This window comes from Xyrauchen texanus, chromosome 39, assembly GCF_025860055.1.
Source record: "Xyrauchen texanus isolate HMW12.3.18 chromosome 39, RBS_HiC_50CHRs, whole genome shotgun sequence".
Lineage (NCBI taxonomy): Eukaryota > Metazoa > Chordata > Actinopteri > Cypriniformes > Catostomidae > Xyrauchen > Xyrauchen texanus.
In genome coordinates, this window is record NC_068314.1 from 11,072,296 (window position 1) to 11,133,856 (window position 61,561).

The 61,561-nt window shown below is 40.3% G+C and overlaps 1 protein-coding gene across 1 annotated transcript; it reads right to left on the reverse strand.

Annotated features, from left to right (window-relative positions):
* Positions 1-13,227: 13,227 nt before the first annotated feature.
* On the reverse strand, positions 13,228-50,462 carry LOC127632883 (ubiquitin-conjugating enzyme E2 variant 1). Its single transcript, XM_052111707.1, has 4 exons — positions 50,379-50,462; positions 34,806-34,954; positions 24,258-24,383; positions 13,228-15,407 (listed from the first exon to the last, which is right to left on the reverse strand). The coding sequence occupies exons 1-4, from the start codon at positions 50,398-50,400 to the stop codon at positions 15,261-15,263; spliced, it is 444 nt and encodes a 147-aa protein (XP_051967667.1). The 5' UTR covers positions 50,401-50,462; the 3' UTR covers positions 13,228-15,260.
* Between the last annotated feature and the right edge of the window lie 11,099 nt (positions 50,463-61,561).

Here is a 61,561-nt window from a genome sequence, read left to right on the forward strand (position 1 = left end):
ATCAACGTGAAGGACAGCACAGCGGACAACTGTACAGCCGTCATCAACGACAAAGAAGTCAACCTCACATGCCCATTCAGCAAGCCACAGGAAACTTCACCTGCAGCAGTGTGGGTGTGTGGCAACAGGGCATTTCATCGGATGCCAAAGAAATGGTCAGGGTGTTGTTATCCAGCTTTGATGAATGTGGGTACATCTGTGCATTTGCCAAACAAGGCACCTGGGGTGGAAAGGGAAAAAAGAGATGTTGAAATTTTGCCTGGTGTTTTACCAAAGCACTATGCAGGGTACACATTATCTGATCCGTGGACGACGCCTGGAGTAAATGTGGGGTGGTCATTGTTCTTAGGTGTGGGTACAACAGTAACAATTAATAAGATAAATGGGCTAGCATGGACAGTATTAGCAATAGCTAATAGCACAGAAAATGCTTTGACAATGATAAATGATGAAATGAAACAGTTAAGATATGCGGTCATTCAAAACAGTTTGGTTCTTGATATGTTAACTGCAGAGAAAGGGGGAGTTTGCAAAATGTTGGGAATGTCTTGTTGTTTCAATATTCCAGATTACAGCGACAACATCACGAATGTAATTGAACACATAAGAAAAGCCGTACAGGAGCCAGAACATGTTGAGAGTACATGGTTTACTTGGTTTATGAATCTCTTGGGAGGATGGGGGTATTGGCTGATTCAAACTGTGTTACCAATTGCGGTGATAGGACTGTTGATATTGTTATTTTTACCATGCATTATAACGTGTGTTTCCAGCTCAGTACAGAGACTGGTTAAAGCAGGGATGTCTGTTCAATTGGTAAAGATGACAGTCTATCCAGAGGATGATGAACACAAATATGATGATACAAGTAGCGAGAGCTACTGTAAAATGTGTTAAAATGAGGTATGTCTTTTCTTTCTGAGAATGTTTTGATATGTAAAGAGGGTTATAAGCAGCGGTCATCCATGTTACGAGATGATGTACAAGGAGAGGGTTTGAAATGAGGGATTTTATTCTACTTTTATTCTTTGTATTTTTATAGCCTGCTGACATAACCAAAATGTTAAATTGATATGTTTTTCCTACTTAATCTGTACACTATTTTTTGTTACTGAGGTGACTGAGGGGCTGATTTTATGTCAGAAGTGCAGTAACAGTGTTTACTCATTAAGCCCGGCTTCAGATAAAGTCTTTACTTACTTGCCAATACTTCCCACAAAAAAAAAAAAAAAAACAGCCTAAGCTTTTTTATTTTTTACAAATGTTATTTCACAAATGTTTAAGAGAGTGATCATTTATGCAAAAATCAGAGATGAAGAGTGTAAGTGTGATGATATGACTTGCAAGAATAAATTATTTTAAAAGACTGTTTGATTCGGAGTGTCTCTTACGCAGTGATAATGGTTGGATAATAATTTTTTGCCACAACACAGTGTATTATTCTTTTAGGCTGCTTGTAGCACTCACTAGCATTGCAAACAGAGCACACATATTTACAATCATGATTCTATCTGCTCATATAACCTGTGTAACAGAAATCACATACATATGCAGACCCTATAAATGCTTTCAGGTTCTTTATCATGTAATAATGAGAATCATGAATGTAAAGATATGCTGTTTTGGTGTGTGGTTCATCTTAAGTTTTATATTTTTCCAACTTTCCATCGGTTGACCTGTGAAAGAAAACAATTTTTATGTCTAATGCACGTTCAAATTTTGCAATGTCTGCTAGACTTATTTTATCCTGAGGTGTGAAATCGCCAGCACTCTGAATGGACTCACCCCATCTTTCTAAGTTGTCATGTGAAATCTGAGGGTCGAGAAAATATGCGAGGCATATTGAAAAGCACAGGTTGTTTGACGTATTGACAGGACAGAATAAATGCATTCTTTTTCTTCTAATCAGATCATCATCTATATCAACCATCTTCCTCCGAGCACCACCGTTCCTACTTCTGGCTATGGATGTGTGTAACTGCAAACTGTCGTCGGCCATCACTTTCGCATTGCTCTGCATAATTTTTTCAAATTGTTCAACAAAAATGTTTTTGTTATAGCCATTGCTAGGTGATAATACACAGTTTACATCAGATTTCAGACTGGGGCCTCTCAGTGAAATATTAATAAAACTGGATTCACCGCCCATCTGTCTGGAAAATGACACCATCTCTGACAATGCATTGTGCACAGATGTACTGTATTCAGCAAGGTCTGTAGATATTAATTCCCTTCAATTTAGAGCTCTGTGTATCTCTATGCCATTCAAATGCGGTCTTGGTACAATTGCGAACTCGTTTACAACACCTCCGTTTCTAACCAATGCTTCAATATCATTCTGACTTAAACCCACATGGGGTTCATTCGTGTCTGATTAAATATTACTTACACCACCAGTCTGTACTGCATCAACAATCAACTCATCCTCATTATTAGCATTCTCATGTATTTTTATCATTGCTTCTAATCTTTCACAAAGGTTAGGTTGTGAGACCCCCAGTTCGTCACTATATTTTTGGATCACGACTTTTAATCTTTTGCATACATTAGAGAGCGAGGGGTCTGATATTAATGTGGATGAACTGTGTGATGATGGTTCTAGCGAATGATTTAACATTTCACAGTCTTATCGCCATTAGAATAATTTACACATCTTCTCTGCGTTTGAATAATAGCCTCTAATCTAGCATTTAAATCCAAATAAGTAGGGCCTAAAACATCTATCTGTTGATCAATTATGCTTTGTAGCTGTTCAATATTTGACAAATGAAAATACAGTTTTCAATACAGTTTTATTCTCCACTGATTATACACCAACTACACAAATCTACTTTATGAAAAAAACAATCACAGATCAACTAAATAAAAGAAAACAACAGCCCCTTTTAACACAAATCAATCATAAACACAAATCTATCATAAACACAATTAGTTATTTTCTATTACCTATGACAGCGTTATTGATGTTAGCCAATATATTTACCATTAGCTGGCTTTCTCGGAATCCGTCCTGGAGGACACGGTCATATTTATTCAACATTTCATGATTGGCACCAACCCTATCGAGAATAAGACGTATAAGACTTCCTTGTTCTTCTGAATTTGTCATCAACGTGTGGAAACAGTCAAATGGGTTACCATTTCTTAACGATGTTAGTGCTAATCATACTCACCAACTGATTCGTTTAACACAGAACGTATTTGACGTGACGGTGTTTGATCAGTTCTCCGTTCTCCTGATATAGTGTCTTGTACTGTTTCCAGCTGGGGGTACAACATTTAATCGAGGGCTTCATGAAATCCTCGGAATAGGTCTAACGGACTTGTTGCGTCTCTGTGAACGTGACACTGATGTCTTCGGTTTGGGTGTAGCAAACCCCGGTTGTGAGACAAGCGATGACAAGTCAACGTTGGAAATCTACAAACACAGAAAATACATTTTTGTTTTGTTTATCAATATTGCATAATCAAAATAGAACAAAAATAATGTATACATACCTTGCAGTACACCTCTGTTGACAGATTTGCTCTGACCCGTTATTTTATTAATTAACGGTTCAGTCACTGAAATAAAAAGAATATAGTCACATGAGCGCTAAACACTTCTAATATATAAATACATGAAAAATTATCTTTACGTAAACTTACACAGTTGATCAATGCGGTCCAGGTTTTCATATTCGTTGACATGTCCTGAATTACGTACAAATAAAATGATTTAAAAGCCTATTAAAAATCAAGTTACCAAAATGTAAGTTTACCTGTAAAGCACCAATATTTAAAAAATCCCATACTTTTGAAAATAAAAGCCATTTTAAAGAGCAATCTCCGTGTTCTACAGATGCGTCCGTCTGGTTCTGGTTAAATAGCCGGAGTTCTCTCCCATAAATTATCTGTCGTGACCTTCACTCACTCACGACGTCACAACCGCATCATACTAACAGCTGGGGATGCAGATACCAATCAGGTCACCGGACTATCATATCATGCTTCGTGACATGAGTTCACAATCATACCACAGCTATCTGGTGCCATCTTCTGTTTAAACCTAGGAATACAGACTTCATCCTGTGCCTCATGATGCATCGCGACAAACTCAGAATGGCTTATAAATTTAAAACACATTTTATTAATGTCTCTTTTATATAATACTCAACAGAAAAATACACTTCACTTAGACTAGACTACAATTGATCTCCTTTTGCTTTCCATATATTTAACGAATGCAAGGCTTTCTGTCATGTTCACTGTTGTCTTTTGTTTTTGTGCTTTTATGTTGAAGTTTAGTTTAGTTCCTGTTTCATGTTTGGTTTTTGTAGTCCTTTGTAGTTTCATTTTATGATTGGTTTTCCCCTGATTAGTTCTCATTCCCTGATTGTTTCCCCAGGTGTTCCTCATTCTCTTGCTTGTTCCTTTTGTATTTAAGCCCTTAGTTTTCTTGTTTGCTATGTTGGTTCTTGCATGTGTTACTATGCTCTGTGCTAGGTTTCCTTTGTTTTCCCTTTTGTCCTGAGTTTTCCCTGTTTTTATTAATAAAAGCTGCATTTAGATCCACATTCTCTGCCTGCCTTCGTCACCCTTTCTGTCTTGTGATTTAACTCACTAGTTGTTTTTAATTAGACTATTATTGATTATTTTTATTTATTTTAGTAGACGAACGGATATTTATTACCCCGATATGCAGTACAAAACATTAATTGAGTTAACGATTTCTTGGATGTATATTTAGTTAAAACAGTATTTTAGAACTGAATAAACCAAACATTGGTTTGATGGTTTAATCTAAATAATGAAATAGTTAATATAATTTGAAAGGACTGTCACCCGTTTTATTTGTTGTGAAATATTCAGAGATCAAAGATTTAAATTAACACTTCGAGATCTTTAAATAATCCCCATATGATTTCCCCATGAGAGTGAGTACACGATCCCCTAGAGTTCTCCACCATAAATTATCTGTCATGCTGTTCACTCACTCACAACGTCACATCCGCATCTAACTAACAGCTGGGATAAATAGATATCCTTCTGTTCACACCGGACGATAAAATTATGCGTCGAGACAAATCCAAAATGCTTTATCAGCTTAAACATATGTGTAACACTTCCCAAAAGGAAGGAGGACAGGAAACAGGTGTTCAGCACAAGGTAAGCTTTAAATTCTCTTTATTTACAACGCACAATGTAACACAAGCGCACTGAGTTGGCTTGTCGTCTCCCCCCGACTGGAGGCTCTGTCTCTGCTTTTATGCCGCTCTCCTCGTGCTCACTGGAATTAGAGACAGGTGTTAGGCATAATTTAGCTCAGGTGTAAGCGCCCTTACCGCTTTCCTCTCCCGGACGGGCGCTTGACCACCCCCGCTGCCACATACCCCCACCGCCCGACTCAGGCCGGGCATCATCCGCCCGCCTACCACTCCCCCATTTCTGGAGAGAAAGTCGGCGACAGCCATCTGCACCCCAGTCTGTGGACCACCTTGAATTTAAAGGGCTGGAGAGCCAGGTACCAACGGGTGATCCGGGCGTTAGTATCTTTCATGCGGTGGAGCCACTGGAGTGGGGCGTGATCCGAGCAGAGGGTGAAGGCCCGCCCCAGCAGGTAATACCGAGGGTGAGGACCGCCCACTTGATGGCCAAACACTCCTTCTCCACGGTGCTGTACTTAGTCTCCCTCAAAGAGAGCTTCCGGCTAATGTACAGCACTGGGCGCCTCCCCTCCACCACCTGCGAGAGTACGCCCCCAGCCCTCTGTCTGAAGCGTCCGTCTGCAAAATAAAAGGGAGAGAGAAATCAGGTGCATGAAGAAGCGGCCCCCACAAAGTCGCGGCTTTAATCTGCATAAACGCCTGTTGGCACTGCTCTGACCATTGGACCGGATCTGGAGCCCCCTTTTTAGTGAGGTCAGTCAGCGGGCTGGTGACGTCCGAATAATTAGGCACAAACCTTCTATAATAGCCAGCCAGCCCCAGGAACTGCCTCACCCCTTTTTGGTCTTAGGTCTAGGGCAAGTCGCAATCGCCGTGGTCTTATCAATTTGGGGACGCACCTGGCCATGACCCAAGTGGAACCCCAGATACCGTACCTCCACCCGCCCAATCGCAAGCACTTCTTAGGGTTTGCTGTGAGCCCCGCCACGCAGCGATCTCAGGACGGCCCTCAGATGTTGCATGTGCTGCTGCCAATCATTGCTATAAATGATAATATCATCTAAATAGGCAGCGGCGTACGCGGTGTGCGGTCTGAGGATCTGATCCATGAGTCGCTGAAATGTGGCCGGAGCCCCAAACAAACCGAAAGGAAGCATCACAAATTGGTGTAATCCAAACAACGTAGTGAAGGCTGTTTTCTCACGGGACATTGGTGTCAAGGGGATCTGCCAATAACCCTTTGTTAAATCCAAGGTCGAATAAAATCGAGCAGTACCTAACCGATCGAGCAGTTCATCAACACGGGGCATTGGGTACGTGTCAAATTTAGACACCGCATTGACTTTTCTATAATCCACACAGAATCGAACAGACCCATCACTCTTGGGAACAAGAACAACCGGGCTGGACCAATCACTGTGGGATTCCTCTATTACGCCCATATCAAGCATCGCATCTAATTCCTCCCGTACTATTTTCTTTTTATGTTCGGGTAAGCGATAGGGGCGGCAACGCACCACCGCGCCCGGCTCGGTCTCGATGTGGTGCTGTATGATGTTTGTACGGCCCGGTCGAGGGGAAAACACATCCGCAAATTCCTTTTGTAATTCGGAAACCTCTGTGAGTTGCCGCGGTGAGAGTTGGTCTCCACAAGTAACCGGAGTGTTAAGATTGTAGTTTTTGTTTACCTCCGGTCCGAGCTCCGCCCTCTCCAGAACTACCGTGGCTAACGTCACAGAGGCCGCCTCCTCCCTCCATAATTTCAGGAGGTTGAGGTGATAAATTTGACGTGCGCCCCCTCTATCGGTACGTTTAACTTCATAATCGAGATCCCCTACTCGTCGTGTGACCTCAAAGGGTCCTTGCCACTTGGCGAGTAATTTAGAGCTCGATGTTGGGAGTAATACGAGTACCTTATCTCCCGGTGCAAACTCCCGTAGCCGAGCACCCCTGTCATACAGCCGGCATTGGCATTCTTGAGCTTGGAGCAAATTCTCCTGTGTTAATCGCCCCAGTGTGTGGAGTTTTGCTCTAAGATCGAGAACGAACTGAATTTCATTTTTGCTATTAGAAGGTCCCTCCTCCCACGCCACGGATGACGTCAAGGACACTGCGGGGTGTCGCCCGTACAGCAGCTCAAACGGGAGAACCCTGTGGAGGCTTGTGGGACCTCTCGTACTGCAAACAACAGGGGTCTAGCCACTTATCCCAATTTCTGGCGTCATCGTGTATGCAATTCATGAATCATATTCTTGAGCGCTTTTTTAATCGTTCCACTAGGCCATCAGTCTGAGGATGGTAAACGCTAGTGCGAATCGATTTAATGCCCAAGAGCTCGTAAAGTTCGCGAAGTGTTCGTGACATAAAAGTCGTGCCTTGATCGGTGAGGATTTCTTTCGGAATCCCCACCGGAGATTATCTTGAAGAGTGCCCCTGCAACACTACGCGCGGAGATGTTGCTCAGAGGCACTGCTTCCAGATATCGCGTCGCGTAATCCACTAGGACTAACACGAGCGATGTCCGCGTGCTGACCGTTCTAATGGCCCGACGAGGTCCATCCCAATTCTTTCGAAGGGGACCTCGATTAATGGTAGAGGGCGCAATGGCGCTTTTGGGGTGGCCAGTGGGTTTACCAGCTGACATTCACGGCACGCCGCACACCACCTGCGGACGTCACCGCCAATGCCCGCCAATAGAAACGGGCTATTAGACGGAGAAGTGTTTTCCGTTCCCCTAGGTGACCGGCCATAGGATTATAGTGAGCCACCTGGAAAACCATTTCCCGGCGGCTCCGTGGAATCAATAATTGCGTTACTTCCTCCTTTGTTTGAGCGTCCTGCGTCACTCTATATAACCGATCTTTAATCATGGCAAAATATGGGTATGAAATGGCGATGCCCGGCCGGAGCTGTTGACCATCAATTACTCTCACTTGGTCAAGAGCATGTTTAAGGGTTTCGTTCCGCGACTGCTCTAGAGAGAAGTCTCCTCAGGGAATTCCCTGAGAGGAGGGGCGGCCACCTCGCCCCTTCCCTCGTCATTCCGAGCAGCCGAGGACGGCCCGGCTCCGCCTCCCCTGCCAAAGCATCGCACACCGCACACCTCTTTATGCAGGACCCATCCGCACACATACCCTCTAAAATATCTTTAAAATTCGGCCAATCGGTACCCAAGATTAGCGGATGAGTGAGGCGGGAACTAACCGCTGCCTCCACACTATGGTTTTTCCCCCTGAATTTAATTGCCAAAGTCACCATGGGATACTCATGAACATCCCCATGCACACACCTCACCCTCACCAGTTTAGCTAAACCCAAAGCCCCGGGTTGAAACAAGCGTTGGTGGATGGTGGTCTGATTGCAGCCGGTATCCAGCAAAGCTTGGTAAATACCCCCTGATCCTTGTCCTGGGTCTCCGCACCTCCAACAGGCCGGCCCAGGCGTTGCGGCCGCACTTGTGCTGGCGGGCGCCCCCACCTGAGGAGAGCGGCTGAAAGACGGGGAATGGGAGGGTACATTCTCCCAAGGCCGGGAAGCTGGTCTCTGGAACCCTCCACGCCTGCGCGGGGTAGGAACGGGCCCTGGGGAGAGAACAGAAGAAGAGAACAAAGGGGAGGGGGCGAGGGCAGGGGCAGACACAAGGGAAGGGGGAGAGAGAGAGAGAGACGAAGAAGAGGGCTCATCCGCCCTCAGGATCGCCGCCAGATGGTCCTCTGCGAGACGAACGGCTTCCTCCAGCGACGCCGGGCGGTGGCACTGGACCCACTCCGCCATTTTCCGGGGCAGCCGTTGACTAAATTTCTCCAGTACCACCTGATCGATAACACCCTCGACGTCGCGGTCCCCCGCGAGCAGCCACCTCCGACAGGCGTCCCGGAGCCGTTGGGCAAATGCGAACGGGCGATCTGACTTTCCCAACTTCATGCCCCGGAAGAGCTGACGATTCTCCTCCGGGCTCCGACTGACCCGTTGCAAAATGGCTCTTCTTAGGTCTGTATAGGCCAGGAGGTTAGTTGCCGGCAGTTGTTGAGCCGCGAGTTGAGCTTCCCCGGACAGGAGAGGAACTAGGCGGGCTGCCCATTGTTCATGCGGCCAGCCCCAGATTTCTGCCGTTCGCTCAAACAAATCCAGAAAGTCCTCAGGATCGTCTGCTACCCCCATCTTCTGTAACGTGAGGGGGGGCAGCGTGGAGCGGGTGTCCGGGGTCGCGGCTGTGGCCGGCGCGGCCTCCTGGCTGAGGAGGCTCCGGATGGCATGCCGGTCCTCTGCCTGAGCCTGCATGATCTCAAAAAACCGCCGATCCTGGTCCTGCCGGAGCTCAAGCAGGGATTGTTGGTGGCTCTGGTGTAGTGTCGCGAGGGACTGGAGGACCTCCGCCAGCTGGGAGGACTCTACGGGGCGACCCATCTCCATACTTGGATGAACAAATCCCGGGTTTCGGCACCAGTGTAACACTTCCCACAAGGAAGGAGGACAGGAAACAGGTGTTCAGCACAAGGTAAGCTTTAAATTCTCTTTATTTACAACGCACAATGTAACACAAGCGCACTGAGTTGGCTTATCATCTCCCCCCGACTGGAGGCTCTGTCTCTGCTTTTATGCTGCTCTCCTCGTGCTCACTGGAATTAGAGACAGGTGTTAGGCATAATTTAGCTCAGGTGTAAGCGCCCTTACCGCTTTCCTCTCCCGGACGGGCGCTTGACCACGCCCCCGCTGCCACAATATGTTACTGTTTTAAATGATTATTTAAAACACACACATACTTCCTAAGCGAAGATGCTGATTTGTGAAATGAACAGAGTGTTTACATAACACCCCCGGAGGGGTTCCTTGTCAATCCAGACCCAATATAATTTTGACGATCTCGTTTTTCATTATTTTAAAGTGAACATCTGAATGAGTTTGCTTCAGTCACTTTTTAGAAACACATTTTAACCTCTGGTAAAAAAATGTAAAAAAGAAAGTCACCAAACATTGCACCCCATTAAAGACACATTTTAAACACATTTTAAACCTAATAACCACTTTTTATGTTTTACAATAATGATAAAAATAAAATGACCCCACATCCATTACTTTATCATTGTTTTTGAAAAAAACATAAATGAATACACTTCCCTTAGACTAGACAACAATTGATCTCATTTTGCTTTCCATATATTTAACGAATGCAAGTCTTTCTGTCTTGTGATTTAACTCACTAGTCGTGAAAGGACTGAACAGATACTATGTACGTTTCTTTGTGTTAAAGGTATATTTTATAATGCATACTATTTCGTTTAAAATTTAAGACATTTTGTTAGCGGTACAACTAAAATGAAATATTGTGTTTAGTAAAAATAATCCTGTTTGCCAAAGATTAATTTTGATAAACCATTTTTTATCATTTTAAAGTGACTTTGTTGTGCTTACCACATTGATACACTTTGTTTAAAACACGTATTAGCCTCTGGTAAAAAGTAAATAATCCTTTTGTCTTTGTTAACCAATTTGCATTATTTAAAGTGAACGTCTGTCTTTTGAGTTTGCTTCAGTCACTGTTTAGAAACACATTTTAGCCTCTGGTATAAATAAAGCCTTACGTTTTTCACCAAGCATTGCAACCCATTAAAGACACATAATTTAAACACATTTTAAACCTAATAACCACTTTTTATGTCTTACAATTATAATAAAAAATAAAATGACCCACACCCATTACTTTATCATTGTTTTTGAAAAAACATTATCAATGAATACATCAATGAATTTTTTAATCAATCACTATTTTTTAGTCTGAGTTGAGAGAAAACAATTCTTATACCATTTTTTTTTTGTCATCTCAGTTTTCCATTAAACATTGAACATCATTAAAGATTAATATTTTGTCTACTCTTTTTAAATACACAGATGGGCTCGGCTACAGCATGGGGGGGTATCAGAACAGCCACTTCATACTACTTCCTGTACAGAACCGCTGACCAAACATTTCATATTACATGCTGTACATCTGCCCGAGGTAGGGTGGGGAGGGGACCGGAAGCAAAGGTCAAAGGTGCACCAATTATGTCATCAATCATAACCCATCAATCATTTTGACACAATGTATATAATACTTACTACTAACTTTGATGTAACACATATAAACATTTTGGATATTTTTCAATAACAGATTAATCGAACATTTCTGTCCTCAACGTTGACTGTTCCAAGTAATGACTGTACTTGTTAAAGACACGTATAGTCCACTAAAATTGCGACCATATGAATTACTTATTCAAGATACTGTATCTGCACACAATCGTATTCAGTCCTTAGGCATATAACTCTTTTCCATCAACGAAGGCTCGGACACCGACGAAGTAAGCCTTCTTTCCTACCTGCCGAGCAGCCTCCACTTTTGGCCACAGTTGTTTACCTATGGCTTTGTCCATATCCTCTCCAAATCGTATCTCCTTTGTCTTAAGATAGGTACTCGTTTTCGCAGCTTTTCAAACATGTCACGTGAGGACCTGGATACAAACTGGATGATGACAGTTCTCGCTTTCACAGCATTTCCTTCAAGTTTCCTTCCAAGGCAGTGTACGATATCTACATCTTGTTGAAATTTGCTGGTAAATCCCAGATGCATTGCGCAACAAATATCCACCACTCGTGCCTTTAAGTCTTCGCCTTCCTGTTCCACCAGTCCATACATTCTCAGATTCCATCTTCTTTTATATCGTTGAGCCTGGCTTCAATATCACAAAAAAAAAAATTCCATGTGCACCGCTGACCTCATGACTTATCTTCATCTCCTTCTTCACATTTTTCATGTCTTCTTTGACGTTTTTACTTCATTGAAGAGGAATTCTGTCGTTTTCTTCAAAGCTTCAATGCTCACTGTATTTGCCCTTAAGAGTTCCTCTAATCCGTTGACTCTCTCAATTATGCATCGTACGATGTTTCCTTGAATTTCAGACAAGGAAGGTTCATGTTTACCTTTCTTCGGCTCAGGAGTGCTGGGGGTCGAATCAGGTAACGGAGAAAGTGTATTGTTATGCACCAAATATGAGTGCAGTGCTTGAATGTCAGTGCTGCAAATATGTACTTCATCATCTTTGCTTTTCATCTTTGTTATCGACTTTGTTAGGCTTTTATCTTTGGCTTTACTTTCCCTCTCTTTCCTTTTTTCCACCATGGAAGCTCACTAGGCTACACGTCGGCAAGTTGCAAAGTTGAAGAAAAAAGTTACACCCAATTAACTTGATAAGAACTTACATTCATATGTCTGTGATTGGCCAATATATTAAACAAAAAGAACGATTTAAGGTGAAGGAACAAACTTTTATCCTCAGCTTCTCAAAACAACCTCCTCACCGGACGCCATCTTGTGCCATTATTCTGACACGTGTTTTGCTGTATCAAAATAAAAAATAACCTTGTTGTTGGGTCATTTGTAATAATGACACGAGTTACCAGCAGTGTTTTTATTTACTTCTTAATTCTTTAAATAAATCTGGAGAAGAGCATGTTATGGATGAAACAGTTTCAGCCCTCATTCCCAAATTAACTGCAATGACACCTACAATTTGCTCCAAGGTAAATTAAAGCTAATAAATGAACGTTACTTAATTTATGTATTGATTGAAGTCATAATAAAAGTGATAGTAAATATACAGTTCACAGCATCAAACTGAGTGTGTTATAAACAGCTCTGTTCACTTACACTTATGTTATTAGATGTGTAATCGCTGTTAAATGTTTTTCTCTTTACAAGTGATTGTAATAATCGTTTGCCTTGATTTTGATTCAGTCTCCACAACTTTTAATCAAATCGCTGTGTAATTTACTATTTCTTTAAAAAATATATATATATAATATAATAAATATGCATTACAATGTCACTCTTCATACCAGCCCAAGTAATCCATTCCGTTTATAAGAATATTTTTAACGTAGTCATTAAATCTGCCCCCTTTTACTCCTGGCAATAAAAAAAAAATTATAATTCTATTATCAATTACTTACTCTCATGCAATCTCAAACTATTATAGCTTTATTTTGTGGAACACAAAGATATTTTAACAGTTGTATGCTTTTTTTGTCCATACAATGAAGTCAATGGACCCTTTCCACAGACTGCAATGACGTTTAACCCTTATTTAGCAGTGTAAATCTATAAATAAATGCTATATTTGCCATTTTTATAATTTAGTGTAAATATATAACATTACATTGGAATGAGTTTTAAAAAACGAGTTACCACAAATGCGATGACATACAGCAGCTGAGAAAGTGACAGTACATTTTCCATCTTCTTTCTTCTGTCGTTTTAAATTTGTTTCTTAATTTGAAGTTGTGGAAACGTAAAAGTGGCATTTTTCTTTTGATGTTGGAGCACATTGGTAAGCAATAATGATTATATTGGCATGGACTCCCATTCACCGCTGTCAAAGTTTAACATGCAATCATTTACTTCGGCATTCCAAAACAAGGAAGTGTGAAAAGGGTCTATGGGTTCCAAAACTTTCATGCTCCAAAAGGACATAAAGGCTGCATAAAAGTAATCTATACGACTTGAGTGGTTTAATACATGTTTTTGAAGCGATATGATGGCTGAGAAACAAAGCAAAAGTCCTTAGTCACTAAAACACTACTCAGCTCTCCTACGCACATTCATACAAGAGAATCTCATTCACCCATTCTCATGCTTGAAGCAAGTGGGCTTGCATGTTCATGCGATAAATGGTTTGTAAGAGATACAACCAGAAGTTCTCACGTGAACAAGGTTTTCCATGAATGTGTATAGGTGGGCAGCTGTGAAGCGTTCTGGTGAATAAGAATATCTTGAATAACTTCTAACATAAGAATAACTTGGCCACATTAAATGCCAGGCATAAATGCAACCAAGATGCATTGTAATTGGATCACTGAAACCACAATTGGAGGTGGTCAGAGACCGATTCTGAACACATTCAAAGGTGTAAATACAAATGTGTTTTCATTATACTGATACAACTACAAAATTACCTAATGAGGTTGCATTACGGTCATCCGTTCGTAAAGCTCTGTAATGCAGGTTCTTGGCTTTTTCAGTTTATTCAGCCATTATCATGTGAAGAACACAAGCACTACAGTCTTGCCACCTGATTTAATTAACAATTTCATATTAATTATTCCATTGGAATACACGTATTTTGAGTACACATATTTTCTAATCACATAGCATCCTTTGTTGTGGAAATATCTAGAGAGATACCTTATTATTTAGCTGTCAAAGCAATGGATAGCATTTGAATTACCTAATGTTTTTAAAATTCTCTAAACGACACAGATTTATTTACTGCAACCTCTTATATAATATGCAAGTAGGCTTTTTCATTTTGCACTGGTGTAATCTTTTCTCTCCTTGTCATTTAAAAAAAAAGTACAGTAAATGTCCATGTGACCAGCATGGCCCAAACATCCCCAAATTATTTTAAATTCCATTGTAGCAAAGGAAGTAGTTCACCTTTAACCATACCAGATACCTTCACCCAAAAAAGGACAGTTCACCCAAAATGTTCACCATCATGTTGTTTTAGATTCATATACTATATACTACATACTACTCTTTGAAAGAGCACAAAAGGAAATGTGAGGCAGCACGTTACTGACTTAACTAACAACCTCAAGCACTATTCACTTGCTTGTGTGGAAACAACATTAGGGTGAGTATATGACTTTTTTTTATTTTTTTTTTTTTATGTGAACTAACCCTTTAATATTCCTACCACACAGTCAAATGAAAGCACAAATAAATTTTCACTAGCAGATTAATCTCAAATGAGGGTGGCTTTTACTTTTGAAAAACAAGGCACACAAAGTACACTCAATAAGATTATTTATGTTATTTTTACAATTTGCATGTATAACAAAAAAAAAAACTGATTAGTAAGATGTACAGTATTCTGCTGTGCGCACCACTACATCCATAATTTCTGTTGTCCAATGGGAGTTCCTAAGGCAGGACTGCTCATTGGTTGCTGCAGCACAGGGGGAGTGGTCAGGAACTGGGAGGAACTGTCCTGAGTCCAGGGTAAGAAGAGGAATGCTCAGCCTTGCATGTGTGAATGTGTTGTGAGTGAAGGTAAAGAAGGACAAAAGAGAAGCTCAGTTGCTGTAGATCTGTCCCTCAGGTGGCTGAGGCAGCTTCATGTTCTCTTTGCACATCATGAGTCGTCGCAGCTCCTGCAGGACCACACGGATGCTGTAGGAATTCTGCCACTTGGCCAGAGAGGATACAGCTCGTATGTCAACCTGAGTCAACAAAAGACAATTACAAAATTCATTAGTCTATATTAGGGATGTGTGAGATTATTCGATTTAACGGTTCTGATGCTGCTAGTCGACACTGGAATTACTAATCGGTTAATACTTTTCCCCATTAAATGGTAAATTGCCTGCATTAAACTGTTCAAAATTTTTACACATTACGTTTGACTTCATATTTTTACATTAAACTGCGCTTAAATTACTGTCATATTAATGTTACACATTTTAAATATTAAAAATATAATATAAACAGTCCTCTTGCAAGACAAGCAAACTCAGCAAGTATAGCTATGAAATTCACTTTGTTGGTGGTGAGGGAAATGGATTTTTGAAACGTTGGCTTGAAAATCAGATGTTTTCACATTTGAGTCTTCTCTATATCTGTGCGTGCTTTTAAGTGATTTTCCCACTGAATGGGCTTTTTCAAGTGCAGGATAGCTACCTCAATACCATGTTGAAGTGTTAATTTTTGTTCATCAAAATAAAAAAGTATGCTTTTAAGTAGTCAAGAAAATAACCGTTTTAGGCAAGGAATGGCATTTTTTAATCTGCTGATTAAGTCTATTTTCAACAAGGTGCCGACTTAATGTGTTAAATGATATTTTATTCTGTGTGCACATCATGTTTAGAATTCATTAGGTTTATTGTAGGCTACAGCACAGGCCTATTTTTTCTATTCTATAGTTTGTTTGTTTTTTACATTGTAACCGTTATTGGTTAACGTTCTTTACAGAACTGCTGTCATTTTAAATCAATGGCTAATGCACTACTACACTTCGTGAAATAAGTGCAACTTTTCAGCAAATTCTTTTCTCTCTCTCGTAGATTTGGCTTGGCCTATCCATTAATTATTTTCAACAATGACTGTTTAATATGATAATTACCTTTTACTAGGTGAATTCCGTACAGAACAGGCTATTAGGGTTGCGCTATTCATTCAATTGTTTGCAGTTAATAAACCTGTATTCGCTAAAGGTGAATCCATGTCATGTTCTATATTTATTGTACAATGATCATAATGCAAGAAGAGTACGTCGCAGATAATTGCCCATTTTTAGCAGAATTAAATGTCGGATTTGGAATATTTGACAGTTTTTTTCTCTCCCCATTTCCCAATGCACTCCAAGTCCTCGTGGTGGCGTCCAATCTGGCACCAACAATCATCCTTGCTATGATCTAATTAGCCAATCAAATCATAATCAGGCAGACACGGGTCAGGAGCTTCAGTTAATGTTCATATCAACCATCAGAATGGGGAAAATAATTTGATCTCAGTAATTTGGACCATGGCATGATTGTGGTGCCAGATGGGCTGGTTTGAGTATTTCTGTAACTGCTGATCTCCTGGGATTTTCATGCACAACAGTCTCTAGAATTTACTCTGAATGTTAGGCAGGTGGTTTAAATGTTGTGGCTGATTGGTGTATATATAAATTCAGAAGTTTACATTCACTTAATCTAAATACATTTAAACTCAGTTTTTCACAATTCCTGGCATTCAATCTTAGAAAACATTCCCTGTTTTAGGTCAGTTAGGATCACTACTTTATTTTAAGAATGTGAAATGTCAGAATAATATCTGAGATAATTATTTATTTCAGCTTTTACGTTCAACATAAAGACATCCCTCCCTAAAACTGCAGTTCCGGCTCCACCTTATCCCTCTCCTGGCTGATTGCAATCATTCTCCCCCAGCCGTCCCTCATTGCTCGGCCATGCCCCCCCCCATTCGTCACATACCGCCATCGCCAGACTCAGGCCAGGGTGCCAACCGGCCCTACTTACTCCATCCCATTTAACATTAGCCTTTCGGTACTCCTGCTGCCGGATGGTTTCCCCACCTCCTCGGAACAGGACAAGGGGGAGGTGATGGGAGAGAGAGAGAGAGAACAAGAATCTTCACCGCCTCACTCTGCCCCACCCTGCTCGCCACAGTAATATTCATATTCAAAAGTTGTAAAAATGTATTTCATTATACATCATTATGATGATGATGAAATTAAACTAAACATTAAAAACATGGATTTCAGAAAAAAGAAAAGAAAACTGCTGGTGCTGTGGGGAACCTGGACAGTTTTAGGAACAATGCCAGGCAATGGAGGTGGGGGGATTGGTTTAGGTACCTGATGTGCCACAGTCTGCCCCTGATCAAGCAGGGACGTACATGACACCAGTGAGTATTAAAGGGGGTACATACCAAGCCTTGGTGGACTCAAGGTGTAATCAAACCTCAATACACCAATGCTTGGTTCAAGATGAGGCACTGGATGCATTACAGAGGGTGAGGTGTGTCCATGGGCATTTAATAATCTTTAGTGGCAGTCAAAATTTCAGGGACAAAAGCGTAGTGTTGAGGCTGCGGGTTAGTCCCCGCGTCACCCATCCACTAATATTAGGTACCAATTGGCCTGCATTCCAAACGTTGTGTGTGTGTGGATGGGCCCTAGGGTGTGCTCGCTGACTATTGAGGCGGTGCCGGGGCTGTCCTTGTCTGGATGACACAAGAGGGGAGGGTTCCTCTCAAGCCCTTAAGAGGGATACCTAGGGTATTTCCCTCTGGAGCAGACGCAGGACAAAACCCTGAAGCACGCTTTCGACCAAGTGAGAGTAATCGAGGCAGTTGCTATCTCAATCGCATTTGTCAATTATAAAAGACCAGTTGTATCAGGTGACACAGGACACTCAAGACAAAAGTACCAAAGAACTGTCTGGAAATGTTATTCCAGGCGGCTCATCATAATCCAATGACCAGGCATTTGCAGGGATGTGCGTAGGTGGTGTGCAAGATGCCACGAATGTCAACTGATGATTCCACTAGCCAATCCATAAGCACCATTGCGCCCTCTACCGCTGATTGGGGTTCCCTTTGAAAGAATGGGCATGGTCCTCATCAGGCCATTAGAACGGTCAGCACCTGGGCATCACTTTGCATTAGTCCAGGTAGATTAAGCAACATTCCAAAGCAGTGCCTCTCCGCAACATCCCAGCACTCTTCAGAATGATCTCCCGAGTAGGGATCCCAAAAGAGACCCCCACTGACCAAGGACTTTCATGACTGGGGATTAAACCGATTTGGACCAGTGTGATCCCCTTTCTCTATGTCCAATTCCCACTACTTTGTAGGTCCTCATGGTGGCGCAGTTACCTCAAGCCAGGTGGTGGAGGACAAGTTTCAGTTGCCTCGGATTCAGAGTCCGCCAATCCACACATTTTATCACGGGGCTCGTTGTGCATGACACCGTGGAGACTCCGCATGTGGAGGATCATGCTAACCCTCCGCAATCCATGCACAACTTGCCACGTGCCCCATTGAGTGCGAGAACTACTAATTGAGACCATGAGATTACCCCATGTTTACCCTCCCTAGCAACCGGGCCAATTTAGTTGCTTAGGAGACTTGGCTGAAGTCTCCTAAGTCTCCGAATCCAACACACCCTGGATTCGAACTTGCGACTCCAGAGGTGGTAGTCAGTGTCAATCCTTACTGATTTTCACCATTTGAATTACAGTATTCACATGTTGAACGTCCTAAAGGAAAATTGGGAGGTGGGACCTTCACAGACTAAAAACGAAATTCAGTACGTTCTTTACCTGAGAGCAAAACTCACCACACTAGGATGATTATCACAGGAGCATTTGCTACAGGCTCAAGAACACCAGTCCCGACTGTATGATAGGGGTACTCGGCTATGGGTGTTCGCACCGGGAGATAAAGTACTTGTATTGCTACCCACATCAAGCTTCAAATTACTCACCATGTGGCAAGGCGCCTTTCTGGTCACACGGTGAGTTGGGGACGTCGACAATGAGAATGAATGGATAAGAGGCAGAGCAGGACAGGTGCACGACATCAATCTACTAATATATTGGAGAAAGGAGATACCCGTGACTTTGGCAATGGTGATTGTGGAGAGGGAAGAGCTCGGACCAGAGGTGAATTTAAAACCCCAAAATCAAGTCAACCTGGTTCCTTGTAGAGGCCACCTCTCACCATCCCAAATCACGGAGGTGGCAAAATTGCAAAGTGAATTTTCTGACGTGTTTTCGCCTCTGTCTGGTCACACGAATCTCATAGAAAACCATATTGAGACAACCCCAGGGGTAGTGGTACACCCACGCCCCTACCGGTTACCCGAGCACAAGAAACAAGTGGTATGGGATGAACTTAAGGCCATGCTCGATATGGGTTTAATAGAGGAATCCAACAGTGACTGGTCCAGCCCGGTGGTTCTATTACCCAAGGCTGATGGGTCAGTTCGGTTCGGAGTGGATTTTCAAAAATTCAATGAGGTGTCTAAATTTGACACGTACCGACGAACTGTTAGACCGGTTAGGTGCAGCTTTCTTTTATTCATCACTAGAATGACAAAGGGTATCTGGGCTTCCACATGAGACATGGGCAGGTGCGTCCTCAAATTGATAAGACCGTAGCAATTGCGACTTGCATAAGGAGTTACACCTGTGGGCAATTTTACTAAAAGCTGTTCTGTGTTGCAGTGAGAGGCGACAAGAGAGTGACACACACCGTTCTGCGTGTGTGTTTTTGTGAGCACTGAAAAGTGTAAGAATACTGAATAAATCACCTGTACATGAAAAGTTAATCTGCCTCACCAATTCTTCATTAAGTGATAAACCAGGAATGTGTTAAAGTAACTAAATATTCGATTTCAAGATCCATCGTAACTGTTAGGTAAAGAATCATAAAATCGAAGGCAAATATTAACACCCCTAACAGACAGTATAGTCATAATTAAATCAGGTTAAAACTTGACATGGAAAAGAATAGGCCTAAAAAATAAAGCAATTAGGAATGAGGCCTAGCTATACTGTAAATATAGTCATGCCAAAAAAGCCTTGTTATACATGACATGCAGCAAAGTATTATAATCATAACATAGTCACAATTATTTTGCTCAATTTTAAGTCACTATTATTCTGTTTGAGATTTTTTATCATCAATTTTAAAAGAAAAGAAAAAATTAAGTCATGTTTTGCCCATGCTTTACTGCCATTAGAAATAGAAACTCTGTAGGGTGCTCACACTTGTCTTTAAAATATGTTTTTAACATTATTATTAGTTTTATTGAAATAAAAAATGTGATTCTACACACCCGGTCCCTTATCAGGCTAATCAAGCTTCCTAGAGGGATAACTGCGGACGGTGGTGAGAGAGAGAGAGAGAGACAGAGAGAGAGAGAATGTTTACGGGCAGCTGACAGTCATGTGTGCGTTTGTGTCTTTTGTTTAAGTTTTTCATTAAAATATTATTTATATTGGTCAAGCCGGTTCTCACCGCATCCTTCCCATTGAACTGCTTTACACTGGTGCCGAAACCCGGGAAGGTGGAGGGATAAGCCATAGTGGAGTTCTCACCGCTACCATCAACCCCAACGGAGCAGCCACGGCCATCTTCCAGGGGACGGAGGTGCTCGGTTGCCTGGAAGCGGAGGAATTGGTTGCCGACCACGAGGAGAGAAGGGGCTCCTAGCTGACCGCCTGGAACGGTCAGGGTCGCTGCCAGGGGTGGAGGAGACCCCTACTAGCCACTGAAATTCGCCGGGGTCTGAGACTGCCGCCGCGAGCAGGGAAGGGCTCACTGCCGACCGCCAGGAGCGGGGGAAACCCCTTCTGTTCACCGAGAACAGGGGCCGGGTTGTGATTCTACACTACTTATCAGGAAACTCAAGCCTAGAGAGGGATAAAGGAGACTGGTGCGAAGATTTTCATTAAAATTTTATTTATATTGTCTAGCTGGTTCTCGCCTCCTGCTTCCCATTGAACTGTTTACAAATAGTAAAATATTTCTGTAATAATTTAGCATGCCACATTGCTACACAGTCTCAAGCCTTTATTTTGGCAGAAAACTGAATGAAGACTGTGTCAAATCAAAATCACTTTATTGTCACACTACCATGTACACAAGTGCAACAGTAGGTGAAATTCTTGTGTGCAGGTCCGAGCAACATAGCAGTCATGACAGTGACGAGACATATACCAATTACAGTAAACAACATACTTACACAACACAATTTACATATCAGATGTACAAATACTCACAACACAATAATTATATACAATGTACAGTAAACAATACACACAATATACAATACAATAAGTAAAGAGTATACATTATATATATAAAGTAGTTGTATTGAGGAGAATATGTTGACAGTCCAGTGTGAGATTATAGATTAATAAAGTGCAGTGCAAATTATTGATCGTGAGAGATCAATTGTTCAACAGTTTGACTGCTTGGGGGAAGAAGCTGTCATGTAGTCGGCTGGTGCGGGTCCTGATGCTGCGATACCACCTGCCTGATGGTAGCAGTGAGAACAGACCATGACTCGGGTGGCTGGAGTCTCTGATGATCCTCCGAGCTTTTTTCACACACCGCCTGGTATATATGTCCTGGAGGGAGGGAAGCTCACCTCCGATGATGTTTCTGGCAGTTCGCACCACCCTTTGCAGGGCTTTGCAGTTGTGGGCGGTGCTATTGCCATACCAGGTGGTGATGCAGCCAGTCAGGATGCTCTCTACAGTACTGGTGTAGAACCGTGTGAGGATGTGGTGGTTCATTCCAAACTTCCTCAGCCGTCTCAGGAAGAAGAGGCGCTGGTGAGCCTTCTTCACAACGGCCTCAGTGTGGACGGACCATGTGAGTTCCTCAGTAATGTGGACACCGAGGAACTTGAAACTGCTGACTCTCTCTACCGGTGCGCCATTGATGGTGATGGGGCTGTGTTCTCAGTCTTTCTTCCTGAAGTCCACTACAAGCTCATTGGTTTTACTGACGTTGAGGGAGAGGTTGTGCTCCTGACACCAGCGTGTCAGAGTGTGCATCTCCTCTCTGTAGGCAGTTTCATCATTGTCAGTGATCAGACCTACCACCGTCATATCGTCAGCAAACTTAATGATGGCATTGGAGCTATGTGTTGCCACACAGTCATGTGTGTATAGTGAATACAGGAGTGGGCTGAGAACACAGCCCTGCGGGCTCCAGTGTTGAGGGTCAGTGATGAGATGTTGCTGCCCATTCTAACCACCTGACCGTCTGCGTGACAGGAAATCCAGGATCCAGCTGCACAGCGAGCTGTTTAAGCCCAGAGCCCGGAGTTTCTCATCAAGCTTGGAGTGCACTATGGTGTTGAATGCGGAGCTGTAGTCTACAAACAGCATTCTCACATGTGTTCCTTTTTTCCAGGTGGGAGAGAGCAGTGTGTAGTGTAAATGCAATGGCATCATTAGTGGAGCTGTTGTTGCGGTAGGCAAACTGCAATGGGTCCAAAGAGGTGGGCAGAACAGAGCAGATGTAATCTCTGATTAACCTCTCAAAGCATTTGCTGATGATGGGAGTCAGCGCAACAGGACGCCAGTCATTTAAGCAAGTGATTGTGGCTTGCTTCGGTACAGGCACAATGGTTGATGTTTTGAAGCATGTGGGGACTACAGACAGGGAGAGGGACAGATTGAAAATGTCCGTAAAAACACCTGCCAGCTGATTCGCGCACGCTCTGATGACGCAGCCCGGAATGCCTTTACGGATGTTCACCCGTCGGAAGGATCGGGTTACATCCACAACAGAGACGGAGAGTGAACCAACCTCTGAAGCGTCAGCCGCGAGTGCTCTCTCCGCGAGGGTGGTGTTATTGCCCTCGAAACGACCATAAAATGTATTAAGTTCGTCCGGGAGAGATGCAGCGGTGTTCACGGCAGTCTTTATTCCGTTTGTAGTCCGTGATGATGTTAATTCCCTGCCACATACTTCTAGAGTCAGTGGTGTTGAACTGACCTACAAGTTTGTGCCTGTACTGGCGTTTGCTTCACTGATAGTGTTACGGAGGACATAACTGGCTTGTTTACGCTCCTCCGTGTTAGAAGAATTAAAAGCGGAGGTCCACGCATTGAGTGCCGCGCGAACATCGCCGTTAACCCATGGTTTCTGGTTGGGGTATATCCATATTGTTTTGGTCGGAACAACATCCTCTACGCACATCCTGATGAAATAGGTGTGTTACTGAGTTGACAACAGTTTTGTGCTCCTCATTCCTTCTTCCAAACATTGGTGAAATGCTCTCATATCCTCTGTCCACAAAACCCTGGTACCTTTAGTTACTTTAGACAGACTATTTAGCAGAGACAGGCCAAATCTATTTCAATGAATGGCACAAATTGGAACGCACAACAGTCAACAGATGCAGAAAAAGAAGTCCTGCCTTAAAGGTAAATGGAAATCACCTTTTAGGTACAGACATAGCCTGTTAATCAACTCGAGAACATGCATGCGCATTAGCTATACAAGTCGTGAAAATTTTGTTTTGTAACGTAATCTGAGGTAAAGTAGAACAATTTATGATCCAGCTGTTGTCAGACTTTATTGCTAATTAGAAATGTGTTCTTTGATCATAATCGTGACCAACCATTTTGGAGATATCTTTCCCCATTCCAGTTGATAGGAGCTGCACTTGTATGCTGCTTGTTTACTAGCAGCCCAACCTGCCAGACAGTGTTCCAAAGATGGCCGCTGAGTGGACTGACTTGTTAAAAAGACTTTGCTTTAGATATTTTGGGTTACCATTCACTTGCATCAAAACAGTATATCTCAATTATCAATGTTGCATAGCATTTCCTGTACCTGTTGAGCAGTCTTGTACATACATTTTAAAGGTTTTTTATTAAGTTTAATGTTAAGGCCAAAATTACTGATAATTTGTGTTGTCATGCATAAACTACAAGTTTCAGGTCATGTCAGAATATTTTAGTAGAGTTCAAGTGAGGATTTTTACTTGACCATTCAGTGGAAGATTTAATACTTGGTATCACCCCGGGTGTACTTACCACACCATTTGAGTTATGAACTCCATTCAAGTTGATCTTCGTCACAAATCGAACAAAAGGAGGTGTTTCTGGGTATCTTGGTCCACATTCCACTCTAAGACTGTACATCCTGTTCTCATAGATGGTCTGCATGAATAAAACAAGGATAACATTAATCCTTAACTGATGACTAATCACACCATCGATTAAAAAATTAAGATTCACATGGAGAAAGTCATCATCATTGAAATTGCAAAGTAATAAACCCAGAGCATTACGGCTGAATCGATTATTTATCATTATCGACAATGCCAACACTAAAACAAAATTGCACAAAGAATGTGAATTGGCAAAAAAACAGAAGAACTCTAGTGAACATGCATAGGAGGGCTGAGTGAAAGAAGATTTATAGTAAAAAAGGATTAAATGTAGATCTGTTTCTCAACCACACCTGTCAAATTGCTTCTGAAGATATGGATTTAACTACTGGAGTCATATGGATTACTATTATGCTGTCTTTATGTGCATTTTGGAACTTCAACATTCTAGCCACAATTCACTTGCATTGTATGGACCAACAGAGCTGAAATATTCTAAAAATCTTTGTGTTCAGCAGAAGACTGAAGGTCAGCAAATGATGAAAATATTTGTATTTTTGGATGAACTATCCTAAAGTATTTTTTTCTGTAATTTAAAGAAGGTAATTTATAGGTATTGTGGAGGGATGAGCATGAGACAGACACAGTGGGTGTGGCGTCAAGCCTCGGAGAGGCATTTATTGGAAATAAAAATAAATATAGGTGCTAGCAGCAATTAACGGGGTTCAAGCGGTTGAAGGCTTTTACACAAATGTGTAAAAAGGTAATAGTTTTATTTAGCAAGCATGTAACCACCTAGACCATAAATGGATAAGCAGCAAATACAGGTAATTTACTAAAGAAATATGTTTTTTTAAAGCTTTTTAAAAGTTATAGGGCCACCTATTGTCCAATCTCCATAAAAGTTTGAATTCTTTATTAGAATTATTTGTTGCATGTGCTCACCTATTTTCATGAAGTTTTGACTTTTCGTTTAGGATTTATAAGCTTGAGTATATTTTGCCACGCCAATTTTCTAAATGACCCTGTGATAGCTATCCAAAGTGTAACGTTTTTTGATAACTATTGACGTAGAGTGTCCAGAGAATTGTACTGCATTAGTTTTACTGCGTTTGAGCTAAAATCCTAGGACTAGTTCGCAAAAGTATGTTTTTTTTACATAATCAAGAATATTTAATGAACAATTTTATTGACAGCAGTTTTACTTGAGGCAAAGTTGTTCAGAATGAGGAGGTATGCTCAAGATATGCATATTATGTGCATGCATGAAAGTGTGCTTACTGAGGCGTAAACTCGTTAGCGTCACTCAGTGTCCGACTTCTTTCAAATTTCTCAGAGGTCTAGGGCCAGGAGTCAAACAAGCTCACCAAGTTTTGTGCCGAGCGGCCTCCGATAACCTTGTCTAATAGGTGCTCAAATTTAATTGGCCGTAGGCAGCCATGTTTTTTTTAGATACCCCAATGTCCAAATAGACAGATATGGCACCTTGGACAAAGACACTGCATGCCGATTTTCAACTCAATCAGACTAACGGTTGAGTAGTTACAGACAATTTCATGTTTTTTGGTATTATAGCGCCACCATGTGGTAAAATCGTGCCAACTTTTGTGAATGAACAAAGATTGACTTCTTAAGAATACCAAGTTTGGTGAAGATATCTCATTTCCTTCAAGAGTTATATCCATTTAGGTAAAATTGGCCACTCCCACTTCCGATGTTTTTAAATACCGCAGCCATCTCGAGTCGAAGGTTTTGATATTGAGACTCCATAGAATCGTTTGGCACTGGGTTGGTCCCGATCAGATGAAAAATCTAGGACTAGTTCGCAAAAGTAGGTTTTATGAAAAATCCAAGATGGCAGTACATTTCAGAGATATACATTTTGTTTGGTTTGAGCCAAGGATTCTAATGATATAAAGCACTTGAGTATACGAAAAAAGGATTAGGAGTTTATGAACAGTAACGCATTTTTGATCGCTATTGCGCCCCCTATTGACCGATTTGGCCGAGTCTGAGTTTATGAGTAGCGAGCAATACTACTACTAACGTCTGACCAAGTTTCAAGTCTCTAGGCCTTACAGTACACTCTGCCTGATCAGTTTTATGGCGGAATAATAATAATAAATATAGCAGCAAGTAGCAATTAACTGGAATCAAAAAATGTAAGGCCTTTAAGCATATACGTAAAAAGTATTATGTTTCATTTAGCAAGCATGCAACCACCTAGATCATAATGTAAACAATAAATTATGGTTGTGGCTTAATTTGAACCTCTGACCCATCGCTTACCAGCAAAACATCTTAGCCAAGTTAGCTATTCACATTGCTGAGTATTTCTGCATTCAGTTTCTGTTAGGGTATCGTAAAAATATTTTTATATCGATACCTTGATTTCGATATCGGTTCCTAAACGATACCTTTTTCGATACCTTGGTCAAAAAAATACAAAAACTCTGCAGGAAAACGATGAATAACGAACGGTATTACCACTGGCTGGATGCTAGGTGGAGCTATTGGATAATTTACGGTAAACATGGTTAGGGTTAAGCTTACACAAAGCAAGACACCTTGATTTTAAACTTTGAACTTTATTTTTTATTTATTTTAACAAAAAGTTCAAATGAAACTTGAACAAAATAAATGCATTTAAAAATATGTTGTTCAACTTTTTGAAAGATGGCTTTACAACAGTTGTGAACATCTCTCTGGCAAAGAAGCTTCATCTGTGCATTCTCTACCCGTCGGGTATTTCGTTATCCAGGAAAATATACACTCACCTAAAGGATTATTAGGAACACCTGTTCAATTTCTCATTAATGCAATTATCTAATCAACCAATCACATGGCAGTTGCTTCAATGCATTTAGGGGTGTGGTCCTGGTCAAGACAATCTCCTGAACTCCAAACTGAATGTCAGAATGGGAAAGAAAGGTGATTTAAGCAATTTTGAGCGTGGCATGGTTGTTGGTGCCAGACGGGCTGGTCTGAGTATTTCACAATCTGCTCAGTTACTGGGATTTTCACGCACAACCATTTCTAGGGTTTACAAAGAATGGTGTGAAAAGGGAAAAACATCCAGTATGCGGCAGTCCTGTGGGCGAAAATGCCTTGTTGATGCTAGAGGTCAGAGGAGAATGGGCCGACTGATTCAAGCTGATAGAAGAGCAACTTTGCCTGAAATAACACTCGTTACAACCGAGGTATGCAGCAAAGCATTTGTGAAGCCACACACGCACAACCTTGAGGCAGATGGGCTACAACAGCAGAAGACCCCACTGGGTACCACTCATCTCCACTACAAATAGGAAAAAGAGGCTACAATTTGCAAGAGCTCACCAAAATTGGACAGTTGAAGACTGGAAAAATGTTGCCTGGTCTGATGAGTCTCAATTTCTGTTGAGACATTCAGATGGTAGAGTCAGAATTTGGCGTAAACAGAATGAGAACATGGATCCATCATGCCTTGTTACCACTGTGCAGGCTGGTGGTGGTGGTGTAATGGTGTGGGGGATGTTTTCTTGGCACACTTTAGGCCCCTTAGTGCCAATTGGGCATCGTTTAAATGCCACGGCCTACCTGAGCATTGTTTCTGACCATGTCCATCCCTTTATGGCCACCATGTACCCATCCTCTGATGGCTAATTCCAGTAGGATAATGCACCATGTCACAAAGCTCGAATCATTTCAAATTGGTTTCTTGAACATGACAATGAGTTCACTGTACTAAAATGTTCCCCACAGTCACCAGATCTCAACCCAATAGAGCATCTTTGGGATGTGGTGGAACGGGAGCTTCGTGCCCTGGATGTGCATCCCACAAATCTCCATCAACTGCAAGATGCTATCCTATCAATATGGGCCAACATTTCTAAAGAATGCTTTCAGCACCTTGTTTAATCAATGCCACGTAGAATTAAGGCAGTTCTGAAGGCGAAAGGGGGTCAAACACAGTATTAGTATGGTGTTCCTAATAATCCTTTAGGTGAGTGTATAATGTGTGTGAATAAATTAGTTTTGTTCCCTCCTTCACGATATATATCCAATTATATCAGAAACCTTGGGGCTGAGGGATTAGTGAATATTCTTGCTTTACTGATTTTGCATTTAAAAAAAACGAAAAATTTAAATCAAATACATTTCTAAATTCAAATTGCACTCCTAACAAAACGAAAAATCCAATATATAAATAATAAAGTGACACACACACACACACACCTTTCCATTTACCGCAGGCAAGAATCCGTCTAACCATGCAGGCGGAATATTACTTACACAAACGAAGACATAAAAACTTAGATTATAAATGTAAAAATAATAATTATGATGATACTGTTCACTGAAATATCAATCATGGTTCGAGGTGAACGTGTTTTTGTATTATTTTATACATTTTGTATTATTTTACAAACTATTTATTTTATTATTTTATAGGTAAGAGATTAACGTCTGGGCAGAGATAGAATATTTAGGTGTGTTATTCTTGTGGATCAAGGTTATTGTTTGTACAGTTTATAGACCACCGATTCTGCTCATTGTTTACTAATAATACTCAATGTATTAATGTAACATACTGTTATCACATATGAGATTTTGCTGTGTTGTAATCCAACCACGTTGGACTGTTGTGTATTTATGCCATCTCGGATGAAACCGGCACACTGCGTTTATCCATTAAAGGACCAAAGACTGCGGGACGGGCCATGAGCTCTTCACCGCGTCTCTGAGTGATAAACCAACAGTTGTCTTCTCTCCCACGATCGCGAATCTGGCTTTGGCGCCGCCACTTTATTCTCTCTCTCTCTGTCGTACTAACCGCACACACGTGACCCCTCACAAACATTTGGCTAGTAGATAACTTTTTGTGATAAAGCTCAGCTTTGTCCCCAAGTCACCATACAAGCGGAGACACATGGTGAACAGCAGACGCCATTAACCGGCTTCTGTCTGCCCACATTCGTGGCCAAACTCTCTGGCCAGAAATCTCGCTTGACGTCCACCATTTTGTGCACATCACTCCTCCCACACACACACACACACAACACACAACATGTTTTGGTTTGTTTTGCATACACATGTGTCAAAGGCTGGCAGGGGATGACAGTGCTCGAATTCAAACCGTCGTTGTTTCCTTTTGAATTTTGATGATCTACGAACATCGATTTTCCTAAGAGAACAATCTAATATTGAGACTGTTATACTGTCTGGTAATTAGTCCCTGATTCCAAGGTGGTGCGCCGTCGAAATTATTCCTTATTAAAATTCTATTGATTTTGATAATTGACAATTATCTTTGATGATTGTTGAATTTGAAGGATCAATAATCTAGTGTTAAGTCTAATCAATGTTCCATTAATTTTATTAATTAATTATTATCTTTGATATTTTTTTTAATCAAATAAATTACATGGTGTCCCGATTAATTAATCACGATTAATCGCATATACAAATATTTGCTGAGAAAGCCCCTCATATAACAATAAATCAATATATAAAGATTCTACATAGTTATATCAATATATAATTATCTTTAAATATGTAAATCTACACCTTCATCAGATATGCTTGTGTAGCGTCTTGGGTGCGTTGCATCATAAACGTTTAGTTGACTGTTTCAAGTTAAATATAGTTTACTACTCAACCTTTAAACACATCTTGAGATCCCTTAGTATGCATTTGCGCTCCTTCAAGTGTTTTGAATGCAAGAATGTAACGCAAGTTTGTGTTGTTCTGCCTACTGAAATGTTTCTTCACTGTATAAACTTCACGTTGCTCATATAGCTGAAATTTCACTTACTGCCCTCTTGAGTAAACAGGTGGTACTACAAGCTTGCATTTCTCAGGAATCTTCCTTATTATGGTGCGATTAATTGCGTAACATTTTTTAACGTGTTATTTTTGTCAAATTAATCACACTGAATTAACGCGTTAAATCGACAGCCCTCATAATAATGAATATTCTATTGAATTTGATGATTGCTGATTTAAAGGATTAAAAAGCTAACATTGATTCTAATCAGTGTTCTATTGATTTTAATAATTGATAATTATCTATGATAAATATAAATTATTGTTAATAACCAAATCCGCTCCTAAACTGTGAGCCCTACAATGGCCATATACGGCTTTTCTGTCATCTGTACTTAATAATAAAGTGTGTTTCTTCAAACGCGTCTCTTTGTGCCCACGGTCAAAATATTTGTAATATTAATTTGATAATAACAATTGTCTAATAATAATAATTTAATAGATTAATGGAAAACGAGCCAAATATCGTCATGACAAGGTCAAAGGTATCAGCTATTGGTGATCACTCTGACTATCATTGATCCCGAGATCATTGTCTGTTTGCTCAACCCGAATGTGCATTTCTCTCTATAAATTAACAAATTGTTCAGACAGTCTCTTGCTGTTTTTCCTAACACATTCAGAATTATTACTGCTTTTCCCGGTGTCGCTGCAGCTCGCTTCATGTGTGCACTTGTAAAAATTATATTTTAAAGGCTCATAATTACAGTTTAGTATTTCTCTGTAATTTCACTTCCCAACAGTGTTTGCAATATTAATGATACCATTCTTTCTCAGCCCTGGAACTCAAACTATTTTCTGATAGTAGTGTTTTCCTTGATGCCTAAACACAGCCAATCACCAGCACTTTTAGATTTGGGCACATCTAACATGCTACATGCTTATCACTGACGTTGACGAGATTAACCCTTTAGGTATCGAAATTTGGTACCGAACGACATTTTTCGATACTCGATTGTTTTAAAATCAGAGAAAATAATTCTATTTTTTTATTAAGTGTTTTGTCTTGTTTTCCATTTAAAAATATCTAAAAATCCTTAACAAGATACATTTACTTGAGAAGCATCATATACTGTAAGAATTGCTTTCAGAGAATGAATCTGGAATTTATGTGTATTTTGTATTATTTAACTTGTTTATACTTTAGTCACTGCTTACATTATGGATAAAATATGATTTCATAGAATATATCTTGAATATATGTTATGTAATATGTTGCTTCATAGGAAAATGTATGTTGTTTTAAGGAATTTTACACATTTTTAAATATTTAATATTATATTCAACATTCTCAGATAACAATTTTTCCTTCTGCAATATAGCTCCTAAAGTAAATTACATTTTTTTTTTAAATAGTTTTAGATATTTATATTGCAAAACAAGCCAAAACAAAAACATTAAAAACATATTTTGTTTCAGTGTATAATGGGGCGAAGACTACCCTCTCTCACTTTGTTCACATCGATCAATCTTTAACTCACAACAAACAAAATCTCTCTTCTTAACAAGATGCATGCCATGACACATATATTATGATTCAATAAATCATGAGCCATCAAGTTTTCATCTAGCTGCATCAAGCATGTGCATGAGGGACAAGCGCCCCGTGTCAAAGTGTACATCAGCCTGGATGCAGTTTCAATCTCTCCCCTTTAGGTCAGGTCACTTCACACGACTCATTGAAGCGGCGCTGACCACACAGATAAATGCCCGTTTCAGAGTTTGTTCTTATTTTCATGACCGGTTTCCTTATTATTTGAATTTTAATAAAGGATGAATTAAAGATATAACGCAGACTCAATGAGGTGGTTCCTTTAAAGATGCTCTGACATATTTCACAACGATAGTGCTTCTGTATTTACTTGTGTACTTTTTGTATAATTTCCTAATACTTTGTGATCTACATCACCTGAAGCCGTTTAGAAAGTCTGGACTGTGAGCTGTTTTCTTCTCAATCAGGCGCAAGCTGCTTTTAGTGCTCCTATTGCGTGCCCTAATTTAGATTTGAATGTGATCTCATGTCAAGTTAAATGAGATCAAACAACTATTCGTCAATGAAAATCTGTCTAAAATTTTTTTTATTGTCGACGTTGCCGACTAATTTTAGATACATCAAGATGGCGCCGCAAATGGCCACCTCAGTGTGGAGTGCTCCAATTATTTTGTTGATTTTGTTTGCTTGTCCTGTGTTTAGTAATCTTTATCAAATCAGTTTTACCAGGGATGAACTGCTGTGCATTCGGCAGCATATACCAGACAATCTTTTCCTGGTTTTTGACTATTCGGACGCTTTGCTGGACATTTTAGTTAGAGGCGCATCTGTGCTGTTCAAGAGATGCAGGCGAGCTAGACATGCTCTGTCTGCGTGGCTTTCAAACAGCACTGCCAAGTATTCATCTAGCAAATCTCCACTCACTTCCTAAAAATACAAACAAGAGTTTTCAAACTCTGCTGCCTTGTGCTTCACAGAAACCAGGCGTGAAGCCATTCCGGACAGCGCATTACATCTGCCGGGCTTCCAGCTATTCAGAGCAGATCGAATTGCGGATTTAACAGGCAAAACGAGAGGCGGTGGAACATGCTTTTACATCAATGAAGGTTGGTGTACAGATGTAACAGTCTGACATTTTGAATGTGTTTTACTGTAGATTTGAAAAGCCTAGTCTAGCTCTGACCTTCATTTCACACAAACACCAACAACTCCTGCAACTACCCTCCTGCTACTCAACCTACACTTAAGATCTGTGAAGAGGTGTGCCATGTCTTCCAAAAACGAATACAAGGAAAGCACAGGGACCAGATGGTGTTTCACCCGTGTGTCTTAGATCCTGTGCTAATCAGCTGGCCCCAATCTTCACACTGATCTTCAATAGACCACTGGAGCAGTGTGAAGTCCCATGCTGCTTCAAACGCTCAATCATCATTGCTGTCCCAAAGAAACCAAAAAAAATATCACAGGATCACAGGATCGCCCTAACGTCCGTGGTCATGAAATCATTTGAGAGACTTGTGTTGAAATACAGCACTGGACCCTTTCTAGATCCCCTTCAGTTTGCTTAGAGCAAACAGGTCTGTGGAGGATACAGTCAACATGGGATTAAATTATATCCAGCAACATCTGGACAGACTGGGGTAGGGATGGGCGATATCTTATCGTTTGCGATATATCGTTGAAAATTCTCCTCACGATAAAAATGTGTCTCCTCACGATAATAACGATAAGTCTAGTTGATGACGTAGTTTTGTGCGCGCGCGATTCACTGTTCACGTGAGGACATTCTCTGTGCGGAGTGAAAACAAGCATGGCGGAAGGCGGACGTGAGGCTGAGGAGGAGCTTGTTGTTAAGCGAGGAGCTACCTCCACAATTTGGAACTGGTTTGGTTACAGAAAATCAGATGAGGAGCAAACTACCATAATATGCAAAGTTTGTTCCACCATCTGAAACACAAACACAGAGTATGACGAATGTCTGAAGATACGCGAGGCAACGGAGGCGAAAACTACAAGTGGACCTAGGGGTAAGAAATTACAGAAATTATATTTACATTCTAAGAGTGTGTTTCACTCTGAACTTCTTTACTTTATCAGGATTTATTTGCAACACAACTGAAGACATGGTTGGTGATTGTTACTTCTGCTGTTTGCTTTGCACTATTTTTCCACCATGAGAGTATAAATAAATAAAGAATCTGTGTTTACATTTTAAACTTGTAATTGATTTGAATTATTATTATTGTGTAATTGTTGTTGTGTGATGTTTTTCAGCACAGTCACTGGAACACAACTTAAACATAACATAATCAGATATTTTACATAATTTATCGTCATTTGTATCGTTATCGCAATAAATCCCTGAAATTATCGTGATAAATGTTTTAGGCCATATCGCCCATCCCTAGACCAGGGACATATGCAAGGATCCTTTTTGTGGACTTCAGTTCAACTTTCAACACAATCATCCCATATATTTTCCAGACTACATTACACTATCTCTCTGTTCCCACATCTACCTTTCAGTTGATTACCAGCTTTCAGATGGACAGGCACCAGCTTGTGAGACATGAGAAATTCACTTCCAGCTGTGTCATGCACATGAGCCACGTGATAAGATGTGTGGACTGATGATCAGAAAAGTGGAGGCAACTGAGACTTGTCATCCGCCACCTGGATTGATGGAAGTAACCGTGCCACCACGAGGACCTAATAAGTAGTGGGAATTGGACATTCCAAATTGGGGAAAAAAGGGGATACAAATTTGTTTTTGAAAAATAATAAAAAAAAACGGTCTGGTTTGGCTCAGCTACGAAATCGGATATCAGAAGACTACAAAAGGACAGTTCAGACTGCTGAGAGGATTATTGGGTGCCCCTGTCCTCCCTTCAAGAACTGTACACTTCCAGAGTGAGGAAAAAGGCTGGAAAAATCACTCTGGACCTCACTCAACCTGTCCACTACCTTTTTGAACTGTTCCTGAAATGTGAAATTCCTTGTATGTGTAAGCATACCTGGCAATAAAGCTGATCCTGATTTGTTTCAGCCCTACATTCTAATCATTGTTAAATTAGACTTTTAGCAAAATAATCGTTAGATGCAGCTCTACTGAGCATTCATACATGGTTGAATTAAAAGATTTCCCAGTATCTACAAATCTATAGGGGAACTGACCCTTGGAGGTCCGATGATCATTCCTCTCCAGCGTGTGAGGGTCATATCTTCATCGTCCTCCAAACCCCAGCTCACGGTCCCATCACCAACACCCTTCTGACCCTCCTCAAGCTCCTCCAATAGCCGGAAGTTACGGGGGACTTTTACGCCTGGTACCAAACAAACAATACACATGAACCTGAAATTTTCGTATCGTTCTTAAGAGTATCAGAAAAACAGATGTTTCATAGTTCTGCAGATACTGCAGGAGAAACACTGTCAGGGCTTGACATTAAGCATTATCATGTACTTGTCTATTGGACAAGAAAATTGGTCATTCACTTGTCCAAGTAAAAAAGATACTTGTCTGGAGACAAAAACAAAATTAAGGACGTAAGAAAAAAAAAAAAGGCTCAATCTTCATCATTTACAGCTAACAGTGATTAAGAACACAATGCAGAAAGATGTAAATCATTACTCACCCTCATTTCACTCATCTGAGGAACACAAAATTAGAATTTTGGCAGAATGTTGGTCACAGTCACTATTCACTCTCACTGCCATAAAATAAAGGTGAAATGAGACTGAAACTTCCATTCTCCCTAACATCTCCTTTTGAGTTCCACGGAAGATATAAAAGTCAGACAGGTTTGCATCCACATACATTTTTGGTAACACTACAATAAGGTTCCATTCATTAACATTAGATAAGGCATTAGCCATCATGAACTAACAACATTTTACAGCATTTATCCATCTTAATGTTAGTTACTAAAAAAAATACAATTGTTCATTGTTAGTTCATAGTATATGAACTAATGTTAACATATACAACTTTTTTTTAATGTATGAAAATGTATTAATATACTCTATGTTGGAATTAAAATTAACAAAGGTTAATAAATTATATAAAAGTGGTGTTTATTATTGTTATCAAATGGAACCTTTTTGTAAAGGGTTACCAAATTTTCATTTTTGGGTAAACCATTAATTTGAGATTACAAATACATTTTCACCAATTGCTTTAAAACAGCTGTTTAATATCACAGATAAAGCCTGAGAGAACCTCGCTGCGAATCACTTTTGTTGTTTATTATTCAAAACAGATACACATATTAAAGATAGATATGTTTTCATTATGTATAATTTATTAATGTTACAATATTAATAGTATTATAATGTTACAGTATTAATAGTATTACAATGTACACTGATCAGCCACAACATTAAGTCAACAATCTCTCTCTCTACCGCACAATCCTCCGCAGTTGGCCTTTATCCCTCTCGGAGGCTCAATTAGCCTGATAAGGGACCGGGTGTGTAGAATCACGACCCGGACCCGCCCTCCCACAGTGCTCAAGCTGACACCACTGAGCAGGCCCCGAGCCCGGGAGTTGATTTGGTCGGAGAAATTAGGGAAATTCGGCGAGAAATGTTGAACATGTTGGCAATGCTGACTTGGAGGATCTTGCTGTAATATGTCGATCGATCACTGCCATGGAGACTAAATTATCTGAGGTGGTTACAAGAGTGAGGAATATATCGAGAAACAGATAGACTATCTGGTGTCATCTGAGAGGGAATTAGCTGCTAATCCGCTAGCGACAAAGGTGTATTTGGAGCGACATGGAGAACTGTAGCCGGCGGAATAACGTCTGGATCGTCGGAATTCCTGAAGCCGAAGAGTGAAATGTGGTGAATGTGGTGAAAATCCTGGACGGGGTTTTTCCGAATCTGCTTGACATAACAGACCACAAGCTGGAAATCAAGAGAGCTCACAAGGTTTCATAGGAGCTTACGACCTATGAAAATGTATTAGTATACTGTATGTTGAAATTAAAATTAACAAAGGTTAACAGATTATATAAAAGTGTTGTTTATTGTTAGTTCATATTAACTGATGTAGTTAACTATCGTTATCAAATGGAACCTTTTTGTAAAGTGTTGCCAAATTAAAATTTGAGAGTACAAATCAATTTTCACCCATTGCTTTTCCCCAGAATTTGTGAATTCGACAAGAGACAGGTGATCGATTCAAGGAATCCAAGAAACTCTTACATCAATGGAAGTTCCATTTTGCACAGATGTTCCCAGCCAAAATGAGAATAGATGCCAAGGATAGCCATAAAACTTTCACATGTCCCCAGCAAGCAATGTCCTTCATAAAGTCAATGGAGTAAATTATTTTGTGGTACTCGCATTGTAGTCGAATGGACCATCTCACTGAACATTCACTTGACTGTTTGAGGAAACAGAGCACCTTTTTTGTTTCTTTTTTTTTTTGCTGGTTCTGCCAAGCGGTTGGAGTTTGTTTTGTGGAGTAAACTCCTTTGGGACTGCTTTGTGGATGATTCTGCACGTTCTTTGTGCTTATGCCTCCTACTGGTTGGAGTTTGTTTTGTGGAGTATTTCTTGCAAGACATTGGAATAATTAGGTCATTTGTTGCACTCATGCAGCTGCTGAATGGGCTGGCTCACTGAAAATTTATTTGACTGTCCGATGAAACGGAATGCCTTTTTCTTTCTTTTTGTGCTGGTTCCGCATAGTGGCTAGAGTTAATTTTGTTGAATAACACACCTTCAGGACAGTTATGTGGATGAATCTACACGTTCTTTGTGTTTATTCTGCCTATTGGCTGAAGTTTTTTTATAGATTGTCACAACATTTGTATAGAAACACCAGACTTGAGCAATCCAACAGCAAAGTTGTCAGGGGATATCCTAGGCGACTGTTTGAGTTTAGAGGGATGGACGTCAGTTGGCGCTGTCGGGCACAGGGTTATTGCACACTTTTTTCTGGGGGAAGTTCGGGGTTTGATTGTTGCACTAATGATGGAATGTGGTCTTTATAATTTATTGTTTGAGACACAATCTATTTTTTCCTCATACGTCAAAATGTAAAATGTTAATTTGAGTGGATTGTCTCTCTCCACGTGGAATGTAAATGGGTTGGGGCACCCCATAAAAATAAGGAAGTTTATTTCTCTTCTTAAGTGCAAGAAATATGATAGTGTTTCTTCAAGATATGCATCTTCCCCACAGAAAGCTGAACATTTTGAGAAGATATGGGATGGACATATTTTCTTTAGTGCTGGCTCAAGTAAGAGCAGAGTCATTACACTGATAAGCAAACATCTACAATTCAAATGTCTCAATCAGATTAAAGATAAATTAGGAAGAGTCATTATTGTTTTAGCAGAAATTCAGGGGCAAAGTCTTATTTTGGCTAATATTTACGCACCTAACATTGATGATCATGGCTTTTTTAAAAATCTGGAAGGGATGTTGCAAGCCGCTGGCACTCCCAATACTATGTCATGAGGGGTATCTTTGGATGGACTCAGTCCTTGATCACAGTGAAGCAAATGTGTGCAAGCCCCCCAAATACAGAATAAAATCGTGATCCAAGATGGCGGCGCGGTAGCGCGCAGCGGCCACTCCGGATCCACAATGGTGCTATTTTTGTTAAAAAAGCCCGACTTTTGCAGCACATGGACATCGGAGCAACCGGTGTTCGTGTCTACCATCACCAGACACTACTAAACTATAAGACTCATGCAAAAACCAAGCTGCATGATGACCTGCAGGAGGCGCTACGCGTACTCTGCTTGCTGCGGAGACCAGGCCTCCAGTCCTCCGCGTCGCCTGATGCCGGGGGAGAGGACGTCGCAAGCAGTGTGCGAGAAAGCGGAAGCGCGGCAAGAGGGCGGGGGTTCATGCTAGGCTAAAAACAAACCCTAGCCGGCCGGCTCTCCCGTCTATCCTGCTCTCAAATGTTTGCTCCCTGGACAATAAACTGGACTATATCCGACTCCAGCAGGCTACGCAGCGTGAGTTTAGAGATTGCTGCGTCTTTGTTTTCACGGAGACGTGGCTCAGCGACAGAGTTCCGGATGCCGCCATTCAGCTAGACGGGCTCACTTCGTTTCGTGCCGACAGAAATACAGCTCTCTGCGGTAAGACTCGCGGTGGTGGCTTGTGTGTTTACATCAACACAGAATGGTGCAAGAACTCTATGCTAGTCTCTAGTTACTGTTCATTGCTGTTGGAGCTTGTGACTGTTAGATGCAGACCTTTTTATCTAACACGGGAATTCACCACTTTTTACATAACCGGAGTTTACATTCCCCCCAGCGCTAACGCTAAAGAAGCGCTCTGTGAACTGTATGGGGCTATGAGCGAACTGCAGAACGCTCACCCCGACGGACTGTTTATTGTCGCCAGAGATTTCAACCATGCAAATCTCAAGACAGTGCTCCCTAAATTCCATCAGTATGTGGACTTTGCAACGAGAGGGGCGAACGCGCTTGATCTTGTTTACACAAACATCCCAGGTGCGTACTGGGCGGAGCCCCGCCCCCACCTCGGCTACTCGGACCACATCTCTGTTATGTTAATTCCAGCATACAGACCGCTCGTCAGACGCACAAAACTGCTTCAGAAGCAGGTGAAAACCTGGCCAGCAGGAGCCATCTCTGCTCTTCAGGACTGTTTTGAGTGTACTGACTAGCACATGTTCAGGGAGGCTGCAACATATGGCGATTCTACCAACTTGGAGGAATACACAGCATCAGTGACCAGCTACATCAGCAAGTGCATTGATGATGCCACTTTCTCCAAGACCATCACCACACGCTCCAACCAGAAGCCGTGGATGACTGCGGAGGTGCGCACGCTGCTGAGGTCCCGAGACTCCGCCTTCAGAGCAGGCGATAAGGCAGCCCTAAGAATAGCTAGGGCCAAACTGTCACGGGCAATCAGAGAGGCAAAGCGCGCACACGCCCAGAGAATCCACAGTCACTTCCAGGACAGCGGTGACACGTGGCGCATGTGGCAGGGCATCCAGGCCATCAAAAACTACAGGACAACATCAGTTGCCTGTGACAAAGATGCCTCCCTTCCAGATGCGCTGAACGACTTCTACGCTCGGTTTGAAGTGCAGAACGACGTGGTGGCGAGGAAGACCACCCCTCCTTCCCAACGACCAGGTGCTCTGTCTTACCACGGCAGATGTGAGGAAAACTCTACGTAGAGTCAACCCACGGAAGGCTGCTGGACCAGACAACATTCCTGGCAGAGTGCTCAGAGGATGTGCAGACCAGCTAGCAGATGTTCTTACCAACATCTTCAACATCTCTCTGAGCAGCGCCGTCGTTCCTACGTGCTTCAAGGCCACCACCATCGTCCCCATGCCAAAGAAGTCTTCAGTGTCCTGCCTCAACGACTACCGTCCCGTCACACTTACACCCATCATCATGAAGTGCTTCGAGAGGCTCGTCATGAGGCACATTAAGACCCAGCTGCCCCCCTCACTAGACCCACTACAGTTTGCGTATCGTCCAAACCGTTCAACGGACGATGCCATCGCCACAACCCTCCATCTGGCCCTCACCCACCTAGACAATAAGGACTCATACGTTTGAATGCTGTTCATAGATTTCAGCTCAGCATTCAACACAATCATTCCCCAGCACCTGATTGGAAAGCTGAACCTGCTGGGCCTGGACACCTCCCTCTGCAACTGGATCCTGGACTTCCTGACTGGGAGGCCTCAGTCAGTCCGGATCGGGAACAGCATCTCCACCACCACCACACTGAGCACTGGGGCCCCCCAGGGCTGTGTGCTCAGTCCACTGCTGTTCACTCTGTTGACTCACGACTGTGCAGCAAAGCACAGCTCGAACCACATTGTCAAGTTCGCCGATGACACGACCGTGGTGGGTCTCATCAGCAAGAACGACAAGTCAGCATACAGAGAGGAGGTGCAGCGGCTGACGAACTGGTGTAGAGCCAACAACCTGTCCCTGAATGTCGACAAAACAAAAGAGATGGTTGTTGACTTTAGGAGAGCACAAGGTGAACACACTCCGCTGAACATCGACGGCTCCTCTGTGGAGATCGTCAAGAGCACCAAATTCCTTGGTGTTCACCTGGCGGAGAACCTCACCTGGTCCCTCAACACCAGCTCTATCACCAACAAAAGCCTAGCAGCGTCTCTACTTTCTTCGAAGGCTGAGGAAAGCACATCTCCCACCCCCCATCCTCACTACATTCTACAGAGGGACTATTGAGAGCATCCTGAGCAGCTGCATCACTGCCTGGTTTGGGACTTGCACCGTTTCGGACCGCAAAGCCTTGCAGAGGATAGTGAGGACAGCTGAGAAGATCATTGGGGTCTCTCTTCCCTCCATCAAAGACATTTACAAAAAACACTGTATCCGCAAAGCAACCAGCATTGTGGACGACCCCACACACCCCTCACACATACTCTTTACCCTCCTACCGTCTGGCAAGAGGTACCGAAGCATTCGGGCCCTCACGGCCAGACTGCGTAACAGCTTCTTCCCCCAAGCCATCAGACTGCTCAATACTCAGAGACTGGTTTGACACACACACACACACACACACATGTCCTGAATTGCACTTTAATTACTGCCACTTTATAACTGTCTGCTACCTCAATAACTGCTATGTGCATAGAACACTATCTCATAGTATGTTATGTTTACGTTTTTTGCACTACTGAGTACTGGTCGGCGCTGCACTGTGTCTACTGTCCTGTTCATTGTCAGTAATTTGTTGTACTGTCCTGTACTTTGCACATGCACTTTATATAGGTATATATATAGGTATTTTATTTTGTTGTGTTGTCTCATGTGGTCCTGTGTTGGTCCTTTGTTGTTTTTATGTAGCACCATGGTCCTGGAGGAACGTTGTCTCGTTTTGCTGTGTACTGTACTAACTGTATATGGTTGAAACGACAATAAAAACCACTTGACTTGACCAACATTGACAGTTAAAAGGATGTGTAAAAATCTTGGTCTAACAGATATTTGGAGACTTTTGAACCCATCTGGTAGGGACTATAATTTTTTTCACAGCCCATAAGATTTATTCTAGAATGTTTTATTTTTTTTATATCAAAGTCCCTTATTTCATCTGTTGTTGATTGCTCAATTTGAAACATTAGTCTCAGATCATTCCCTAGTGAGTTTAGAGGTGTTGCCATATATGGAGAAAAGGAAATCACATAGTAGGCACTTTAAACAATCCCTTTTGAAAAATCCTGAATTCAAACAAATGTTGAAGGCTGAAATCAATGTAAGTATCCTCTGTGGGCATGGCTTGGGAGGCACTTAAGGTGGTTTTTAGGGGCAGGTTCATACAGTATGCCTCATTGACCAAAAAATCCAAAGCACGAGCACCCGTGGAGTTGGAAGGGAATACCAAAAGTGCCGAGGCAGAGCTGAATGTCATCTAAATGGCCAAAGAAGTTGGAAGGGAATACCAAAAGTGCTGAGGCAGAGGCAAATGTCATCTAAATGGCCAAAGAATTAAAATGATTGAAATACAGATCATACTATTTTGTCGTGGAAGGTGGAGTTTTGGCCTTGATGGGCCAGATGGCTTTGCCACTGAGTTTTTTTTAGAACTTATGCTACAGAATTGGCTCCACTTTTCTAGAAGTTTATACGGAATCATTAAAGAATGGAAAATTTACAACCATAATGAGAGCCCGGATCAGTCTGATTCTTAAAAAGGACAAAAGATCCAAGTGAGTGCAAGAGTTAGCTAGACCTGATCCAGCTAGACGTTAAAATATTGTCAACAATTTTGGCTAACCAATTAGGTTATGACAACTCTTATACATTTAGATCAGGCTGATAACATTAGGCGTTTCATCAATAATATGTGGTCAGTGGCGAATGATCAGACTCTGGTCATTGCCATCTCACTTCGGAAAGTGTTTGATATGGTAGAATGGGATTATTTTTTTAAGATTTTGGAAATGTACAGGAATACTTTTATTGGATGGATGAAATTACTTTGTAGACACCTGGTAGTGGCGGTACAAACGAATGGATTCATTTCTGATTATTTTACTCTGGATAGGGGCAGCCGGCAGGGTTGCCTTCTTTCCCCATTATTGTTCTGTCTTGCCCTGGAACCATTAACGGCAGCAATAGGAAAGGAAGATGATTTTCCAGGGGTGGTGGCACGAGGTAAGGCGCATAAGCTTTTGCTTTACGCATATGATATTTTATTATTCGTCTCAAATCCAATTAGATCTATGCCTTGCCTCCACAGAATTATTTCTTTCTTTCTTTTCTAAGTTCTCAGGATACTAGGAGTTAATTGGTCTAAATCCAAAGCTCTGGCTCTGACAGTGTACTGCCCTGTAACGGCTTTTTAGCCAGGCACCTTCCAGTAGCCCAAACAGGGAATCAAGTATTTGGGTATTTTCTTCCCAGCAAATTTGTGTGATTTATAGTTAATTTTGACCCTTTAATAAAAAGGTTTTCAAACGATGTGGGCTTCATTACATTTCTATAATGATTGGGAAGGTTAATGTTATTAAAATGAATTATATTCCAAAACTCAACTACCTGCTACATTCTCTCCCTATAGATGTCAACTTCTCTTATTTCAAGCAATTTGACAGCAAAGACACTTTGAAAATTTGGTTCAACATTTTGGGATTCCCAGATCTCAGTTCTTTAGGAATTTACAGCTGCTGCACCTGATCTGTACTATTTTCGGAGCAGCATATACCCCCTAAAGCGGCGGATACTCTGGGAGCGGTGATTACTGCTTTTGGAAAAGGTCATGAGGCATCAGTGTATTACTCCCTGCTAATTCAGAGTCTGGGGAACAGAGCTGGGTTAAATGTTATTCATATAATATATATGAATAACATTTAAATGTTTTGCTTTTCTTTGTTATCTGTATGAATCAATAAAAACTGATAATCAGAAATAATAAGAGTTCCTCAAATACCTCTCTCTATAAGAAAAGATCACACACAAATAAGCCTTCAAAAATAGCTGTTCAGGAGCAGAACAAGCAATAGAACTGAACCTGACCTGAAAAAGTATGTTTTAATAATTTGTCTTAATTATTATGATCACATTTTTATTAGGGCTGGGCAATATGGCAAAAAATATGATAATTGTTTTCATATCATTCGATATCGATATTTATCCTGATACACAATCGCATTTGCACATTGCACATTTTTTTGAATTTCCAAAAAAAGAAGAGCAAACTAAATCGTAAAACATTCTAAATAGTCTTTACAAAACTGGGTTGGGGGCCCAGACACAGCCAATGCAGTGGTGTCTGAGGGATCTTCTATGAAAATATTACAATATTTATATTCTATAAACAAAATATGTTCAAAAGGGAATGTTTATATCTATAAAGAGTTTATCAGTTGAGTGCAGTTGGATATGAATGTTATAAGATGATCTGTTCATTTTGAATCATAATGAAGGTGTGTATATATATATATATATATATATATATATATATATATATATTTGTACATTACAATTATTTTCATATTTCTTTACATACAGATATCAAAGTATAGGGGCGTAGAAACCCTTGTGACTGAGGAATGATACTGTATGGGGGTTCAGGGGTATCTCCAGAGAGAAACTTTTGAAAATGTAAAAGTCTGAATGGACCATTTTTCTATTTTAATTAAAGTGAGAAAGACTAGGCTACAAACTAGTACGGTAATTGTTTTATTTCATCCTTGTCAGAGATGATGAAATCTGAATAATGTCACAAAATTAGAATTAGATAGAAAATGTGATTTCTAGAACAGAAATCTATTTGTTTATTATTAAAGGCTTGGAACATGCTGATTACTAAAACTAAATTTAGAAAGAAAAAACTAAAGGTGCTCTGGAAACATGCACCTTATGTTTACTCACAAGTGGGGAAAAGAGGAACCGGGATAAGGCATCAGTGAAGCGTGTTTCAGTGCTAGAGAAAAATCTTAAAGAATACAGTGCAGAAAGATCAGATATGATGTAACGGCACTGTTGTTTTGTCGTGCTGCTCACTAGATACGATGAGAGGGTGCAACCGTCGTCATGATGTCTTGCAATCAAGATGGAATCAATCTGGGATCCGGAACGCGGTGACCTGTGTACCGGGGGCTATAGCAACTTCATACAGTAATAAATATCGAAAATGACTCAAAAGCTTATCGTCGATATCATGGAGTTTTTTTAAATCGCAATAAATACTGATATAGTTTTATCGGCCAGCCCTAATTAATATTATTTATTGAAATTTAATACAGAATAATGATATGAGCTGTCAATGTTTGAAATAATGGGTACAATTTACAAGTAATAACATTGTTTAATTTTTTTTTGCATAACAAGCGCTATAATGGTACTGTCAATTTAAGAGTTTAACACACACCTCACAGGTGTTGCGGTTAATTTATTAATGAGAGAAAAGGCTTGTATTTTTTAGCATATCCATGCTATTTGTGATTAAAATAAATTATTTTTTTATCTGACTGTAAAGAACAGAAAGAGAGCAGGATCTCATCTTTGATGCACACATTACATGAAAGAAATGGCCCGTTTTAATCTAAAAAACTTTTCCACAAAACAAGGTGATTTTCCAGGTATTCAAGAGCTAAATTCAAGCACTTTAAGCACTTCAATTGGACCTTGTACAAACCCCAGAAACAGTGTAGGAAAAAAAAATTGTAGTAGGGGTAAAATCAAGCAATAAGAGATGATGTTTGACGGGTGATTTCATTTATGATCACATGGACAGAAAACAATGCTTACAATTTTTTCTCTAAATGGTTCAGAATTTTTTTGGTTTGCAATATATCGAAATTCAATATATTACACCATCCCTACTAAACAAAGAATAAAGAACGTTTACTCGTGCCGTACATCCCAAAAAACTGAATTAAAAACAAACATAACTGCATCAGCTTTCATCTCATCCAGCTCCTGTGTTAACGTTCTATTCAGTGATCATGCCTATGAACTATTCCCTTAGAAGACAATTACCATCCATTGTAAGAGCTTCAGATGGCTGAAAGGTGATAACTGTCATTCAAAGAGTGCAAAATGGGTAAAGAAAAACAAAAAAATTTCTTCTTTTCTAATTTGTAGATATGTTCTTGCAATGACAACAAATTACAGGGATGCAAATGCTAAAAGCGTAAGACAATCACTGGTCAACAAAAATAATTTCTGGGGATATTTATTTTTTATTTTTTAAATAAGCTAAAAGCACCAATTCCAGCTATTTTAGTGATTCAAGTTTATTCAAGTTTACAATCGTGTAGAATTATCTGCAAAACAACGAGTATTTTGGTGAGGCTTGCTTCTTTTTCACAAATTTGTTCAATTTTATTAACTGATTGGTTCAGTAACCCCTTCTGGAAATGTCACTGGGTGGCGACAAATGAGCGTTTTATGTGCTATGAGTGAGTCATTTAATCATTTTGTCATACACGACTGAAATCTACCTAGAGACATTATAGTGTAAGCACTAAAAGAACAAAGCAGATCTATTGTCTTCCTTCAGTCTGAGCATTATTTTTCATCCAAAAGACAACAATAATAGTGAGTTTCAATAACATCCTTAATATCTCCTTTATTAAAACTTGCACAGCTACAAATCTACTGACTTCAGTAGGCTATAAGAATTATAAACACAAAGAAGATCTACAGTATAATTTTCTTGAAGTAGCCTATTTAAACTGCTGAGCATGGCTTTTATCAGAAAAGACCACAATAATAGGCAAATAATACAAATTTTGAGTTTCAATAATGTTCTTTCGTCATTGTAAAGCGCATTTCACATGAGTTGAGTCGAGGCGTCAACGCTCTGTTCAACGCCAGCGTCAAGCACCGCATTGCCCTCCACATCACAAGAGTTGCACAAAGTGTCACAGAGATGCAATTTTACGACTTTACAATGTAAAAAAGCGTTTTGCACAAAGAGGTGTGCACAATAAACATTGAAAACATGTATTTGGAAGAGAGAAAAAAGCTTGCAGTTGCTTTGATAGCAGAAAGTAATAAAAGGACTCATTTATGTTTAGGTCTAAGCTTTTTCTTGGTGAATTTAAATTAGTTCAATAACTGGGGTCTCTGATATTCGTAAATGATAAGGTAATATTTAATCAAAGACATTCAATATCCCTTCACAATTTTGGACAGTTTTTAAATATTTATTGTCACCTAGTTCTCTCAAAGACATTATTGGTGAAGCAAAAACGTGTGAAAAACACTTTGGTGTAAAGTCACTTCAAGACAATGTATTCTGCAGCACTGACACAAGTCATGTGAAATGTCATGTATACTTAACGCGTATAAATATCAGTCACTTTTGCACAGTAATCATTGCTCTTCACAATCACAAAAGTGACTGATTATGGTTTCAAAACAGCAAATTTCTCAGAAAGGTGAGGTGTTTGGGTCCATGAAATAATAGTTTTTTTCATGGATTTATTTATTGTGTGGAATTTGATAATTTTCCAAGGCACACCTGACAATCTTTCACGGCACACTAGGCACAGTGCTTGGCAAACACTGGTTTAATGAATTCACCCCTTAATGTTTTGAAATTACAAAACAGGAAATAAGAAATTAGGGCTACGTATTATTTGTGTTGTTTTAAAAATTACTATAATTTATCGTAACATGAATAACAATAGTATTAAAATATGTAATAGACCTTTTTCAGACTCCAGGTTTTGGAACAAGGAAGTAAACGTTTGCAGGGTAAACTTCGACAGTGGTGAATGGGAGACCACAGCAAATATTACTTTCACTTACCCATTTGCTCCAAAACCAAAAAAAAAAAAAAAAACATTTTCATCAAATCAAAGTTTTAATGACTTTCCAGAAGAGATTAAAAATAGAGAGCGGTGGATTAAGCAAGTCAGATGGGAGAAAATGCTAAAGATGTACACTTCCGATACTGATGTTGTCTCAAAAATATCGATCCTCACACAAAAATATAGATTCTAAATTATTTATTTTTTAACTAGGGACATTATTATTATTTGGTTACCGCAAGCAAAATATTGAAATAAAATAGATTAGGCTATATTAGCAAATACTTGTGCAGGATGAGAGCTGTTTCTTCTTCCACTCATCTTAACATTCATAAATGCTGAAAAACACAAGCATACAAGCACTTACACAGTCACAAGACTCGTTCAAACAAGACGGATCAGTGCGTTGTAGAGGTAATGATAGAAAATCAGAGAAACAGCTTCTGATCATGTAGTCTAGGGCATACGCAGGCATTCATTGTATGCCCTCCTATCAGTTTTAAGATTTTGCGTATGCCAACCATAAGTGATAATACGTGTTGCCACCAGAACAAAGAGTAGGCTTTTGAACCTGAACTTTTACAATCTAATAACACGATGCTGCAGCATCGCTGAGTGAATTGTGTTTTAGTATATTATTTTTTTAAAAATGTACAGAGATTCTCTCTAAATGCACATTGATATGCACTGGGGAGCACTGGCAAGACAGACAGTCGGACTAAACTGATCCACCAATCAGAACGTTCATTTCAGCTGCAATTAGATATTTGCTAACCAATCATATTTTCCGTTTTAGTAAAGGGCGGGACTTTTTCAGCATCTTATGCACTATAATTTGCACTGCTAAGCATTAATATATGTATATACATTTAAATTTAACTGATGCAAGAAAATGTTTTCTTCTTTTTTTTTGTCTTTTACTGCTGTCGGTGATGCCTTTTTCTTGTGATATCAAATAAGTTACATTTATATTTCTAAGTAGGAAAACAAATTCACTCTACACAGAAAAGCACATAACAGCACACAAATAATAATAAAAAATAACCATTAACTTTTATGTAGGCTACATATGGTAATACAATATGGGATAACATGTTAACGCGAACATCACTACTCATATTAGCTACAATGCTAAACAGTTTATTGCGTATTATGAATTAGTTTATTAGTTAGAATAATAATGAAGTATTAACAATTTTCATAGCAGCCTAATAAAAGGAACATTAATGACACCTATTAATTTAAATACATATTTAACATGAAGTTACCATACCATTGTTCTTAGCCGTGTACTCTACACCATGCCAACAAGAAACTTACCCTGATATACATATTGTAAGCTTATGCGGGACTAATTACAACAGTCCCAATTTTAATGGGCAAAACAAATCTTACACATTTTACATGAAATATGTATAAATGTAAATTAATTTTAGAGATTGGATGCATGCGTTTTTCATAAATTTACTCTTCAGACACTACTACACCACAGCTTCTTGAGTAAATTCATGTTAAAATAACATATCTAAAGGTAACATTTCTTATTTCTTATAATTGTGTGTAATTGTAGTTAAGAAGTAATTAACAAATTGTTAACCATGGTTTTACTAAATGTTTACCATGTTTTTTTTGGGCTGAACCCATTGTTTTACTACTGTAATATTGTAGTAGTTACCATGGTTAATTGTGTGATAACTATGGTTTAACTAAACACCATGGTTAAACTATAGTTACTTTAGTGAAATTGTTAATTTTTGTAGGGTAAACAAAACAAAATTCTAAAAAATTTCTGTTTAGGCAAAACAATTAAATAAAATGATGATGAATTATGACAAAAAAATATTATTTTAAATTACACATTTTATCCCAAGTAATCGCAGAAATATAAATTTAATAGAAGTATTGGTATTGACGATATTGGACTTGAAATTATTGGTATCGGATCAAAAAGAATATAAGTGGCATTGCCCATCCCTAGAAAATGCCACATTTACTGTCACTCTCTCAGCAGCGTTAATAGAAATCCCCCTCGCAGCTCTGGTAATTCGTTTTTTAAAACTAATTCCATGGTAATATAACAATAAGAATAATGTTATAAATATACACTCAATATGTAATTTTTTTTTAATATAAATAAATTTGCTTGATTTACACTGCTAAATCATTTTGTTTAGAAGATACCAGGCAGCTAATGAGCACCTCTAATTATGAACTTTAGACTTACACTATGATTAGATTTGCCAAAGTTAATAGCATTTACTTAATCTTTGAAAGAAATTCAAATTAAGATTATTAGATGGATTATTTGAACGAGCTACCAATTTATTTCATGAAAAATATTTTGAAAAGTTATAACCGCCAAGGTAAACCGTCCACATAGACAGCATTTATGGGCACGACATCAAAACAAGCTAACTTCTAAACACAGGTTTTGTCATCATGACAGACACAACACCTAGGTACATGCTTTCCTAATAAGCGTTATTCAACCCAAGGAGTTCAGAGGACTAGGAAGACACATATGCCCAAAACAGCAGACTAGGTAGGCAGCAGCTCACTGGGTTTGGAGACAGCCCGTGAATTGTGTTCTTTCTCTATCATGACGCTGCAGTTGAATAAGCTACATGCTAACTGACAAAATTGACGATTTTAATTAAAACCTGTTGCACATGTAACCGTTTACAGTAGGGTCAATACATTTGTAAGTTATGTTAATACAGTCATAAGTTATTTAAAACAGACTCAAAACATAAACTGAATCGACATTTAAGCGGATAAATGACAAGGGTTTGACGGGCTAATGCTGCGCAAACACACCCACATTTATAATGAGACCGTATAAACACAGGCATGATTATACACTTTAGAGAAAGTATTCTTTCTGCAGTGTGTTGTCATATCACTAATTGTACACACCGCAGACACATTTATTTAAACACAATTGTTTTTGTTTTTTGATGTTGTTGTTCTTTCTAATTTACCTGATCCGGCGGCGGCCGCCATCTTGTTGCTCAGCAGCGGGGACGAGCACGTAACAGTACACAGGCACGCGTCAGGCAACGCGTCATGGCATGGGGCGTGGTTTAGTGTTGTGGAAAGCAACGTCCCGCTGCCATGATAAATTGAGTCCACCTGGTAAATCGAGTCCCTGGGCGTTCTCAATATCAAGTACGCCAATTTCGGACTCGCATACTTAGTAGTTCGGACTTTGCAAGTTCGACTTGGGAGAACATACTCTCGAGGACGGGAGAACGCAGTCCGGTGATTTTGCAATTGGACAGCAGCGTTCTTGATGACATCACCATCTCATCTCTGCCTACTCCGGTTATCTTCAATTAAATTAAATTAAATTTTATTTGTATAGCGCCTTTTACAACACACATCGTTTCAAAGCAGCTTTACAGAAGATCAGCATTAAGACGATAAAACTGTAATGTCTATAAAGTCGATGAATCGTCATTGTGTAATTTAGATAAAATACGATTCTTAATCGTGTTTAAAAATACAGCAAGCTGTAGGAGACTGTGGCAAGGAACACAAAACTCCATAAGATGTAGATGAATGGAGAAAAATAACCTTGGGAGAAACCAGACTCACTGTGGGGGCCAGTTCCCCTTTGACTAACATCATGAATATAATGCCAATATTACTTATGTATAGTTAAAATCATGGTTTAAAATTATTAAACTAAGTAAGTGTTAAGGGTCAGTGTTTAAACATCGATTGTGTTTGAACTGTAAGATTAATGACCAATGTCTTTGAAGTCCATCTTGATTAATTGCAGAAGTTCACATAGATGCAATTGTCCTTGTTAATTGGCTGATGAAGGCTTTTGTTGGCAATAGTTAGTCTATGCATTCCATTTCAAGATCGTAGTCCATCAATAGACTGAGGTGATGCAAGTTGGAGTTGGCTGAAGTGAAGTATGAAGTGATGTATTGCTGGCACCGGCTGCATTTAGTCATCATCATTCAGCGACATGTAGCAGTGGAGTCCAACATGAAGCAGGAATGGAGCTGGATCCAGCCGGTTCTGGTGACCTCAGGATAGGAGTCCCGAGGTTGAGACATGGAAACAAATAAAATAATATAAGCATAGATGCCATTCAATTTATTGCAGATTTAGAGATCATGCTCAATGTTTCTGGTTCTGCCAGACCCAACTAAAGCAGCCTAATTGTGGGTTGGAGGATAAATTAGGTGTATGCCTGGCTAAATAGATGAGTCTTTAGCCTAGACTTAAACTGAGAGAGTGTGTCTGCATCTCGAACAGTGTTTGGGAGACTATTTCATAGTTTAGGAGCAAAATATAAAAAGTGATCTACCTCCTTTTGTGGATTTTGATATTCTTGGAACTATTAACAGGCAAGAATTTTGCGATCTTAATGAACGTGTTGGAATATAGCGTGGTAGAATATCACTGAAGTACTGTGGAGCTAGACTATTCAAATCTTTGTACGTAGTTAATAGAATTTTTAAATTAATACTAAATTTAACAGGTAGCCAATGTAACAATGATAAAATGGGGCTAATATGATCATATTTCTTGGTTCTTGTTAGCACTCTGGCTGCTGCATTTTGAACCAATTGAATTTTATTTATTGTAATGCATTACAATAATCTAGTCTTGAGGTCATGAACAGAGAGCATATGCCTTAATTTAGCAATATTTCTTAGGTGGAAGAATGCTGTTCTACAAATATTTGTAATTTGATTTTCAAAGGACAGATTGGTATCAAATATAACGCCCAAGTTCTTCGCTGTTGAAGATGATGTAACAGTACATCCATCTAGAGTCAAATTATATTTTAGCGGCTTATTTTTTTAGTTTTTTGGTCCAATAATTAGAACCTCTGTTTTGTCAGAATTGAGTAGAAGGAAATTTCTGGCCATCCAATCTTTTATTTCATTGATACACTCTGCTAATTTTGAGAATTGTGAAATCTCATCAGGTTTTGAAGAAATATAAAGTTGTGTATCGTCAGCATAGCAGTGGAAACTTATTCCACTATTCCTGATAATATCTCCCAGGGGAAGCATATACATGGAGAAAAGCAGAGGCCCTAAAACTGATCCCTGTGGCACTCCATATTTTACTTTTGTTTGGTTTGACAATTCCTCATTTACATAGACAAAGTGGTAGCGGTCTGCTAAATATGACCTAAACCATGCTAATGCCACTCCACAAATTCCAACATAATTATCCAGCCTATTCAAGAGAATGTCGTGATCTATCGTGTTGAATGCAGCACTAAGATCTAAAAGCACTAGAAGTGAAATGCAGCCGCGATCAGATGATAAGAGCAAGTCATTTGTAACTCTGATAAGTGCAGTCTCTGTACTGTGATGAGGCCTAAATCCTGATTGAAATTCTTCATATATACTATTTCTGTGTAGAAATGAACATATTTGGGAGGATACTACCTTTTCTAGTATTTTTGACATAAACGGGAGATTTGAAATTGGTCTATAATTAGCAAGTTCTCCAGGATCAAGTTGTGGCTTCTTAATAAGCGGTTTGATAATTGCCATTTTAAAGTTTCTTGGGACATGTCCTAAGCATAGCGAGGAGTTAATGATATTAAGAAGAGGTTCTGAGATTACAGGAGATACCTTGGTATTAGCTTAGTTGGTATAGGATCTAACAAACAAGTTGTGGCTTTTGATGTTTCGATAAGTTTTGTAAGCTCTTCATGACCTATGACAGAGAACGATTGAAGTTGCACATGAGGAAAATTATTAGGCACTGTTTTCTGAGGTGCTATGACAGATGATTGCATAATTCCAATTTTATTTCTGATTATTTCAATTTTATCTGTGAAGAAATTCATGAAGTCATTACTCTTGAGCTGTGACGTAATATCTGGTTCTGTTGAGGCTTTATTCCTAACCAATTTAGCCACAGTACTGAATAAACACCTAGGATTGTTGTGGTTATTTTCTATGAGTTTACTAAAATATGCTGACCTGGCAGCTTTTAGTGCCTGTCTGTAGCTACAGACACTATCCTTCCATGCACCACGAAATACTTCTAATTTTGTATTTTTCCACATGCGCTCCATTTTCCGAGCTGCTCTCTTGAGAGCATGAGTGTGATCATTGTACCATGGTGCAGGGCTTATTTCTTAAATTTTCTTTTATAGAAGTGTGGCGACAATATCAAGGGTGCTAGAGAAGACTGCATTTAAATTTTTTGTTATTTCATCAAGTTCTTCTGGACTTTGGGGTTTATTGAGTGTATGAGATAGATCTGGAAAATTATTAGTGAAGCTATCTTTAGTGGTCGAAAGAATAGTTCTACCTGAATGATAGTGTGGTGTAAATTGAGTAACATTAGTTGATTGCAGCATACAAGAGACAAGGTAATGATCCGAGATGTCATCGCTCTGCTGCAGAATTTCTATATTATCAACATCAACACCATATGAAAGAATTAAATCTAGCATATGATTATGGCGATGAGTTGGTCCTGTTACATTTTGTCTGACTCCAAGAGAGTTGAGAATATCAATAAATGCTAATCCCAATGTATAATTTTCATTATCTATGTGAATGTTGAAGTCACCAACAATTAAGGCTCTATCTACAGTAACTACAAGATCTGATAAAAAAAATTAGCAAATTCACTAAGGAAATCAGAATAAGGCCCGGGTGATCTATACACTGTAGCAAGGGTAAAAGACGACAGAGATTTTTTATTTATATTTGACAGTGTCACATTAAGCATTATTAGTTCAAAAGATTGGTTCATTTATATCCTGTCATCTGAGTAACACCAAAAACTTCACTGTAAATTGTAGCAACACCTCCTCCTCGACCCTTTAGACGAGGCTCATGTTTATAACAATAACCTGGGGGAGTAGATTCATTTAAACTAATATATTCATCCGGTTTAAGCCAGGTTTCAGTCAAACAGAGCGCATCCAATCTATGATCTGTAATCATTTCATTGACAATTAGTGCTTTGGTAGAAAGAGATCTAATGTTTAGTAGCCCTATTTTTATATGATTTGTATTTTTAATTTGTTTGTTTTGTTCAAGTTTGACCTTAATAAATTTTTTTCTAAATGATTTAGTGAGGGTATTGTGTTTCGTAGTTCGGGGAACAGACACAGTCTCTATGAGATATCTAGGTGATACAGTCTCTATGTGTTGTAGTTTATGTGACCTGTGTGACATCTCGAGGCAGCTAGCAGACGTTCATATTAACCAGTTTGTCTGCTTCCTGACTTGGGCCCCAGTTAGTCATTTACTATCATTATTAAGACTATGAGCCAAATTACTAGAGAGGAGAGTGGCACCTTCGCTGGAGGGATGGAGTCCGTCTCTCTTTAGCAGGTCAGGTCTACCCCAAAAACTCTTCCAATTGTCTATAAATCCTATTTTATTCTTCAGACACCACTCAGGCATTCAGTGACACTAATATACTATAAACCTCATCACCACAACGAGCAGGGAGGGGACCAGAGCATATTACAGTGTCTGGCATTGGATGGGAAGGAGATAAATTAAGTATCACCTTGTTTCTGCATAGCAACCAGATGGGGTTACCCTAGCAACCCAGTTATAATCACATATTTCTGCACCAGAACATTGCAGAGAATTCAGGGTAGATTTATTACACTCAGGATAGCTAGAAGCCTCATTAAATATCAATCTGGTAACTGTCTAGCAATCACATGGGGTTACCCTAGCAACCAAGCAACAAATCACATATCTCTGCAAAAGAACATCATAGAGACTTCCTGGTTGACCTCTTAAACTCATGATAGCTAGGAACCTCATTAAGTATCACTTATCTCTGCACCAGAAAATCATACACATCTGGGTTGACTAATTATACTCAGGAAGGCAAGTAGCAATGTTAAGTATCATATTGGTAATACCTAGCGATCAGGTGGGTTTATCCTAGCAACCAAGTAAAAATCACATCTCTGCACCAAAACATCATAGAGAGTTCCAGGTTGACTTATTTCACTTAGGATGGAAAACAGTCTTGATAAGTATCACCCTGGTAACTGCCAACCAACCAGATGGGGTTACCCTTGCAACCAAGTAACAAATTACATATCTCTGCATCAGAAAACCCTAGAGACTTACGGGTTGACATTTTTCACTCAGGATGGCAAGTACCCTAGATAAGTATCACCCTGGTTATTGCCTAGCAACCAGATGGGGTTACCCTAGCAACCGAGTAACAAATCACATATCTCTGCACCAGAAAATCGAAGAGACTTCTGGGTTGGTTTATTTTAATCAGGATGCAAGGAGTTTTGATAAGTATCACTATGGTAACTGCCTAGCAACCAGATGGGGTTACCCTAGCAACCGAGTAACAAATCACATATCTCTGCATCAGAAAATCGTAGAGACTTCTGGGTTGATTTATTTAAATCAGGATGGCAAGGAGACTTGATAAGTATCACAACAGTATATTAAATATATGTTAATTTACGCTATGCTAGCAATGTTTTTCAAACTGTGTGGTAGGGATACCACTGTTGGTGCTCTTTCTAGTGATACTCAGTTAACAGCTGTAACGTTAACCTAAAAAATAAAATATTATTTTGGCAGACGTGATAATGTCTCTATCTGTAAGCAATATGTAGTGCTCTTTCTAGTGATAACGTTACTCGGTTAACTGCTATAACCTAAAAATGATACTGTCATGTCTCTATCTGTAAGCAATATGTAGTAACGTTACTCTTTCTTTTGATAATCAGTTATTGGTTATTGGCACACTAGTGATTTAAACCATATACACATATACCCTTTTGTTTTGAAGATTCAAAACTTTGTTAAATTGCTTGCAAAATTGCTAGCAAACAAACAAATATGGTGCATTAAAGTAAAACAGACTGGTTATTGTATATAGTTGAATATGTAACTACAAGTGTACTTATAAAAATATTTTCTAGGTTTCTTGCCACAGGGGACTCATTCAGGACCATAGCGTCCAGCTTCAGGGTTGGTGTCTCAACAGTGAGCCAGATCGTCCACCAGGTTGTGACTGCAATCTGGGACTGTCTTGTGGAGGAGTACATGGCTGTGCCCACCACTGATGACTGGAGGTCCATCGCAGAAGGATTCCAGGAGCGGTGGAACTACCCTCTATGCTGTGGAGCGGTGGATGGGAAGCACGTGGTAATGAAGGCACCCCCCAACTCAGGATCCTAGTTCCACAACTACAAGGGAACATTCTCCATCATTCTCCTTGCAGTTGTGGATGCGAGGTATCGCTTCCGGGTGATCGATGTTGGGGGGTACGGCAGGACCAGCGACGGTGGGATTCTGGCAAACTCCGCCTTTGGACAGGCTCTCCGTGCTGGTACACTTCATCTGCCTCCTGACCAGCCTCTTCCCGGTGCTGATGAAAGAGGACCCCAGCCCCATGTCTTTGTGGCTGATGAGGCCTTCCCGCTGCGGAGGAACCTCATGCGGCCCTTCCCTGGACGCACCCTTCCTCCAGAGAGGCGTGTCTTCAATTACCGCCTCTCCAGAGCCAGGCTGGTGGTGGAGAACGCCTTTGGCATCCTCTCCTCACAGTGGAGGATGTACCGCCGCCTCATCGAGGTCCACCCAGAAGTTGCGGAGAAGTGTGTGAAGGCGACGTGTCTTCTCTACAACTTTCTGAGGTGTTCGGAGGGGAGAGAGGCACCTGCTGCGAGGGGCGCGGGACATGCTGGAGAGGAGCCACTGCCAGGTCTGAGTCGGGTTGCGGCCAACAACTCCTCCAGAGAGGCCTTCCGGGTGAGGGATGTCTTCATGGCACACTTCTCGGCGGAGGGAGCAGTACTATGGCAGCCGACGGAGTAGCGTTTGAAGTCCTCCTCATGACTTCCCCACAACGGCTCTTTTAAGAGCCACCCACAAACCTATAAAGAGCTAAACTATCTAAAAATAGTCCATTATTATTATATTTTGTATTTTTTTTCCCAGGTTGTCAGCCCCAGTTCCAGGATGTCAGGTCCACAACATGCACATTTATTAAGTTGAGACGTTTTAAAAATGTCAGGTTTTCCATGGTAGTATATCAGGTTAAATTATTTATTTATTTTTGTTTTGATGATAAATGGAGCCAGCCTCCAAAAGTAATTAACCTGTCCTGTGTTTTTTCCTTATTCAACACTGTCCAGACACTAATGTTGGTTGTCTTTACATTACAATAATAATGTTTCATATAATCTAGATTTAGATATGGAATAAATAGCAATCAATACAAAATCAAAATGTCTCATATATTGAGATCAAGTTATGTGATAAAGGATTTGCTTTGTTTGTGCATTAGAACCACACCAGGCATTTAGTCATATTACAAAATAATTTATTGAGGCCAAACATATAAAGTAATTTGAGGTATAACATTAAAAAACATACTGAGGCAAAACGTAAAAAAAATTATTTAGGCAAAACATATAAAATAACAATATGAACTGAAAAAAATGAACAATATGTGCAAACTATTTACATTAAGAGACAGGAACAAAAAGGACCTCGCTTGGAAGGTGGAACAGCCACAGGGAACGGCATAGGAGAAGAGGAAGGAGGGCATTCTGCGTTTCCTGCAGAGCCTGCCGCCTCTTTTTTTTTATTTTATTTTTAAAGTTTACTGTGTGGGGGGGTCCAATTGTTCCAAATTTAGCACAATGGTGCTATTTTCCATTGCAAATTTGTAAATTTGAAATGTAACTGTTTCTTTTAAATGAGGCGGCATGCTCTGCAGAAAAGGCAGAAGGCTGAGGAGGAAGTACTCATCAGCGGAGCGTGGCGGTGGGGTTGGAGGTCGCGCCGGAGGTTGTGTCAGAAGCTCAAACAGCGTCTGCTCCACCTCCGACGGACCATCCTGGGTCCGCTCACGGGGCCGCAGTCGGGCTCTCCTCCTCTGTTGGCCTGTGAAAGCAATACACAGTGCAATGAGAAGGCAGAAAGATGATACCTGATTTTCATGTTCACAGTAAAGGTTAACAATTTAATTGAAACAACAAAATTGTCTAGATATTGTGAGAATACTATCTGTGTCAGTGACATAGACAGTGCTTAAATGCAAGTGTGAAATTGTTTTGAACTATATATCAAGTAATTACAAGTTATACTTCAGACATGTACATAGATAAACATGCAAATGAACAGTAGCTAAAAAGTATGTATGTACTATTGCCTTCACACACCTGTGAGTTCAGCAGCAGGGGCTGAGGGACCAGGGACTGGGGAGACAGGAGAAGAGGCAAGGGATCTCAGAATATCCTCTTCCCCCCTCTGATCATTTTCCTCTGTCAAGACAATATTAAATGTTAATACAACACGTTGGTAACAATGATCATAGAGAGATTACATTTCTTCATCTGTAAACAATGACAGCATATATGCCTTGTAATATGGATTCATTGGAAACACACCAGTCTCTGTCTCCCACGCCGTTTCTCCAGGCTGTCCCTGGTCCTCTAGGTGGTTGTCCTCTCTGATCTGGGCCTCGACCCCCTCCATGTTACCACTAAGGAATCCCAAGATCGAGGAATCCCAAGATCTGAGAGTACTTCCACCTCTTCCCAGACCCTGCTGCTGACCCACTCCTCTTGTCCATCTCCTTCCTCTTCTCCTTCAGATATGTGTCCCTGAGGCTCTTCCACTTTTTTCTGCAAAAGTCCTCTGAATAAACAATATCTTGTAAGCAAAAAATGTAGCTGTATATAAGCGGGAAAATAATTGTAAAATAGCGCAAGGCAGCTTGCTAGCTGGTTAGCAGGTCAATAACGTGACTCAAAAGTAGCAGGAAAATAGTTAAAAATAGCTAGCTGCTTAGCAGGGCAATAACGTGACACAAAAAGTGAAATGTGTAATTATATATATATATGCTGCGTGTAAAAAATATACCCATAAATATTTTGCAACGTCTTTATACACATTACAGGAGTAATACAACACAGGACAAAACATCAATATTTTTTTAAATATGCGAATTGTTGTTCATCACAATTTCAATAAAACTGTAAACCCTCAGCTCTGAGTTTGCATGTTTTGATGTCCACATGTTCTTGTTCAAGAAATTACAGTGACTGTAGCATTTCTATCGTAAAGAAGTGGACAAATATTAAAGATTAATTTGTATTTACAACTTACCAGGTTGCCCAATCTCCTCACTGACCCTCTTCCAAGCGAGGTCCTTTTTGTTCCTGTCTCTGTAAAAATATGAAGTGGAATCGTACAATTCTGGGTGACTGCTTACAGCAAGAATTAATTTTTCCTCCATAAGTTAGCTGTCAGTGATTTTGGAATGAAAGATTCCGAGCGGGAGTTTACGTCACTTTACCTCCTGAGTGACAGCAGGCAGCTAGGCTCCTGATTGGTTAACGCGGCGAATTGACGCCAAAGTTCAGATTTTTCAACTCGGGCGGCAGATGCGAGTCGCGTCAAACGCGTGAATGCACAAAATGCACCATTCGCGCGTAACGCGCCAGACGCTCAATTCGCGCCATTCGCGCGAACTTGACGCGCGAATGAGGCGTATTCGCGTCTACCGCGCCGCGCTCTACGCCTCATTCGCGCCGCAGGAATTTTTTACGAGCGTAACGCGTCTTTGCATTGACTTAACATTGAAATCACTCGCGCCTGACGCGCTATTCGCGTCCGGTGTGAACGCAGCATAAGCCATGCCCTAGCAACCATTTAGAGCACCCTAGCAACCAAATCCCTTTAACTTCCATTCAAAAACACTAAGATGGGTATCTCAGGATCAGAATGTCATAGAGACTTCTGGGTTGACTTATTTCACTCAGGACGGCAAGGAGCCTCATTAAGTATCACCTTGGTAACTGCCTAGCAACCAAATGAGTTACCCTAGCAACCGATTAACAAATCACATATTTCTGCGAAAGAAAATTGTAGAGACTTCCGTGTTGAATTATTTCACTCAAGATAGCATGGAGGCTCATTAAGTATTACTCTGGTAAATACCTAGCAACGACAAATACCTAGCAACGACTACCCTAGCAACCAAGTAACAAATCACGTATCTCTGAACCAGAAAATCATAGAGACTTCCAGGTTGATTTATTTCACTCAGGATGGAAAGTAGCCTTTACAAGTATCACCCTGGTAACTGCTTAGCAACCATATGGGACTACCCTAGCAACCAAGTAACAAATCACATTTATCTCCTCCAGAACATCGTAGAGACTTCAGGGTTGACTTATTTCACTCAGGATGGCAAGGAGCCATGTTAAGTATCACCCTGGTGACTGCCTAGCAACCAGATGGGCTTACCCTAGCAACCAAGTAAAAAATCACTTATCCCTGCACCAGAAAATAATAGAGACTTCAGGATTGACTTAATTCACTCAGGATAGCAAGGAGCCTCATAAAGTATCACCTTAGTAACTGCCTAGCAACCACATGAGGTTAACCTAGCAACCAAGTAAAAAATCACATTTATCTCCTCCAGAACATCGTAGAGACTTCAGGGTTGACTTATTTCACTCGGGATGGCAAGGAGCCATGTTAAGTATCACCCTGGTAACTGCCTAGCAACCAGATGGGCTTACCCTAGCAACCAAGTAACAAATCACATATCTCTGAACCAGAAAATTATAGAGACTTCTGGGTTGATTTATTTCAATCAGGATGGCAAGGAGACTTGATAAGTATCACTTTGTTAACTGCCTAGCTACCAGATGAGGTTACCCTAGCAACTGAATATTAAACCATATATCTCTGCACCAGAAAATCATAGAGACTTCCGTGAAGACTTATTTCACTCAGGATGGCAAGGAGACTTGATAAGTATCACTGTGGTAAATGCCAAGCAACCAGATGGGGTTACCCTAGCAACCAAGTAACAAAAAACATATCTCTGCACCAGAAATTCGTAGAGACTTCCGGATTGACTTAATTCACTCAGGATGGAAAGGAGACTTGATAAGTATCACTATGGTAACTGACTAGCAACCAGATGGGGTTACCCTAGCAACCGAGTAACAAATCACATATCTTTGAACCAGAACATTGTAAAGACTTAGGGGTTGATTTATTTCACTCAGGTTGGCAAGGAGATTTTTGAGTATCACCTTGGTAATTACATATCAACCAGATGGGCTTACCCTAGCAACCAAGTAAAAAATCACTTATCCCTGCACCAGAAAATAATAGAGACTTCAGGATTGACTTAATTC

Excerpts from the sequence above, each read along its gene's own strand:
- LOC127632883 (XM_052111707.1), bottom strand. The coding sequence starts at position 50,400 with ATGGCGGCCGCCGCCGGATCAG. Across the intron at positions 24,384-34,805 it reads TGATCATCGGACCTCCAAGG|ACCATCTATGAGAACAGGAT; the intron begins GTCAGTTCCCCT and ends TTATTCATGCAG. Across the intron at positions 15,408-24,257 it reads TTCATAACTCAAATGGTGTG|GTTGACATACGAGCTGTATC; the intron begins GTAAGTACACCC and ends TTGTTGACTCAG.